The following is a 71,957-nucleotide window of genomic DNA, read 5'->3' as shown; positions in this document are numbered from 1 at the left end:
ACCCGTGGCTCTGGAGCCCCATGTGGCTCTTTAGCGCCGCCCTAGTGGCTTTCTGGAGCTTTTTCAAAAATATATGAAAAATGGAAATGATGAGGGGGGAAAAACATATTTTTGGTTTTAATTTGGTTTCTGCAGGAGGACAAACATGACACAAACCTCCCTAATTGTTAAAAAGCACACTGTTTATATTAAACATGCTTCACTGATTCGAGTATTTGCTGAGCGCCGTTTTGTCCTACTCATTTTGGTGGTCCTTGAACTCACCGCAGTTTGTTTACATGTATAACTTTATCCGACTTTCTAAGACGTGTTTTATGCCACTTCTTTTTCTGTCTCATTTTGTCCACCAAACTTTTAACGTTGTGCATGAGTGCACAAAGGTGAGTTTTGTTGATGTTATTGACTTGTGTGGAGTGTCCTAATCAGACATATTTGGTCCCTGCATGACTGCAAGCTAACCGATGCTAACATGCTATTTAGGCTAGCTGTATGTACACATTGCATCATTATGCCTCATTTGTAGCTATATTTGAGCTCATTTAGTTCCTTTTAAGTCATCATAATTCAATTTTTATCTCATGACACACTATCTGTATGTAATATGGCTTTTCATTTTTTGCGGCTCCAGACGGATTTGTTTTTGTATTTTTGGTCCAATATGGCTCTTTCAACATTTTGGGTTGCCGACCCCTGCAATAGAGGAAAGAAACCGACGCCTTCATGTCGCTTCCCATCCTACACAGTGGAGTTTTACACGCCTTTTGATTGGTGCGATCAAAGACAGCTTTTGTCCTCTCGCGGGCCGAGCTGAACTCAATGTAACACAAAGTTTTGTGATCATTTTGATACAATTATTTTGACAAAATAATAATACAAATATACAACCTAAGGTTTAAAGGCCTACTGAAATGAGATGTTCTTATTTAAACGGGGATAGCAGCTCCATTCTATGTGTCATACTTCATCATTTCGCCATATTGCCATATTTTTGCTGAAAGGATTTAGTAGAGAACATCCACGATAAAGTTGGCAACTTTTGGTCGCTAATAAAAAAGCCTTGCCTGTACCGGAAGTAGCAGACGATGTGCGTGTGACGTCACGGGTTGTGGAGCTCCTCACATCTGAACATTGTTTACAATCATGGCCACCAGCAGCGAGAGCGATTCGGACCAAAAAAGCGACAATTTCCCCATTAATTTGAGCGAGGATGAAAGATTTGTGGATGAGGAAAGTGAGAGTGAAGCTCTAGAAGAAAAAAAAAGACAGGGCAGTGGGAGCGATTCAGATGTCAGACATATTTAACAGGATAATTCTGTAAAATACCAGTGGGAGCGATTCAGATAGGGAAGATGCTGTGAGAGGCGCCGTGGCAGCCGTGGGGGTGGCAGGACCACTCGGCCAGGCCCAACCGCAACAAGGGATAGAGCAGGGATAGGGAACCTATAGCTCTAGAGCCAGATGTGGCTCTTTTGATGACTGCATCTGGCTCTCGGATAAATCTGAGCTAACACTGCTTAACACGATAAGTAATGACTAATTCCACTTGTGATCAAAGTGTTAAAAATAACGTTCAAAATATAAAACATGCTCATGCATTTGAATCCATCCATCCTTTTTCTACCGCACTTGTTCAAGAAATTGCATGATTTATTTTTTTTTTTTTTTTTTTAGGGCTTACTCTCCTGGGGGTTCTTCAGACCACCAAGCACCGACATGAGAGCCTGTTTCAGGGTTACGATATTTTTTTATTTTTCAATAAGTCTCTCAGTTGCTTTTCAGCAATTGTATGTTTCTCTTTCGGTCTCGCTCGCTCTCTGGCTCCAGCTCCAACCCTGTCTCTCCTCCTGGCTGCTGCTTATGACAGAGCGACAGATGATTAGATAACAAGGCCCAGGTGGGCCATCTACGCACCTGTCGCTGATTTCGAGGCCGGTCCTGGCACACCCCGCTTTGCTGCAGGCCCGCAGGCCACGCCCCCTCCACAGTTAGCTTCAGAATATCAACGTTATTACAAAGAATAAGAGACCTTTTATACTCTAGTAATGTTGGTCTTGCTTAGTTGTGTTCAGTGTTGAAAAAAAATTATACTGCTCTTATGGAAATACATTTGAAAATATTTGGATTCTTGGCTCTCTCAGCCAAAAAGGTTCCCGACCCCTGGGATAGAGCCATGCCGCTTTGAATCCGACGCTGACGGTCAGGAAAACGCATATTGATGCTGGAGTAGCACAAGACGTGGATATCCTTCAGAATACAGAATGGTAAAATGTTTTTTATTAATACATATAAAACACTGTACTTTGTGTGGGTGTTCGCTTGACATCTCTGTTCCATAGTAAAGCTTGACCGTCATCTTTCGGGAATGTAAACAATGAAACACCGGCTGTGTTTGTGTTGCTAAAGGCGGCCGCAATACACCGCTTCCCACCTACAGCTTTCTTCTTTGATGTCTCCATTGTTCATTGAACAAAATGCAAAAGATTCAGCAACACAGATGTTTATAATACTGTGGAATTATGCGATGAAAAGAGACAACTTGATAGCTGGGAACGGTGCTGGAACAAAATGCCCTCTACGATCCGTGACGTCAAGCGCACGCCTCATCATAGGCGCGAAATTTAAAATTGCAATTTAGTCAACTAAAGCGGCCGTATTGGCATGTGTTGCAATGTTAATATTTCATCATTGATATATAAACTATCAGACTGTGTGGTCGCTAGTAGTGGCTTTCAGTAGGTCTTTAAAGTTGCAACATTTAATGTAACACAGTAATCACATCCTATCAGAATCCGTGAACACATGCAGAAATTTCCGACATTTCTCATTTGTATCCACAAACGCTGGTCTTTTTCGAGCACTTTTAATATTGGACTCAACCCCTCTGCATCTCAAGGCTTTGTCGGCGTGAGCAAACAAACAGGAAGTGCTCCAAAACACCCTCAAACGTGGATGAAGATTGTTATCGCTGCAGTTGTTCTGCACGGATCTTTGCAATACTCTCGCTTTGAATTCATCTTCATTCCATACTTATTACGTTTGTTGTGTGATGATGATGTGTTCATTTCTCCGGCCCCGGACAACTGCGAGTTATGACTTTTCATACGCAGGAAGTGGAGATGAGCCGCAGAGCCCAACTCCCCTCGCTTCCTCCCCCGCGCTCGTTTTCGGCTCCGCATTACTCGGGGCCCCGGCAATAACTGTAAATCACAGCGCGGGGAAGGAATGATTTTGCTGTTTGCAAAGGGCAAAGAAGTCGTGGCGGTGAATAACAAGTCGGAGCATGAGAGTGAAGCTAAAGACTAATTAGAGAGCATCAATACCGGGGGCCACCTGTCCACAGCTTAATGGATGAAGGGGACGGGCGGGGGGGGCACTGACATGACGTCCATTGTGTGGGAATATGCAAAGGTGTTCTGCGATCCATCCTCGTACGGCGCAGCGTCTTCAGAGCGGCTGTTGTCATAGAGCAGGGGTTTGCAACCCACGGCTCTACTTTAGCGCCGCCCTAGTGGCTCGCTGGAGCTTTTTCAAAAATATATGAAAAATTGAAAAGGATGAGGGGGAAAAACATATTTTTGTTTTAATTTGGTTTCTGCAGGAGGTCAAACATGACACAAACCTCCCTAATTGTTATAAAGCACACTGTTTTTATTTAACATGTTTCACTGATTCGAGTATTTGGCGAGCACCGTTTTGTCCTACTAATTTCGGCGGTCCTTGAACTCACCGTGGTTTGTTTACATCAGAGGTCGGCAACCCGCGGCTCTGGAACCGCATGCGACTCTTTAGCGCCGCCCTAGTGGCTCTCTGGAGCTTTTTCAAATATATATGAAAAATGGACAAAGATGAGGGGGGAAAAAAACATATTTTTTGTTTTAATATGGTTTCTGTAGGAGGACAAACATGACACAAACCTCCCTAATTGTTATAAAGCACACTGTTTATATTAAACATGCTTCACTGATTCGAGTATTTGGCGAGCACCGTTTTGTCCTACTAATTTCGGCGGTCCTTGAACTCACCATAGTTTGTTTACATGTATAACTTTCTCCGACTTTCTAAGACGTGTTTTATGCCACTTCTTTTCCCGTCTCATTTTGTCCATCAAACTTTTAACGTTTTGCAAGAATGCACAAAGGTGAGTTTTGTTGATGTTATTGACTTATGTGGAGTGCTAATCAGACATATTTGGTCCCTGCATAACTGCAAGCTAATTGATGCTAACCTGCTATTTAGGCTATAGCTATATTGCATCATTATGCCTCATTTGTAGCTATATTTGAGCTCATTTGGTTAGTTTTAAGTCCTCTTAATTCAACTTATATCTCATGACACACTATCTGTATGTAATATGGCTTTTCATTTTTTGCGGCTCCAGACAGATTTGTTTTTGTATTTTTGGTCCAATATGGCTCTTTCAGGGCTTCACGGTGGCAGAGGGGTTAGTGCGTCTGCCTCACAATACGAAGTTCCTGCAGTCCTGGGTTCAAATCCAGGCTCGGGATCTTTCTGTGTGGAGTTTGCATGTTCTCCCCGTGAATGCGTGGGTTCCCTCCGGGTTCCTCCCACCTCCAAAGACATGCACCTGGGGATAGGCCCCTCCCACTTCCAAAGACATGCACCTGGGGATAGGTTGATTGGCAACACTAAATGGTCCCTAGTGTGTGAATGTTGTCTGTCTATCTGTGTTGGCCCTGCGATGGGGTGGCGACTTGTCCAGGGTGTACCCCGCCTTCCGCCCGATCGTGGCTGAGATGGGCGCCAGCGCCCCCCCCGCGACCCCAAAAGGGAATAAGCGGTAGGAAATGGATGGATGGATGGCTCTTTCAACATTTTGTGTTGCCGACCCCTGTCATAGAGACTTTCTCCGAGTGCTCAATGTCACGGAGTGCACCTGAACGTCACACCGGTGGACTCTTCTTCCTGTCATCTTTGCTAAGGGGTGGATTTTTAGGAATCCACATGAAGGATGGCATTAGTATCATCCATCCATCCATTTTCTACCGCTTATTCCCTTTTGGGGTCGCGGGGGGCGCTGGCGCCTAGCTCAGCTACAATTGGGCGGAAGGCGGGGTACACCCTGGACAAGCCGCCACCTCATCGCAGGGCCATATATATATATACATATATATATATGTATGTATCAAAACAGGCCCCTCATGTTTTAATTCTTTCGTGTGCGGCCCTCAGTAGAAAAAGTTTGTCTTAAGCGGATCTGACACAATATTTTCAGATTCCACGTGCCGTTTTGTAGATAGTTGGCAAACAAGTTGATGTAACTCTTGCATCTACTGAGGCCAATACTCTGCTTTTTTTTTGCCTCACTCATTTTCCTCGGACTGACCTCCAGGTGTGATGATCGGACTTCCTGCCAAATCGTTGCAAACCGATCATTGTTTCGTTTATTTTGTCTTTCATTTTAGTGAAGTGAAGTGAATTATATTTATATAGCGCTATTAAAGGGGAACATTATCACAATTTCCAAAGGGTTAAAAACAATAAAAATCAGTTCCCAGTGGCTTGTTGTATTTTTTGATTTTTTTTTCAAAATTTTACCGGTCTCGGAATATCCCTAAAAAAAGCTTTAAAGTGCCTTATTTTGGCTCTCTTCGAAGACACTGGCCATTTCCCTGTGACGTCACACAGTGCTGCCAATGTAAACAAACAATGGGAATACCACAGCAAGATATAGCGACATTAGCTCGGATTCAGACTCGGATTTCAGCGACTTAAGCGATTCAACAGATTACGCATGTATTGAAACAGATGGTTGGAGTATGAAAATATTGAAATGATATCCAGTTTGGTCATAACCAAATGTTTCATATAATATTATGATAATAACAGTAATAATCATATTTTTTATTATAATTAGCTGGAGTAATATTAATATTATTATTATTAACCGTATTAGTAGCACAGTTGTAGTATTTTCATGAGTTTTTAAATGATATCGTGCTGGAATGCATTGCAATCAAATTGTATTAATAATTCCTACTAATTTGTGTATATTTTATTATTTATTGTCTTATATTTAAGGAATCCAAAGTATTACAATAGTATTAATACTATTTAATATCAATAGTATTATCTAATTCACTGTGAATGGTACTCGATTGGGTCACAGTTTTGTGAACGCTTTCTCATATTTTCCCCGTAGTGCCGCTGCACTGTTGCCATGGTAACAGCATCAGCAATGGTTTGCAGTTTGTGCACAACTTCTTCTATTACACAACAAGAAACTAAAAGAGGTTTTGTCAGTTGCTTTTTCCTTTTTTCACACTTTCTTCCCGCGTTTGATTGGCTCAAATTATTGGAACGCCAACTGTGACTAAAACATCTTTTTGAAACAATTTAAATGGAGACAAAGCCATCGCCTGGAGAAATATGTCGGGCCTGATAGAGACGTTGATTGTGGAGGAAAATAGAGACTGCATTTATTTTTTATTTATGACGATAATGTTATTTTAGGCACTTTAGTTGACAATAAAAAAATGTTAGAAATGCTCCATCCATCCAAATCTGAGTCCTTGATGCTGTCCATGCATGGAGGTCTTCCAGCTGCTCTTTGTCTGGTGCCTCACCTTGGACCTGCTGGTCTTGGGAGACCCTACTGGGGGCAAAGAAGCCCCCGGACTACAAAGCTCGGAGGATCATTAGGACGCTCAAACTCCTCGACCAGGATAAGGTGGCAGCTCAGGAGTGGAGTGAAGTGCACCAACAAGGATGACTATTCCTAATGACACATTGAAACATGGCCTGCTGGGATAGGCTCCAGCTTAACCACAAACTTAGTGAGGATAAGCGCTGTAGAAAATAAATGCTCTAAACTGATTTATTAGTGTTTTCTGTAAAAACTACAATAAGACGTACTTCAAACAAATGTGGGTTCTGATGTTATTCCGTATTTATTTAATTATTTATTTTACTATTACAGTATTTGTATCATTATTTATGTTTGTGTTTTTTGGTATTACAGTATTTTTTATTATTAGTTTTATTTTTTATTTTCGTGTAATTTATTTTTTGTTTTACAGTATTTTGTATTATTATTCTTTTTGTGTTATTTATTTTAATCTTGTGATACATTATTTCTCATCTTGTTTTAGTATTTATTTTTGTGTCATTTATTGATTTGTATTACAGTATTTTGTATTATTATTATTTGTTTTATTTTTATTTATTTTTGTTATTTATTTCATTTTTCTATTGCTGTTTATTATTATTATTTGTTTTATTATTTATTTTTATATTATTTATTTTTGTTTTTGTATTACAGTTTTTTTATTATTATTTATTTTTGTGTTATTTATTTTGTTTTTGTATTACAGCATTTTTTTTATCATTTGTTTGAGTATTTATTTTTGTGTCATTTATTTTTTTTAAATTACAGTATTTGGTATTATTAATATTTGTTTTATTATTATTCATTTCTGTTAATTTTATTTTTGTGTCACAGTCTCTATTATTAATTGTTTTATTATTTCTTTTTGTGTTATTTATTTTATTTTTGTATTGCAGTATATATTATTATTATTTGTTGTATTATTTCTTTTCGTGTTATTTATTTTATTTTTGTATTACAGTATTTTTTATCATTTGTTTGAGTATTTACTTATGTGTCATTTATGTTTTTGTATTACAGTATTTTGTAATAGTATGATTTGTTTTATTACTATTTTTGTGTTTATTTTATTTTTGTATTACAGTGTTTCTTATTTGTTTTATTATTTATTTTTGTGTTATTTATTTTTATCTTTGTATTACAGTATGTATTATTTATTGTATTATTTATTTTTGTGTTATTTATTTTATTTTTGTATTATTGTTATTATTGTTTATCATTTGTTTCAGTATTTATTTTGGTGTCATTTATGTTTTGTATTACAGTATTTTGTATTATTTGTTTTTTTATTATTTATTTTTGTGTTATCTTATTTTGTAATACAGTATTTATTATTATTATTTGTTTTATCATTTATTTGGATTTATCTCTTTCTTTTTTGTTTTACAGTATTTATTATTGTTGATTCATTTCTTTATTTTTGTGTTATCTTTTTTTGGTATGACAATATTTATTATTATTATTATTTATTTTAGTGTTACTTATTCCAGTATTATCTATTATTCTATTATCCAATCTGTTTTTTGTTTTTTTATACATATATTGTAAGGTGTTGGGAAGGATATGACAGATTACCCAGCATGCCTTGCAGGTTTATTTAGATATTTAAGGCAGAGCGAAGGCCTTTTTAAACACGCTATTTGCATAACGCGCCAGGAAACGTGACAAACAATTGTTGCAACTAATATGTCGCCATGATGAGGTCATCCGTAAGCCTGAAAGTGCAGTCATTTGGCGTGCTGGCGCTCGTTCTAACATCATGGCGCTCGTTCTAACATCATGGCGCTCGTTCCAACATCATGGCGCTCGTTCCAACATCATGGCGCTCGTTCCAACATCATGGCGCTCGTTCCAACATCATGGCGCTCGTTCCAACATCATGGCGCTCGTTCCAACATCATGGCGCTCGTTCCAACATGGTGTCTCCACTCTCGCTATCAAACCTGTGAAATGCAGATCTTACGAGGCTCGCTGCAGGTCTTGAGATTGAAGCGCCACAGATAAATAAATCCCTGGTCAGATCAAATAAACCTCTCACACGGAGCCTGCTCAGCCTGCAGCCTGGGTTGCCATGGCGATGTGTCCTGCTTTTTTAAAAAAAAAAAAAAAAGAAAGTGACACAGAGTTGAGCCTGAAGTGTCACATGATGAGATCTGGCATTTTCTTGATTTTATTTTGAAATCATTAAACCTGACTTCCTGTTGCCTATAAACAAGATGATGAGGTACAATAGCTTGTAAAATGACTGACAGAAATACAGCGACGGTCGTTTGTTGGCCTTTTAAGACAGGAGGGAGCACTAAAGATAAGGTGGGTGGTTGTGTGGGGGGGGGGGGCACATTCATCACATGGCGACACGACACTTATTATGTTTTATTGCTGCAGCTGCATGCTAATACAGCGCTGCAAGAGTGCTGTAGTCCCAGTTTAACCTTTGACCTCAGATACTGCAGCCGTCCTGTACAAAAACCAAAACCAGCGTTTCCGGGTGTTGTTGATAAATGCCTTTCACTTTGCATAGTAGAGTTTTAACTTGCAGTTTCAGATGTAAAGACCAACTGTAGTTACTGAAAGCGGTTTTCTGAAATGTTCCTGAGCCCATGTGGTGATATCCTTTACACACTGTCGCTTTTTGATGCAGTGCCGCCATTTTGTCAGCGAAGCTGGCAGCGTTTCCGGGTGTTGTTGATAAATGCCTCTCGCTTTGCATAGTAGAGTTCTAACTTGCACTTACAGATGTAGCAACCAACTGTAGTTACTGACAGCGGTTTTCTGAAGTGTTCCTGAGCCCATGTGGGGATATCCTTTACACACGAATGTCGCTTTTTGATTCAATGCCGCCATTTTGTCAGCGAAGCTGGCAGCGTTTCCGGGTGTTGTTGATAAATGCCTCTCGCTTTGCATAGTAGAGTTCTAACTTGCACTTACAGATGTAGCAACCAACTGTAGTTACTGACAGCGGTTTTCTGAAGTGTTCCTGAGCCCATGTGGGGATATCCTTTACACACTGATGTGGCTTTTTGATGCAGTGCCGCCATTTTGTCAGCAAAGCTGGCAGCGTTTCCGGGTGTTGTTGATAAATGGCTCTCGCTTTGCATAGTAGAGTTTTTACTTGCACTTACGGATGTAGCGACCAACTGTAGTTACTGACAGTGGTTTTCTGAAGTGTTCCTGAGCCCATGTGGTGATATCCTTTACATACTGATGTCGCTTTGTGGTGCAGTGCCGCCTGAGGGACCAAAGGTCCGTAATATAATCGTTTACGTGCAGTGTTTTGTCCAGATTCTCTGATGATGAAATCCTTAAAATCCTTGCAATAGCTGGTTGAGAAATAAATGGTAAATAAAAACAAAATTGAATGATTTGCAAATCCTTTTTAACTTATATTCAATTGAATAAACTGCAAAGACAAGATATTTAATGTTCGAACTGAACGACTTAACTTTCTTAACTTAGAATTGAATCTAGTACCCGCACTCTTACTATGGGCCCAGCGAAGCGGGCCACGTTTCCGGGTGTTGTTGATAAATGGCTTTGACTTTACATAGAAGAGTTTTAACTTGCACTTACAGATGTAGCGACCAACTGTAGTTACTGACAGTGGTTTTATGAATTGTTCCTGAGCCCATGTGGTGATATCCTTAACATACTGATGCCGCTTTGTGATGCAGTACCACCTGGGGGATCCAAGGTCCGTAATATCATCGCTTACGTGCAGTGATTTCTCCAGAATCTCTGATGGTGAAATCCTTAAATTCCTTGCCATAGCTGGTTGAGAAATAAATGGTAAATTAAAAAAAAAAAAAATTATTTGCAAATCCTTTTTAACTTATATTCAATTGAATAGATTGCAAAGACAACATATTTAATGTTCCAACTGAAAAACTTAATTTTGTTAACTCGGAATTTATTCTAGTACCCACACTCCTACTATGGGCCCAGCGAAGCCTGCAGCGTTTTCGGGTGTTGTTGATAAACGGCTTTTGCTTAGAATAGTAGAGTTTTAACTTGCAGTTACAGATGTAGCGACCAACTGTAGTTACTGTCAGCGGTTTTCTGAAGTGTTCCTAAACCTATGTGGTGATATCCTTTACATACTGATGTCGCTTTGTGGTGCAGTACCGCCTGAGGGATCCAAGGTCCGTAATATCATTGCTTACGTGCAGTGATTTCTCCAGAATCAGCATACTAAACATTAATGTATTTTATGTACTTTATATATTTGTATGTAATTATTTCATACCAATACCTTTACGTTTTTTTATTTTTGTTATCATAAAGCTTGTTTTTCATTTTTTGGTGGTTTTAGCACAACTTTTCTGCACATCGCCAAACTAAGACCTTTTTTTTATATAATATTTGAAATCTTATCATTTTTTATGTATTTATTTCCTGCTAATATTTTTAAGTTTTCCTTCTTCCAGAACCTTATTTTTGTTTATTTTTTCCTTGTTGTTTCTGTGTTCTTTGTGCTGCTATTTTAGGTTTTTTAATATATTTTTTAAAAACAAATTTGACTACAGTATTAAATATCTTTGCCATACGTGCCTACTAAACCTTCAGTCATTTCATATATTTTATATATTTCCACAAACTTATCTCTTGCTAATATTTTAGATTTTTAATTTTGAAGCCAGTTTTTCATCTTTTTTTGTTGTTTTATCCCAACTTTTCTGAACATTACCAAACCTCAACCTTTTTCTTTACATTATTTTAAATGATCTTGAAGTTTTCCTTCTTCCAGCGCCTTGTTTTTGTTTCTTCTTTTTCATCGGCTTTCTTGTATTTTTATGCTGCTTTTTCATGTTTTTTTTTTTTTATAAATTTTTGACCAAATTGGACTACATTACAAAATTAAATCATGTTGCCATATGTGCCTAATTAACCTTCATTCAATCAATGTTTATTTACATAGCCCTAAATCACAAGTGTCTCAAAGGGCTGCACAAGCCACAATGACATCCTTGGTTTAGATCCCACATAAGGGCAAGGAAAAACTCACAACTCAGTGGGACGTCAATGACTATGAGAAACCTTGGAGAGGACTGCAGATGTGGGAAACCTTTATTTATTATATATATATATATATATATATATATATATATATATATATATATATATATATATATATTTATTTATTTATTTCTTGCCGATACCTTTAATTTTTTTAAAGCTTGTTTTTATTCCGTTGTGAGGACGGTGTGGCGCAGTGGAAGAGTGGCCGTGTGCAACCCGAGGGTCCCTGGTTCAATCCCCACCTAGTACCAACCTCGTCACGTCCGTTGTGTCCTGAGCAAGACACTTCACCCTTGCTCCTGATGGGTGCTGGTTAGCGCCTTGCATGGCAGCTCCCTCCATCAGTGTGTGAATGTGTGTGTGAATGTGGAAGTAGTGTCAAAGCGCTTTGAGTACCTTGAAGGTAGAAAAGCGCTATACAAGTACAACCCTTTTACCATTTCCATACATTTTTTGCTTTTTTTAATTGCCTTGTTTTTGTTTATTTTTTTCCATCTACTTTGCTGTGCTAGTTTTGCTTCATTTTTGTTCCTTTTAGGATATTTTGGACAGAAATTTGACTTATAATACATTATTCATTAAACCATTTTGCCCACTAAACCCTCATTTATTTTATATATCTGTTCCTATTTATTCCCTGACAGTTTTTTTTTCTTTTTTAGGGCCCGCATGGGCCAAAGGACCTATTGTTTTTCGTGCGTTTTATTATTATTATTCTTTATTATTATTATTATTATTATTCCGCCGCCGCCTCTTTGAACTGTTATTTGACCCCCTGAACAAGTTTCAAAACTCACCAAATTTCACACACTCATCAGAACTGGCGAAAATTGCCATCTAATAAAAAAACCAAACCCCAAGAATCAAAAATGCGCTCTAGCGCCCCCTACAAAAAAAAAAACAGACTGCTTGTAACTTCCGTTAGCAATGTCGTAGAGACATGAAACCAAAACCTCTATGTAGGACTGACTTAGACCTAGATGTCATAATTTTACTTTATACGGCAAAAATAAAAAAAAAATTGGCATAAACCCCATCAAAGCAAAATTTGCCTAAAAAAATGCTATTTTTTCCTCTCAGCGCTGTATTTTGACCCTCTCAAAATGCTTCAAAACTCACCAAACTTGACACACACATCAGGACAAGCAAAAATTGCGGTCTAGTAAAAAACCAAACCAAACTAAAAACCAAACCCCAAAACTCAAAATTGCGCTCTAATGCAATTTTTGAATAAAACACAGAAAAAACTGCTCCTAGGAAGAAAACACAAACAAAACTGCCTGTAACATCCGGTAGGAATTTTGGAGAGACATGAAACAAAAACTTATATGTAGGTCTCACTTAGACCTACATTTTAATAATTAACATCCTTCAGCAAAAATCAACAGGAGGTTGGCAATTACCCCTTCAAAACAAAAGTTTTGTAAAAACCCCTCACCTTTCTTCAAAAGTTATCTCCTCTGAGCCCGTTTGTCGTTTTGGCTTCAAACTCGCACAGGAGAGAGTTTGAACCCTTCTGATTAAAAGTTTTGAACAGAGTTTTGATTACTGCTCCGGTTTTGATTTTATGACCCTTCAAAGATCAACTGCGCTGATGCTGCTGCGCTGCTGTTGTCTCAAGATGGCTACTACCACTGGACAAAAGTATTGGGACACTTAGGACTAACACTAGGCAAAAGTATTGGGACACTTAGGACTAACACCAGGCAAAAGTATTGGGACACTTATGGCTAACACCAGGCAAAAGTATTGGGACACTTATGGCTAACAGACGATGACAATGTGAAATGGAATTAAATCTTTTTTGTCCTCAAAATTCTACACACAATACCCTATAATAATAGCAGCTACTATCCATGCTTCTACCGCTTATCCGGGTTTGGGTCGCGGGGGCAGCAGCCAAAGGCGGGCCCGACCAACGCTGCTTGCAGCTTTAATCTCAATTTTTCTTTGTCTATATCAAGACTCTTTTGCATCTTTCTCTTCTTATTCATGTCAATCCTCATTTTTATGTAAGTTTTTTTTCTTTCCTGCCAGTTCCTTCTAATGTGCTGCCTTTTTTTCTCTCTTTTTTTTTTTTTTCAACTTCCTGTCCTTTTCCGTGCATTGTGTTATTGAGTGAGTGCATGTGTCGCCCGGGGGGGTCGCACCATGTGACCTCGCTCGCCGGCGTGTCTTATATTGACCGTGGAGGCAAACAGGAAGTAGTAGTTCTCTTCTCCGAGCATGCATGTTTATATTTACCTTGCCTGCCATGATGGAAGTGAGAAGTCAGGGGAGGGGCGGGGGGGAGGTGTGGGGGGGGGGTGGGTGAAGAAGCAGTCATTTGAAGCTGAGCTAATTAAAAGGGATGAGCAGCATGTTGTGATAATGAGACGGAGAAAGCATCTTGAGGAGCTTTTTCCTTTTTACGGGAGCGGCAGCCAATCCCATCGCCCTGATGAGCCCGCTCGACCAATCAGGTCGCTCCTTCCGAGCCTTGGCAACAACCTCCGCTGCAAAGCAGAAACAGCAGTGTGTGTGTGTGTGTGTGTGTGTGTGTGTGTGTGTGTGTGTGTGTGTGTGTGTGTGTGTGTGTGTGTGTGTGTGTGTGTGTGTGTGTGTGTGTGTGTGTGTGTGTGTGTGTGTGTGGAGAGAATGGGGGGTTGTGTTTGCGTGTGTGTATTGGCATTGTCTTCGTCAGTGTTTGGCTTGTAACACCTCATAGAAAATGTGTACACACACACACACACTCCTACACACAACCATGCGTGCAGCATTTCCATCATGGCTTGTTTCACCACCTCAGAAGAGACTTGGCTCTTCTAGTAGCAGCATGACGACCGGCATTAAAGTACAGTTGCGCGGTAGGCCTAAGTATTCGTTCAAGAATAAAACCAATGCACAAATGTGGTGGAACAGTACAATTACTATGGTAATGTAATTAGTTACTTTGGTCATGTAATTAGTTACTATGGTAATGTAATTAGTTACTTTGGTAATGTAAGTAGTTACTATGGTAATGTAATTAGTTACTTTGGTAATGTAATTAGTTACTATGGTAATGTAATTAGTTACTTTGGTAATGTAATTAGTTACTATGGTAATGTAATTAGTTACTATGTTAATGTAATTAGTTACTTTGGTAATGTAATTAGTAACTATGGTAATGTAATTTGTTACTTTGGTAACATAATTAGTTACTATGGTAATGTAATTAGTTACTTTGGTAATGTAATTAGTTACTATGATAATGTACTTAGCTACTTTGGTAATGTAATTAGTTACTTTGGTAATGTAATTATTTACTATGGTAATGTAATTAGTTACTATGGTAATGTAATTAGATACTTTAGTAATGTTATTAGTTACTATGGTCATGTAATTAGTTACTATGGTCATGTAATTAGTTACTATGGTAATGTAATTAGATACTATGGTAATGTAATTAGTTACTATGGTAATGTAATTAGTTACTATGGTAATGAAATTAGTTACTTTGGTAACATAATTAGTTACTATGGTAATGTAATTACTTTGGTAATGAAATTAGTTACTTTGGTAATGTAATTATTTACTATGGTAATGTAATTAGATACTTTAGTAATGTAATTAGATACTTTAGTAATGTTATTAGTTACTATGGTCATGTAATTAGTTACTATGGTCATGTAAGTAGTTACTATGATCATGTAATTAGTTACTATGGTCATGTAATTAGTTACTATGGTAATGTAATTAGTTACTATGGTAATGTAATTAGTTACTATGGTAATGTAATTAGTTACTATGGTCATCTAAGTCAGTGTTTTTCGACCTTTTTTGAGCCAAGGCACATTTTTTCATTGGAAAAATGCAGAGGCCAGCAGCAGAAATCACTAAAAAGCAAAACTCGGTTGAAATACAAACCCCGTTTCCATATGAGTTGGGAAATTGTGTTAGATGTAAATATAAACAGAATACAATGATTTGCAAATCCTTTTCAAGCCATATTCAGTTGAATATGCTACAAAGACAACATATTTGATGTTCAAACTCATAAACTTTACTTTTTTGTTTTTGCGAATAATAATTAACTTAGAAATTCATGGCTGCAACATGTGGCAAAGTAGTTGGGAAAGGGCATGTTCACCACTGTGTTACATCACCTTTTCTTTTAACAACACTCAGTAAACGTTTGGGAACTAAGGGAACATATTTTTGAGTTTATACCAAAATGGATACATGGATGATACAGCAGAGGATTGGGAGAATGTCATGTGGTCAGATGAAACCAAAATAGAACTTTTTGGTATAAACTCAACTGGTGGTGTTTGGAGGAAGAAGAATACTGAGTTGCATCCCAAGAACACCATACCTACTGTGAAGCATGGGGGTGGAAACATCATGCTTTGGGGCTGTTTTTCTGCTAAGGGGACAGGACGATTGATCCGTGTTAAGGAAAGAATGAATGGGGCCATGTATCGTGAGATTTGGAGCCAAAACCTCCTTTGAATGGTTGACCAAATACTTATTTTCCACCATAATTTACAAATAAATTCTTAAAAATTCCTACAATGTGAATTCCTGGATTTTTTTTTCACATTCTGTCTCTCACAGTTGAAGTGTACCTATGATGAAAATGACAGACCTCTGTCATACGTATATATATATATATATATATATACTCCGGCTTCCTCCCACCTCCAAAGACATGCACCTGGGGATAGGCCCCTCCCACCTCCAAAGACATGCACCTGGGGATAGGCCCCTCCCACCTCCAAAGACATGCACCTGGGGATAGGCCCCTCCCACTTCCAAAGACATGCACCTGGGGATAGGTTGATTGGCAACACTAAATGGTCCCTAGTGTGTGAATGTTGTCTGTCTATCTGTGTTGGCCCTGCCATGAGGTGGCGACTTGTCCAGGGTGTACACCGCCTTCTGCCCGATTGTAGCTGAGATCGGCACCGCAACCCCAAAGGGAATAAGCGGTAGGAAAATGGATAGTTTTGGACTTCTTTAGTTCCTGGTTGCACTTCCTTGTTTGTGTGGTCACCATGGTTACTTATGATTTCCACCTGCTTCTGTTTGGTGGGACACACCTGTGTCCAATCAAGAGAGAATATTCAAGCCTGCCTTCTTGATCACTCGTCCTGGCTTCCTTGTTTGTGGTAAGCAACAGTCACATATTCCTGTCTGGACTCTGTGTTAAGTTGTTTCCTTGGCTTCCCGTGCGTTTGGCACGTTTTTCTTTTGTTTCTGTCTGTTTGGTACGGTTTATTATTTATTAAATCACATCCTATCTTTATAGTTTTCATCCGGAGTGTCCGTGTTGCATTGGAGGAACGACCTCGCATAAAGATGCAAGACCCCCACGTGACAACCTGGACCATCTACTCATCTGTCACTGTCTTTGAGGCCGGTCCTGGCACGTCCTGTTCTGCAGCAGGCCTGCAGGCCACGCCCCCCTCCACACATGTACAGGTATATGTAATTAGATAGATATTGCGGCCTCCAGACACCTTTTCCCCCCAAATTTGGCGCCACGAGTCCAAATAATTGGCCAGGCCTGTTCTAGTCTGAGAATCACAGCCCTAAAAGTGACATTAGGTGACCTCATGAAGGCAAAACTACTGCACATTTCATACCTTTTTTTTTTAAGATAAATTACGTGCACAGCAGTTTTTGCGTTCGCATTATTATACTGGGGCGAAACGTTCCTTCGGGCTGTGAGAATAAAGACTGACACGCACAAAGTTAATTATATTTATATAGCGCTTTTTCTCTAGTGACTCAAAGCGCTTTACAAAGTGAAACCCAATATCTAAGTTACATTTAAAGCAGTGTGGGTGGCACTGGGAGCAGGTGGGTAAAGTGTCTTGCCCAAGGACACAACGGCAGTGACTAGGGAGGCTGAAGCGGGGATCGAACCCGCAACCCTCAAGTCGCTGGCACGGCCGCTCTACCAACCGAGCTATTATACCGCTAGCCAATCCAGTCCCAGGCGGCCGAGAGGACACAAACTTTCCAAAGGGTTGTAAGCGTTAGCCCCGCCCCCTTCCGGCTTTGAGCAGGTGAACTCCGCCCACGTATCACACCTGCATTGTTTAGCTGTCGTTGAACGTACATTCTACCAAAACAACAACATGACTGCAAAGTGTTTGGTGTTTTTCTTCTGTTTTGTTTTGCTTGGAGTGACAACATGAATGCTGGAATCATTTTATCTCATTAGTCATTTAAAAATATAAATATCAGATCCTAATTGTAACATCAGAGAGCCAGTTATGTTTTGCTTGTATTTATTGCTTTAAAAATCAACATTAGATTATGTTAATATAAAGTTAATTGATAATTGCAAGACATCATTATTTTGTGACATGTATCTTTCTTATTTATTAGATAAGTCACATCTAATAAATAAATCTCTGCACTGCTGATCCGCCTCCGCTTGGGATGGTTTCCTGCTGGCTCCGCTGTGAACGGGACTCTCGCTGCTGTGTTGGATCCATTATGGATTGAACTTTCACAGTATCATGTTAGACCCGCTCGACATCCATTGCTTTCCTCCTCTCCAAGGTTCTCATAGTCATCATTGTCACCGACGTCCCACTGGGTGTGAGTTTTCCTTGCCCTTATGTGGGCCTACCGAGGATGTGGTAGTGGTTTGTGCAGCCCTTTGAGACACTAGTGATTCAGGGCTATATAAGTAAACATTGATTGATTGATCTTTTTCACCGCCTCCCATTTATTTAGTTATTTGTACAAAATTACAGGTGCAAGAAAAACAAAAGTATTTATGTTTTAGGATTAAGACCTGTTTTGAACAAAAAAAAATCAATAATTATTTTTTATTTTTTAGGCCATATACACGTTTATTCAATTTGCAGCAGGTTTGTTTTGAAAGGGTTTTATTAACATTTATAAACCTAAATGACATTTTGGTTTGAATCAAGAATCTATTGTGAATTGAATCGTGACCTTAAGAATCAAATTGGATTGCAAGTTGTTGTGAGACTCACACCCCTAATTATAATATGTCATAATTTATATTTATAATCAATTATTTAAAAACAATTTAATATTTCATCTCTTGAAAATGTTAAATTTTTCTAGTTATTTGTTTTTTGTCATTTATTTACACTTGGAGATTTTGGTATTAATTCAATATTTGTTACATAATTAAATATATTAAAATCACGTGACATATTCTGTATATTTTAATCTTGCATTGTATTTTTTTTTATTTGTAATATTTATGGTTTAGAGTCCCTATAATAAAAATTATATTTGAATATTACTATAAAAACTGAAATATGTAAACATGTAAAAAAAACAAACATTTGTTTAAATACAAATGTAATTAAAATGAATGTAACCATATTTAAATATTCATATAAAAATATATGTTAAAATTGTAAAACAAAATATAGAAAAAAATACAAATTTTTTATATTTAATATTTTAACTAGCCAAAAATTGAGATACATATATTTGTTAATTTTTTTAATTTTTACATATTTATTTTCATGTTTATTTCAATCTGATTAATACTGTGTGACTGTATAAAATTATTATTTTTTTTTAAACATCTTTGGAATGTTGTAATTTACTACATTTTAAACTGTATTTTCATTTAAAACTTTTTTTTTTAAACCTAAATGAACCATTTAAAAACAGATACATATTTTTTATATTTGTAATTTTATAATTTGTACATATTTATTTTCATATGTTTATTTCAATCTGATTAATACAGTGTGACTATAACATTTTATAAAATTATTAAAAAAAAACATCCATTACGTTATTTTAAACCGTATTTTCATTTTAAAAAAGGGCTTCACGGTGGCAGAGGGGTTAGTGCGTCTGCCTCACAATACGAAGGTCCTGCAGTCCTGGGTTCAAATCCAGGCTCGGGATCTTTCTGTGTGGAGTTTGCATGTTCTCCCCGTGACTGCGTGGGTTCCCTCCGGGTACTCCGGCTTCCTCCCACTTCCAAAGACATGCACCTGGGGATAGGTTGATTGGCAACACTAAATGGTCCCTAGTGTGTGAATGTTGTCTGTCTATCTGTGTTGGCCCTGCGATGAGGTGGCGACTTGTCCAGGGTGTACCCTGCCTTCCGCCCGATTGTAGCTGAGATAGGCGCCAGCGCCCCCCGCGACCCCGAAAGGGAATAAGCGGTAGAAAATGGATGGATGGATGGATTCATTTTAAAAAAGTTTTTAAAATGTTTTAAAAAATGACATGACCTATCTAAAAATATAGATACATATTTGTTAATTTTTTTAGTTTTTACAATTTTTACATATTTATTTTCATGTTTATTTCAATCTGATTAATACAGTGTGTGACTGTATAAAAATTTATAATTTTATAAAAAAAAACCTTTGGTATGTTATATTTTAAACAGTATTTTCATTTTTTTTTTTTTTTTTTTTTTAAATGACATGACCCATCTAAAATAATGGATACATATGTTTGTTAATTCTTTTGTTTTTGCAATTTTAACAGATTTATTTTCATTTGTTTATTTCAATCTGAATAATACAGTATGTGACTGTATAACAATTTATAAAAAAATTTTTTTTTTAAAAACATCTTTAGTATGTTGTAATTTATTACATTATTTTAAACCGTATTTTCATTAAAAAAAAAAAATGACATGAACCATCTAGAAATATAGATACATATTTTTTTAAGATTTGTAATTGTGTTACTTTTTACATATTTATTTTCATATGTTTATTTCAATCTGATTAATACGGATTATACAAATTTATAAAAAAACATCTTTGGTATGTTATTTTGTTATTTTTAACCGAATTTTCATTTAAAAACATGTTTTAAAAATGACATGCTCGGCCTCGTTTAATTCTCGTCCAAATAAATGAAAAGTATAATAATAAAATAGATTAAACTGCGGTGAATGACTAGCTGCATTTAAACAGTGGCACTTCTCCTCCTCGCCACTGGGGGCAGCCTACGTTGATGCGTGCAGATATTCCAATTTATTTTTTGTACTTTTGTAGGCATGTAAAATAAGATTAAACATGTTATTTCCCTTCAGGAAACAGTAGAATCTTCTTGTAAATAAACAAAAATAGGTTTATTTAAAAATCTAGTTTTTAAATAGGTTTAAAAAAAAGGACATTTACTGTATGAATGATTAAAAAGCCTCGGAACGGATAACAAAAGGACTTTCAATTGTGTGCAGGTCACTCCGGCAGCATCCGGGGGGGACAGAGGCCCACGTCAAGGCAGAGAAGGTTCTGGAGTCAGGAGTGGGAGGTATGAAGTGTGCATGAGTCAGCAGTGTGGAGGCTGCAGACTAAATGTGCATGTGACTGTGAGCGCTGTCCGTGTATTATCATGATGATGATTATTATTAAAGATGCGTGTATTGGAACCCGTGACTGCTGTCCCCCGTGCTGGTGTCTCAAAGTGGACACTTAGATCAGTGCCAGTGCAGCAGCCTCAGCAAAGTGGAGGCAAACTGCCCCCTAACGGCCACACGCGGAATTGCACCTCACTGGATTATGCAAAGCAATGTTTACTTAAAAAAATGGAAGAAATGTCAATAATTGGCAGCTTTTCAACAGTTTTTATTCCACCATTTTGATTATACACCCAATGCAAAACATAAACACACATTTATGAGCAATTAGTGCAACTGAACATTGTAATATAGTCAAGAAAGGAGGCTTTAGCAGGGCACACAAGCTAATAATAATAATAAATACAGGAGAATGTCTATGTACAATATGACAGTCAGTGTGAGATGTACATTAAAAATAATGCAAGGGATTATGTAGAAATGGGCGGAGACTCGTGACCACAAAACAGTCTAACAATAAAGCGGCGGGGGAGTTGGAGGGAAATTATTTTATTTTTTTCCTTTTAGAAGTCTCCCACGTCCGTTCTCTTGTCTCTGAACTTGCTCCTGGCTTTGGTGCGAGCTTTGAAGGCGGCGGAGTTGTGAAGATGCTGTCAAAAGGAGAAGAAATGGCGTTAATGTGTGTGAGAATGTCAAACGGCGGTGCGGGTACACAGGCGCCATCTTGTGGAGCACAAGGGAAGTTTGGGGATAGAAATAAAAATGATTTTAGAATACAAATATTTGACAGTCTGAGATGTATTGTTGCCCATGCGATCACATGTACTCACTGTCATTTTTACAGTTGTTTATGGGGAGTTTGACAATATTTAAACTAGTTCCTTATTCTGATTTATTACAATTGTTTCAGCAATAGTACATAACTAAAAACTAACTTTCTGAAATCCTTTGGTTTTTGCCCTTAAAGGGGAACATTATCACAATTTCAAAAGGGTTAAAAACAATAAAAATCAGTTCCCAGTGGCTTATTGTATTTCTTGAAGTTTTTTTCAAAATTTTACCGGTCTCGGAATATCCCTAAAAAAAGCTTTAAAGTGCTTGATTTTCGCTATTTGCGATGCCACTATCCATTTCCCTGTGACGTCACACAGTGCTGCCAATGTAAACAAACAATGGGAATACCACAGCAAGATATAGCGACATTAGCTCGGATTCAAACTCTGGATTTCAGCGACTTAAGCGATTCAACAGATTACGCATGTATTGAAACAGATGGTTGGAGTATGAAAGTATTGAAGAAGAAACTGAAGCTATTGAGCGAATAGCTATTGACGCTATTCATAGCCATAGCATGGCCGAATAGCTGCGTTAGCATCGCCGGTAAAATGTGCGGACCAAACGATCAGGACTTTCGCATCTTTTGACACTGGAGCAACTTAAATCCGTCGATTGGTAAGTGTTTGTTTCGCATTAAATGTGGGTGGAAGGAAACGTAATATAGTTGCAAATGCATCTGCAGGTTATCCATACATCTCTGTGCCATGTCTGCTTTAGCACCGCCGGTAAATAGCATGTTAGCATCGATTAGCATAGCATGTTAGCATCAATTAGCATAGCATGTTAGCATCGATTAGCTGGCAGTCATGCCGCGATCAAATATGTCTGATTAGCACATAAGTCAACATCAATAAAACTCACCTTTGTGATTTTGTTGACTTTATAGTTGCAAATGCATCTGCAGGTTATCCATACATCTCTGTGCCATGTCTGCTTTAGCACCGCCGGTAAAATGTGGAGACACTCTGGCACATTCAATGGGGGTCTGGCGGCAGACACTTTGGCATCTTCGGGCCAGTGTTGCAACTTGAATCCCTCCCTGTTAGTGTTGTTACACCCTCCGACAACACACCCACGAGGCATGATGTCTCCAAGGTTCCAAAAAATAGTCAAGACCCGGTGTTTGTAATGTGTTGAAAATGAAAATGGCGGCTGTATTACCCCAGCAACGTCACATTCTGACGTCATCGCCTCCAGAGCGATAAACAAAAAGGCGTTTAATTCGCCAAAATTCACCCATTTAGAGTTCGGAAATCGGTTAAAAAAAATATTTGGTCTTTTTTCTGCACCATCAAGGTATATATTGACGCTTACATAGGTCTGCTGATAATGTTCCCCTTTAAAGTCCTTCTTTGTCCAGGGAATTATTTCCAAAGTTTGTAAACAATAACAAAATAAAGATTTTGAGAAAAAAAATTAATCTCGTCTTTTTGGTATCGATCATTAGTGCAGGGGTCGGCAACCCGCGGCTCTTTGACCACTCTGATGCGGATCAGCCGCATACTTGCCTACCGCCCGCAGAAGTCCGATAGATTTCCAAATTCCAGTGTCTCTATCAGAAATCTCCCGGGTAAACATTTTTCGATTTTCACCCAGACATTAACTTTGAGGACGTGCCGTGATGACAATGCCTCTAACACCCTTTCTACATGTCATCGCGCTTGGATTTTCATCATGTTACTTGCGTGCCGGCCGGCCGGTCACATTTTGGATGAGACCTTTATCTGAACGCATACGCTACTGCAAGGCATACTTGTTCAATAACCATACAGGTCACACTGAGGGTTGTGATATAAACAACTTTAACACTTACAAATATGCGCCACACTGGGAACCCACACCAAACAAGAATGACAAACACATTTCGGGAGAACATCCGCACTATAACAACATAAACACGACAGAACATTTACCCAAAATCCCATGTATCCCTGACTCTTGCGGGCTACATTATACACTCCACCCACCTCAACCGACGCACGGAGAGGTAGGTGTATAATGTAGCCTGGAAGAGTCAGGGATACATGGGATTCTGGATAATCGTTCTGTCGTGTTTATGTTGTGTTCTGCGGATGTTCTCCCGAAATGTGTTTGTCATTTTTGTTTGGTGTGGGTTCAGTGTGGCGCATATTAGTAAGAGTGCTAAAGTTTTTCAAACGGCCACCCTCAGTGTGACCTGTATTGCTGTTGAATAAGGATGCCTTGCAGTCTCTAACGTGTGTCTGCAATAGTCTCGTCAAACAATTCTCTGGGCCGGCAAGCTATTTGTGCAAGCTGTAGAGGGCGCTAGCGGTAGTGCCATCAATGTACGCCTTTTTTTATTGTTCATTTGGTGAACACCAGCATACATTCGAGAGAATAATTACTCTGAAATTCGGGAAACTCCCGGGCAAATGGGGAGGGTTGGCAGGTGTGACGCTGTCAAGCGGCATTCATACAAAACTCGCGGGCCGCACTAACATTAAATTTTCATATTAAGGTGCAGGCCGCGTTTCTGAGACCCCTGGTTTACACATAGCACAAAGCAAAAAAAAAACAAACTCTGTATGCAGTATTATTTCATTATAAATTTCAAAAGAGTTATGTGGCTCCCATTGTTTTCTTTACTTGGTGAAACGGGTCAAAATGGCTCTTTGAGTGGTAAAGGTTGCCGACCCCTGATATAGTGATACTACCCTTGGTATCGACACCACTTCATGAATTGATCCGCCCTCTTACGTGTTGTGTACTTATTGTGACAATGCTGACTAGGGTTGTACGGTATACCGATACTAGTATAGTATCGCAGTACTAATAAATCAAAAACGATGCTATACTCTGTTTGAAAAGTACCAATTTTGCCGTCACATCATTAAGGGTTTATGAGCGGAGGAGCGTGTTCGGCAGCGCACAATCACAGAGTACATACAAGTAGATACGGTGTGTGGACAGAAAAGGGAGAATGGACGCATTTTGGCCAAAAAACTCAAGATTAAAAGTAAAGATATACCACTGAAACGCCCTCAGGAACTAACTAGCAACAAACATCCATCCATAGTGTTGTAGCTACTTCAAAATCACTAATCCTCGCCGGCATGGTGACAAAGTACGTTTCTTACAAGTATCATCCCTACAGGACAAGGAATAACTAAACATGCTTCACCACACACCGTAGGAAGATACAAAAGCTAGCATGCCTGAATGTAATCAAATGTCATGGGTGGATCTCCACCTGACACCAATGTAATGATACAAAGTACAATAGCTTATTTAGTCGATACTACTATGATTACATCGATATTTTTTATCGTCACAAAATCAAGTTTCCTTTTAAAATTCTAATTATGTTTATAAACTCCGGAAATATGGCCCTGGACACATGAGGAATTTGAATATGACCAATGTATCATACTGTAACTACTTGGTATCAAATAGATACCTAAATTTGTGGTATCATCCAAAACTAATGTAAAGTATCAAAGAACAGAAGAATAAGTGATTATTACATTTTAACAGAAGTGTAGATAGAACATGTGGAAACGGAAAATAAGCAGATATTAACAGTAAGTGAACAAGTGGATTAATTATCAATGTTTACAGTTTGTCCTTTATAATTTTAACAACATAATAGAATGACAAAGGACACAATATGTTACTTCATACATCAGCAGACTAATTAGGAGGAGCCTTTGTTTACTTATTACTACTAAAAGACAAGTTGTCTAAATCAATCAATCAATGTTTACTTATGTTAACTTATGTTCGTATGTTAACTATTTTATTTAAGGACAAACTGCAATAGTAAAAATATGTTTAATGTGCCCTAAGATATTTTTGTTAAAGTAAAGCCAATAATGCAATTTTTTGTGGTCCCCTTTATTGAGAAAAGTTTCGAAAAACATTTTGGTACCGGTACCAAAATATTGGTATCAGGACAACCCTAATGCTGACACACCAATAGTTGTCATAGTCGACTCTTATTACCAGGAAATTAGCAATCATTTTAATAACTGCTTACATTCTGCTTATGCACTTCTTAAACTTTAATAGGCATTAATTTATTGGTGTGATTTAAAGCTATCATAGCATTTAACTTAGCGTTAACATGCTTGCTCTTGGTGTGCAACATGTTTAGCTTCGTCCTCCAGTGATAATTCCTGATGATGACACTTCATATATTAAGAAATGTACAACCCCCGTTTCCATGTGAGTTGGGAAATTGTGTTAGATTTAAATATAAACAGAATACAATGATTTGTAAATCCTTTTCAACTCATATTCAGTTGAATATGCTACAAAGACAACATTTGATGTTCAAACTGATAAACATTTTTTTTTGCAAATAATCATTACTTTAGAATTTGATGCCAGCAACATTTTACAAAGAAGTTGGGAAAGATGGCAAAAATACTGATGAAGTTGAGGAATGCTCATCAAACACTTATATGGAACATCCCACAGGTGTGCAGGCTAATTGGGAACAGGTGGGTGCCATGATTGGTATAAAAGTAGATTCCATTAAATGCTAAGTAATTCACAAACAAGGATGGGGTGAGGGTCACCACTATGTCAACAAATGCGGGAGCAAATTGTTGAACGGTTTAAGAAAAACCTTTCTCAGCCAGCTAATGCAAGGAATTTAGGGATTTCACCATCTACGGTCCATAATATCATCAAAGGGTTCAGAGAATCTGGAGAAATCACTGCATGTAAGCAGCTAAGCCTGTGACCTTCGATCCCTCAGGCTGTACTGCATCAAAAAGCGACAGTGTGTAAAGGATATCACCACACGGGCTCAGGAACACTTTAGAAACCCAGTGTCAGTAACTACAGTTAGTCGCTACATCTGTAAGTGCAAGTTAAAACTCTGCTATGCAAGGCGAAAACCGTTAATCAACAACGCCCAGAAACACTGTCGGCTTCGCTGGGCCAGAGCTCATCTAAGATGGACTGATACAAATTGGGAAAGTGTTCTGTGGTCTGACGAGTCCACATTTCAAATTTGTTTTTGGAAACTGTGGACGAAAAAGAACCATCTGGATTGTTATAGGCGCAAAGTTAAAAAGCCAGCCCCTGTGATGGTATGGGGGTGTATTAGTGCCCAAGGCATGGGTAACTTACACATCTGTGAAGGCACCATTAATACTGAAAGGTCCATACAGCTTTTGGAGCAACATAAGTTGCCATCCAAGCAACGTTATCATGGACGCCCCTGCTTATTTCAGCAAGACAATGCCAAGCCACGTGTTACATCAACGTGGCTTCATAGTTAAAGTGCGAGTTTTAGACTGGCCTGCCTGTAGTCCAGCCCGGTCTACCATTGAAAATGTGTGGCGCATTATGAAGCGTAAAATACCACAACCAAGACCCCCGGACTGTTGAATAACTTAAACTGTACATGAAGCAAGAATGGGAAAGAATTCCACCTGAGAAGCTTAAAAAATGTGTCTCCTCAGTTCCCAAACGTTTATTGAGTGTTGTTAAAGGGAAAGGCCATGTAACACAGTGGTGAACATGCCCTTTCCCAACTACTTTGGCATGTGTTGCAGCCATGAAATTATAAGTTAATTATTATTTGCAAAAAGAAAATAAAGTTTATGAGTTTGAACATCAAATATCTTGTCTTTGTAGCATATTCAATTGAATATGGCTTAAAGGATTTGCAAATCATTGTATTCCGTTTATATTTACATCTAACACAATTTCCCAACTCATGGAAACGGGGTTTGTAGTTTATCTGCCGTAACGGAGGCAATTATTCATTTAGGGAAATTAGCCGCAAGCTTGTCAATGGTGAGGACTTAGGTGTCCATAAAAAATGACCGATCGACACGTCCTTAACTTGAACCACAGATTTTCTTAAAAAAGTATAAGCGGATATAGCAAAAACAGTGCTAATATTCATTACACACTTATCTAAATTCTACTTTATTTTCTTGTTTAATTTTGTATGCATTTCTTACTTGTTATATTCTTTTTAAGAGAAGGGTCGGGATTAAATAAGATCCCCTTTCCAGACACGTCGACCGGTGCAGTTCTCGCTAAGGAAAACAAATGCGATTGTTACGCAATCCTCACCCTCTCAAAGCGGGAGATCTTCATGGCCTTTATTGTGGCCGAGTCCACCAATATGGGAGGTCCCAGCTGGAACACGTCTCTGATGAATTCGTTAGCCTGGACAGGATAAAGTTACAGCGTCAGGCCTCTGTCGTTGCGTGGTGTCACGCCAGGTGAACTTACCTGCAGGTGGTAGTTCATCCCGGCGCCCACAAACTCCCGAAAGGCGTCGTAGGTCCTTTTTCTCAGCCAGCTGTCGATGCACATGCGCTCTGTCCCGAAGCGGATGGTCTCACTCTGGAAGTCGCCCTCCTAAAAAAAATAAAAAAATAAAAGACGACTCAGATCAGGGGTGTTTAAAGTGCGGCCCGCAGCTCATTTTTTTTAATGACCTGCATAACATTCTAAAAATACTGTTTTTGAAAATAAAGTGGAATAGAAGAGCAAACAGGTGAAATGTAACAACAAGTTGCAATGTGGACTCTAAATGCTGCCATGCAGGTTTTTTTTTTAAAGCAGTCGTTTAAAAACTAATAATGCTCTGAATCATTGACTTATTCGAGGCTTCAATTATTTCTAGAGCTGTCCGATAATGTTAGACTGCCGATATCGGTCGGTAAATGCTTTAAAATGTAATATCGGAAATTATCGGTATCAAAAAGTAAAATGTATGACTTTTTAAAAATGCCTCTGTGTACACGGACGTAGGGAGAGGTCCAGAGCGCCAAAAGACCTTAAAGGCACTGCCTTTGCGTGCCAGCCCAGTCACATATCTACGGCTTTTCACACACACACACACACACACACACACACACACAAGTGAATGCACCGCATACTTGGTCAACAGCCGTACAGGTCACACCAAGGGTGGCCGTATAAACAACTTTAACAATGTTACAAATATGCGCCACACTGTGAACCCACACCAAACCAGAATGACTAACACATTTCGGCAGAACATCCGCACCGTAACACAACAGAACAAATACCCAGAACCCCTTGCAGCAATAACTCTTCTGGGACGCTACAATATACACCCCCCGCTACCTCAACCTCCTCATGCTCTCTCAAGGAGAGCATGTTCCAATTTACAAGCTGCTGTTTTGAGACATGTTAAAAATAATAATGCACTTTGTGACTTCACTAATAAATACAGCAGTGCCATGTTGGCATTTTTTCCCCCATAACTTGAGTTGATTTATTTTGGAAAAGCTTGTTACATTGTTCAATGCATCCAGCGGGCCATCACAACAAAATTAGGCATAATAATGTGTGGAATCCACGACTTTGTATATCGGTATCGGTTGATATCGGAATCGGTAATTAAGAGTTGGACATTATCGGATATCGGCAAAAAAGCCATTATTGGACATCTGTAATTATTTACCGTCACATATCCCACTTGAAATATTTTCAGGGAAAACATTGCATATTTTGCGTGTTTGCTATATAAGAAGACCATTTTTATTTGACAAAATGGCCTTAAAAAATAAAGATAATCGACAGTACCGAAGTTGAATTAGAAAAGTTGGAATATTTTTTATTTTAAACTTATAAGTGGGACCTATTTGAATCCAATAATTTTAGTGGGATCCAATGATCCCTCTTATTTTTCACGTGTGAGCAAACGCAAAAACTTTTTGAGCATTCAGCATCAGACGTGCACACTGTGGTCACACCATCTGCACACCTGTCCGAAACCTGGCTAAGTAGGTTTCATTTCTTATGATTATTATCAAATGACTGCAGTCATTTCCATGAGATTATTTTCTAATGTGTTTTGGCTCACTTAAAATGACAATAACAAAAAAAGAGATTGTTTTTCATGAGCTGTACCCCTTTCAGATATTGCATTTTAGTTCCCATTAAAAAACATTCACATGTTGCACAATCAATCAATCAATCAATGTTTACTTTTATAGCCCTAAATCACTATGAAATGCAAGCATGGGATCATGTGTACATTCCTGTAGCTTTCTGTTTGCAAAATACGTATATCTTATTGTTAGTATTTCTTTAATATAATAACATAATTACACGATTGATATTTCTAAATTAGGATTATTAATACATTTCAGTAGAATAAGCACACATTTGATTGTTAAATCATAGTGTAACGACCTGGAATTACACTTTGTGTGATGTTGGATTTTTCCAGCTTTTTGTGTGGCTTTAAACGCATCACTGGCTAAGTGCATTATGTGCATGTGTTGGCGCAAGAGAGAAAGAGCGAGCGGCTGCTATTGATATGGGACGGCAGAAAATAACCAGTTTTTACCAATGTTGTGATCGTGTGTTCTTGGCCTACAAAGACAATTGCTCAAAGTGATGGATGAATCGATGTCTTCTTTAAAGCTTATTGACAGACGTTACAATGATAGAACAATGATGATGAAAAGTGTTTTATCCTTTGTGGCCGCGTGTCGTCAGTTACATTGAAAACTGTTCTGTGCCTATTTCTTTTGTGGGTGGTATAGATTTGCCGTGTGCAGATGACTCGTGACCAGCGCGCAATTGCGCAGGCGCTTAACTGCGAGCAAACCTGCTTGACACGCACTTTAGAGGGAACGTTGATGGGATCCATTTTAAACTGTCATTACTCAAACAATAAGAAATACAATCGATGTTTTTGTGACTTATTTACATATTTAAGGCTCCAATTACTTGTCATTAAATATTTTACTTAAAAAATTTGTTTGGATAAAATATTGTATTGTGTTTTTGCCATTAAAAACAAACAAAACATTTTTTTCTAATTTATATCACCAGATACACCAGCAACTGATCAAAAGGTGTAAACGGCGAATAATAATAAAACAAAATATATATATAAACAACTTGTTTTTATAATTTTTATGACTCTGGGAACTAACTTTAGGTGAGCTTTAAAAGGTAAAATAAATATTTATAAATTGTATGGGGTAGGATAGGTTGATTGGCAACACTAAATTGGCTCTAGTGTGTGCATGCGAGTGTGAATGTTGTCTGTCTGTGTTGGCCCTGTGATGAGGTGGCTACTTGTCCAGGGTATACACCGCCTTCCGCCCGATTGTAGCTGAAATAGGCTCCAGCACCCCCTGTCATCCCAAAAAGGGACAAGCGGTACAAAAATGGATGGATGATTCTGATAATGAAAAATCTCAAAATGTCCTTAGCAAGCTTTGATTTGTCAGTGTGAAAAGTTTGGACACCTCAATCTTAGATGTTGCCGCTTTGTTATCTAAAAGAAAGCGATGAAGTTAAAAAGCACCTCGACGGCCTTGAGGACGTCCCTGAACACGGAGCGCTGCTTCTTCTTGTCCGTCTTGGCCCGATGTTTGTTGCAGTCAGTGGCCAGCGCGCTCAGTTTCTCACACAACTCGTCCCAGTTGTCAAACTCAAACTCCTAAAGGAGGAAGCCGCTGCCATGAGTGACGTGTCCTCCGACAACAGTTCACATACAGTGTGGGATTTAGTTTTTAGACAACTCACAGGGTCCATATCTCTCGCGAGCTCGAAAAGCAGTGCTATGGTCTCTCCTGCTGCGATTCTCATGTTGACGTCGTCGCTCTCCAGCAATCTTGGCAGTTTGGGCAGATGTCTGAGGAGGAACAAATAGGAATTAGGTTGTACAATATACCGGTACTAATGATGTAAAAAAGGTACTTTACTGCCTTCAAAACTTTCCGGGTGCTTTTATTTTTTCCCATGGACATAACGTGGTGCCACAGTAACATGAGCTGAGGGGTGTGTATATCAACACCAACACACAGAGCACTTACAATTGGAAAAGGCGTGGGGGGGAGGGGTGGAAGGAAAATGGACATATTTTGATGAAGGTGAAGGCACTGAAGCACCATTTTACAAGCACTGTCAAAATGTGGTGCCACAGTAAATGTGTGATATCCCACTTGTTTGTAACCGTTTTGAAAACAAATGATAAATGTATGCTTTATCCTGTTATATCTCACATTCTATATTCTGTTTTGGAAAAACGTTGTCAAACAATTCATAAAAAAAAAAAATACAAAAGAAAACATTTTAATGCATATTTACATTTATTCAGTTATATACATTCATTCACTCTCGTTTCCTTCATTCTATATTTTTGTTGTAATATTTTCAGAATGTTTGTTCTACTTTTGGCCAAAGTAAGAAAGAAAACAATGTGAGGTTGAGTTTATTTTTAGTTTTAAATGTCATGATTTTATTAGTCCGGCCCAAGTGTGCACAGATTTTCCTCCATGCGGCCCGAGCTCAAATTACTGTGACACCCCTGTTTTAAACAGGGGGGCGGCATAGCTCTGTTGGTAGAGTGGCCGTGCCAGGTTCGATTCCCACTTCCGCCATCCTAGTCACTGCCGTTGTGTCCTTGGGCAAGACACTTTACCAACCTGCTCCCAGTGCCACCCACACTGGTTTAAATGTAACTTAGACATTGGGTTTCACTATGTAAAGAGCTTTCAGTCACTAGAGAAAATCGATATATAAATATAATTCACTTCCTTTCACTTAAAACATAGCTAGCTATCGACTAACGTCTTTCCAGTGTTTTAGCTACTTCTACCTTTTCAGCCAGTTTGAAATTCCATCTATTTTCTACTGCTTATTCCCTTTTGGGGTCGCTGGCGCCTATCTCAGCTACAATCGGGCGGAAGGCGGGGTACACCCTGGACAAGTTGCCACCTCATCGCAGGGCCAACACAGATAGACAGACAACATTCACACTCACATTCACACACTAGGGCCAATTCAGTGTTGCCAATCAACCTATCCCCAGGTGCATGTCTTTGGAGGTGGGAGGGGCCTATCCCCAGGTGCATGTCTTTGGAGGTGGGAGGAAGCCGGAGTACCCGGAGGGAACCCACGAAATCACGGGGAGAACATGCAAACTCCACACAGAAAGATCCCGAGCCCGGATTTGAACCCAGGACTGCAGGACCTTAGTATTGTGAGGCAGACGCACTAACCCCTCTGCCACCGTGAAGCCCCGCCAGTTTGAAATTATTTTAGATATTTTTATGTCTGAATTTTAGCTATGTTTTAAAGCTATTCTTGAATGTATGGATGCACTTTAACTGCTCGACACTTAATCTTGTACATGTCGCAATGAATATAAAACATCCATCCGTATATCTAATCCTCGCCTCCATGGCAACAAATAAAGTGAGGTTCTTACAAGTATCATCTCTGCAGGACGAGGAATAGCTAAACATGCTTAACTACACACCGTAGGACAGGGGTAGGGAACCTATGGCTCTCGAGCCAGATGTGGCTCTTTTGATGACTGCATCTGGCTCTCAGATAAATCTTGGTTTACATTGCTTAACACCTTAAGTAATGAATAATTCCGCTGGTAAACACAGTGTCAAAAATAACGTTCAAAATATAAAACATTCTCATGCATTTTAATCCATCCCCCCGGTTTCTACCGCACCTGTTCAAGAAGTCCCATTAACTGTATGAAGTATTTTATTTATTGTTGGTTAGCTTCAGAATAACAATGTAATTACAAAGAATAAGAGACCTATTATACTCTGAAAATGTTGGTCTTACTTAAAAATGCATGCATTTAGTTGTATTCAGTCTTAAAAAAAAATGTATATGCTCTCAAGAAATTAGTTTTTAAAATATTTGGCTTGTATGGCTCTCTCAGCCAAAAAGGTTCCCTACCCCTGCCGTAGGAGGATATAATGACTAACTGCTACAACAAGCTAGCACTCCTGAATGTAAATAAATAGGTGGATCTACACAAATAGACTAACGATACCAAGTAACAAACCTGTGGATGGTCGAAATAAAATAGATATTTTTTATTATTACAAAAGCTTCTGTACTTTGTTTATAAATTCAGAAAATATGTCCCTGGACACAGGAGAACTTTAATTATGACCAATGTATGACCCTGTAATTACTTTGTAATGGATAGATACCCAAATTTGTACTAATACCCAAACTAATATACAGTATCCAAACAGAAAAATAAGGATCATTAGATTTGAACAGAAGTGTAGATTAAACATGATAAAACCGAAAATAGCAGTAAATAAACAATTATATTAATATTCCATTTAAAACTGCATTTAGTTGGGATAATGAGTCATACATTGGACTATAGCATCCATTATTTAAATTTGTCTTAACTATTAAGATGAACCTCAACTATGACTTATTTTATCTTGGTGGAAAATACTGGACACAATGTGTTGTCTCGCTTATGAGATGCAATAAAAGTGTAAGCCACTGTGACATTATTGTTCATTTTTTTAATGTTTTTATTTAATTTTTTATAAATGGCTGTGATAATGTAAATAACAGATGTCTGATCACTGCTCTGTTGGAATTCTTATTAATATTGATACGGTTGTTGATATTATTCATTTTTGTTTGACTACTTTTGGATTGTTTTGTGTCATGTTTTTGTGTCCTCGTAATTGTTCTGTTGATTCTGAATGTCGCTGGGCCGGGTTTGATTTTGGAATTACTGTAGTATTATTGTGTATTATTTTGTTGGACTTTTGATTGTTTGAAACTTTTATGAGTAGATTGCACAGTACAGTACATATTCTGTACAATTGACCACTAAATGGTAACATTCGAATAAGTTTTTCAACTTGTTTAAGCCTGGGTCCACGTTAATCAATTAATGTACTGATTAATAATGGAAAAAAAGTATTAAATTTAATTTTTCTGCCGCTTGTCCCTCATAGTTGTGACAAAATAATAGAATGGGAAATAACACTATATGTTACTGCAAAGGTCAGCAACCAATTTATTACCAGTTTACTTACCTACAACTATTTAATGCCTACATTGTTCTTTATTGTAATATGAAACTGATGTTTAAGGTATCAGAAGAATCTCTGTTACAACACTGACATTTTTAGTGGACCAGTGTATGTTGAATAGTATGTAAATATCGGGACAACACTAATAGGAATGAATCAAAAATGTAAACAAAAAGAAGATATTGCGGCTGCTGGACGTACTTGTGCAAGATGTCTTTCAGCTGGCTGGCCGTGCAGATGGTGAGCAGGAGGGCCCAGGACAGGAGCGCGTTGGTGTGGAGCTGACTGGTGGGGGCGCTGATAGAGGGGCTTGTACCGTCACCCCGGGCGTACGAGCGCGTGAAGAGGTTCTCCAAGCACTCCATGGTGGCCCGCACGTCCAACACGTCGTCCTCCGTGACTAGCGTACAAAGGCCCAAACTCGTCGCCACCTACAATGAGAGCTGCGGTGATGTCGCCGCCTTCAACGCCCCAAAAGCGTCGCGCCGGGATTAGCGACTCACCGCCTGCCTGCCCAGAATATTGGCCGAACCGTCCGCCAGGATGTTCTTGAAGACGGGTTTGAGGGTCTTGAAGACCTCCTCGCTCTCAATGTCGGAGCCCAGCTGGATGCAGAGCAGGCAGGCCAGGGAGGCTGCTGCTCGCTGCTCCTCGCCTTTACCTGGAAAAGACAACTGCTGATGTAAGAATGTTGGCGCACTAACTTCACTCCATCACCCCACCTGCAGGTATTGCAACATTTGAAAATTACCCCCATCTATCCATTGTTTTCTATGATTAATTCTATCATCACATAAAACCCTGTACAAGCTCCTTCTAGATAATATTTAAAAAAATGTCTGCTTGCCATATTCATCAATCATTCGAATTGCACTTTTAACAGTTTGCTGCAACACTCTCTCTCGTGCGCTTTATTGCAGTAGACTTGCAGAAACTATATTTGCCGTAAATTCCAGGGTATAAACTAATACTTTTTTCATGCGCTTTGTCCCATGCCACTTAAAAAACGGTGCAGCTGAGTTATGAATTTTTCTTTGCTGACGGCCATATTGCAAATAGTTTTCATAAAACACATGTAAAGACATTGAAATGGTGTTATTGTTTGCCCTAAAACACCATCTTTTGAAAGAGTTTACTCATCGTGTTTGGGGAAATATGCACTCATTCTGCAACCTTCAAAGGTTGTTCATATTCATCACCTACTCAGTGGCCTAGTGGTTAGAGTGTCCGCCCTGAGATCGGTAGGTTGGGAGTTCAAACCCCCGGCCGAGTCATACCAAAGACTATAAAAAAATGGGACCCATTACCTCCCTGCTTGGCACTCTGCATCAAGGGTTGGAATTGGGGGTTAAATGACCATAAATAATTCCCGGGTGCGGCGCCGCTGCTGCCCACTGCTCCCTTCACTTCCGAGGGGGTGATCAAGGGGATGGGTCAAATGCAGAGGACAAATTTCGCCACGCCTAGTGTGTGTGTGACAATCATTGATACTTTAACTTTATATTCAGACAAGGCAAGCGCAAAAACAGCTTTTGTGGATATGGCCACCTTGATTTCCGACGTCGTAACTGGATCGCCCACAACTCGGCTGGGAAGTCATTCCCAGCTCCGACTTCAGAGGTAAATGGAAGGCACCGTAAGTCATAGCGGGCAATTAGTTTGACAGAATGTCTTCAAAAAGCAAGACAGTTTTACTCGTGTATGGATGAAAACAAACAGCCCAACATGGAACTGGAAACACTACCGTATTTTTCGGACTATAAGTCACAGTTTTTTTCATGGTTTGGCCGGGGGTGCGACTTACACTCCGGAGCGACTTATGTGTGAAATGAACATATTACCGTAAAATATCAAATACTATTATTTAGCTCATTCACGTAAGAAACTAGACGTATAAGATTTCATGGGATTTATGGATTAGGAGTGACAGTTAGGTAAAGGTATAGCATGTTCTATATGTTAGTTATTTGAATGACTCTTACCATAATATGTTAGGTTAACATAGCAGGCACTTTCTCAGTTGCTTATTTATGAGTCATATAATGTACACTTATTCAGCCTGTTGTTCACTATTCTTTATTTATTTTACGTTGCCTTCAAATGTCTATTCTTGGTGTTGGATTTTATCAAATAAATTTCCCCCAAAAAATGCGACTTATATATGTTTTTTTTCCTTCTTTATTATGCATTTTCGGCAGGTGCGACTTATACTCCGGAGCGACTTATACTCCGAAAAATGCGGTAATAAACAATAAAGGACATGCGGGTAACGACTCAGCGCAAACGACAAACTTTATAACAAAGTGCTCGCAACACATACTGGTACTCCAGCAGCAACTCCCCTCAACGATACAAATATGAAAAATGAAACCAAGACATAAATCCCTAATTTCATGTGTTAAATAAACGAGATGATTTCAGTTTTACCACACAAACATACAATTACAGCTAACCCAACGCTTACAAGCATATTGCACTCCTGTCGGAAACGCTGACCTGTCTCTTTTCTTGCTTAGTCGGCACTTCTGTGGCAGGCCCGTCTAGGCAATAAACACCACCCCGACATTAGGGTTGTGCGATATAGACGATGCAAGTGAAATGAACTATATTTATGGCGCCTGTTCTCTAGTGACTCAAAGTGCTTTACATTGAGAAAGCCATTATCTACATTTAAGTTACATTTACAGTAGTGGGGGTTGAGTGACCCAAGGACACATTGGCAGTGACTAGGATTGCGAAAGCTGGATTCGAACCAGGAACCTTCAAGTTGTTGGTCGACCGCTCTGATATAATTTTGGCCAAAGACAGAGTTTTTAACACTATCGTGATACTTTACATTGATTAAACGTTCTAGGCATGTCCTGCAAATTAGACGGCGACAAGAGAACCGCAATGTTGCGTCCTTGCAGCTAATGTCGCTCCCCTTCTAAGTAAGCAATCCTCGCTTCCATAGAGACAAATACACTACACTTATTGCAAGTATCATCTAGAGGTGGCGGAAATATTTGTGCGGAGGGGGACGTTGCCTGCGCACCTGCAGCGAACCGGGGTGTGCCAGGACCAGCATTGAGATCAGCGACAGGTGCCTAGATGGCCCACTGGGGCCTGTTTATCTAATCACCTGTCGCTCTGTTAAAAAGGCAGCAGCCGGGAGAAAAGAGGTGGTAGAGCAAATTGTGGGGTTTGCCTTGCAGGGGGTTCTTCGGACCACCAATCAATTCCATGAGAGCCCACATCAGGGTTACAATACATTTTTATTTGCTTCTTTCAGCAATTGTCTTTTCTGTCCTTCTTTGTCACTCTCTCGCTCTCACTCTAGCTCCACCACCCCTCTCCTCCCGGCTGCTGCCTTTTAACAGAGCGACAGGTGATTAGATAACCAGGCCCAGGTGGGCCGTCTACGCACCTGTCGCTGATCTCGAAGCCGGTCCTGGGACACCCCACTTTGCTGCAGGTTCGCAAGCCACGCCCCATCCACAATATGATTTTTAGATTCATTGCAAATCAGACATGGGCGATTTTAAAATTGATTAGTAAACGTCAATAATCGATGTATTTGTTGTAAATAAAATAATGCAGACAGTTCATAAATTAGGCTGACTGCAGTGAGACACTTCACCAAGAGGTCCGACCCCCTCCTTTATTTTAGTTTCTATTTTTGCACACATTTTCATTGATTTAATCAATATAATGCAAAGTAATTCAACTATTTATAATTACAAGTGCACTGTTTTTTTTAAAGCTGCAAGTGCTAAATGCTTATTTAGTGAAAAGAAATGTAAAACTGCATCAACAGATAAATTACAGATGCATGAGTAATTGATTTTTAATCGAACAATAGCTTCTGAATCGTGAGGTGCGTAAGAACTCCCACCTCTGGTATCATCCCAGACGATGAGGGCTAGCTAAACATGCTACACTACACACCGTAGATAGCTATGCAAACCGTTAAGCTCAAGCTCTTAAAAGGGTAGGCAGATTTATACAATTAGAATATTAAATATGAGCGGCGCACAAAAAAAATTCACATCTAAATCGCGATTCTTATTCATACCGATTCATAACTTTCAAAAATGTATATTACATTTATAAAGTTTTTTTTTTTTTTTTTTTTAAATCGCTTTATTATATATATATATATATATATATATATATATATATATATATATATATATATATATACATACATACATATCAGTTTTTTTAAATGTATGTTTTATTCAATGCAAATTCAACAAAATGTTGTTCTTATCTGTACCGTAAAGTTCAAATTTGAATGACAATAAAAAGGAATTCTTAGTCTAAGTTTAGGCCATCTTCATGCAACCAGAATGAGTGACCTGTTGTAAAAAAGTTTCATTATAATTATAGAATCGATAAAGCAGAGGATCAGTATATGGTTGATACTAAAGTGATTAGATGAATGCTTTATTAACACAAAATTGTTTTTGTTATAATTAAATTCAGGAAAAACAAGGAGGACTTATAAGGCAAAATAGTAGGAAGTAATCAGAGGTGGGTAGAGTAGCCAGAAATTGTACTCAAGTAAGAGTACAGTTACTTTAGAGATTTATTACTCAAGTAAAAGTAAGGAGTAGTCACCCAAATATTTACTTGAGTAAAAGTAAAAAGTATGTTGTGAAAAAACTACTCAAGTACTGAGTAACTGATGAGTAACCTGTTTGTTTAATGATTACGGCAACAAATAATGCACAAAAACATAAAAATAGCAATGAGCAAATTCAGAGCCAGGAATATTTCTTAAACAACTAAAACAATATTATATATTAAATGATACATTAAAATAAAAAACAATAAGGCAAATTGGGCCACAATAACTTAACAGCACAGTAGGCATTGATTGATTGATTGATTGAAACTTGTATTAGTAGATTGTAGTACAGTACATATTCCGTACAATTGAACACTAAATGGTAACACCCCAATAAGTTTTTCAACGTTTATCAATTACTTAATAAATGACCAAGTCGAGGTAATCTACCTCATATATACATACACACACATATCATATATATATATTTACATTTATATATACAGTATATAATTCATATTTATTTATTTTGCCGTTTTTGTTCACATGTTAAAGGTGTTTTAATGAATATACATGCATGTTTAACATATAGATTCCTATCTTTAATGAAGACAAGAATACAAGTTGGTGTATTACCTGATTCTGATGACTTACTTTGATTAGAAACAGACAGTATAGTGCTGGTAAGTCCCGGTTTTCAAATGGAGGAGAAAAAAAGTTCCTCCTTCCTGTCTAATACATCATGAAAGTCGTTGGTTTTTGGCATCTTATTTGTCCAGCTTCCATATTAGTTTTTATTCACTTTACAAGAAATACATTGGCGGCAAACTCCGTAGCTTGCTAGTTTGTTTGCGCTGGCTTTCGGAGACTCTTATTTTGTTAGTGCAGGCGCGATGGAGCGGCGCTTTTATTGTGAAGACAGGAACTGTGCGATCAGTCTTTAGGCTTTTGACGGGAAGTACGGTTGAAATAAAAAGTGTCTTTTTTCCTTTACACTTTTGATTGATTGAAACTTTTATTCGTATATTGCACAGTACAGTACATATTCCGTACAGTTGACCACTAAATGGTAACACCCCAATAAGTTTTTCAACATGTCGGGTTCCACGTGTGACAGTCACGTGACCACCTGGCTCTGTTTGATTGGTCCAACGTCACCAGTGACTGCATGTGATTGGTGAAACGCAAGCACGCGTAGTTCCTACTTTGAATGCGTGTCTGACAAAAACAAAACAAACAAAGCGTGCATTAACAGATCGATAAAAAAAAAGTAGCGAGTAGCGACCTGATTGCAGATAAATGGAGCGGAGTAAATGTAGCGTTTCTTCTCTATAAATTTACTCAAGTAAAAGTATGTTGCATAAAAACTACTCTTAGAAGTACAATTTATCCCAAAAGTTACTCAAGTAGATGTAACGGAGTAAATGTAGCGCGTTACTACCCACCTCTGGAAGTAACTAAAATAGTATTAATATTGTTTTGCTGACATCTTGTGTTTTATTGGATTATAATGGACATTATAATACAAGTCAAAAATGTTTTTAATGATCTTGAAAAATGTCAAGAGTCAGTACAGTTGAACCTTGATTTACGAACTTCTCTATTTACGAGCTTTTAGTTCAGGCCAATTATGCCTCTGCTTTATTAAGGCGCCTGCAGGTAAGACAACATTTACATACAAAAGAAAGCGGCCAATTTATATAGAAAAAATAAACTGACGTATATCGTTATTGCAAGAGGCTGCAATGTATGTTGCAATATACAGTACAGGCCAAAAGTTTGGACACACCTTCTCATTTCAATGAGTTTTCTTTATTTTCATGACTATTTACATTATAGATTGTCACTGAAGGCATCAAAACTAGGACCCCTGTGAAGTGAAAACCATTTCTGGTGACTACATCTTGAAGCTCATCAGGAGAATGCCAAGAGTGGCTATTTTGAAGAAACTAGAATATAAAAACATGTTTTCAGTTATTTCACCATTTTTTGTTAAGTACAAAATTCCACATGTGTTCATTTATAGTTTTGATGCCTTCAGTGACAATCTACAATGTAAATAGTCAAGAAAATAAAGAAAACCCATTGAATGAGGTGGACACACCAATATCGCCCATCAGTAGCCTCCAACATAACCTCTTGCTCATATCTTTAAAATGTTCGGTTACCTTTCTTCAGGCTGCGTTCGATGCTATCGGTGATGGTCATCCTTCTTTCTGAGATGAACTCGTACAGGATGCGCGTGGCCATTGCCGTCTTGAGCCCGTCCATAGCCCCCTGTCTGGTCTTGGCGCTTAAAAAAAAAAAAGAATGATGCATAAAAAAAGTTAATTAAAGCTCCTGCTTGAATGCTTATTGCATACTAATGAGGTAAACAAGTACCTCTTATCCACTGTGCTGTCAATGAACCCCTTGAGCTTGTACTGGAAATCCTCCTGGGCCGTGTCCTCGCTGGCCTCTGCACCTTAACAGTGAACAACTTTGAGCACTTCGATATTTTCTTAATATTACAATAAAAAAAAGCCGAACAGAGGCCCACCTTCATCTGCTACACTGGTGTCACTGAAGCTGCTGCAATGACTGAGGGTCTCGACAGAAGCGTCCTCGTCGCTGAAAGGCTGCACGTTTCCATGCTGGCCCCCTGATGGAAAAAAAAAAAAAGAACGTGACGTTATGCAATATTGGTAAAACACAGGTAGTGTTGCAAAAAAACGTGGTTATCTAATCTGCTACCGTATACTCATGCTGGTTGGTAGATCGCTGTACAGGGTCAAGGGCGGTGCACACTATTTACTGTGCAAATAAAACCTGCTCTCACATGGATGGACGTTAAACTAGTGATATGTGGATTGATACTAAAATATCAATGTTAGACTTCTCACTCTAATATTAATTTTCAAATTTAACTAAGTACTTGAAATAATGTATATTGTTAACAGGAACACAGTATAAAGTAACAAACATTGGGATCTTGTCTAAATTGAACACAATTTGTTGGAACTACTTTTTCTTCCGCCTAAGTAAGTGCGTTGCCATTTGTCTATTTTTTTTAAAAATGAATGTCAATTAAAATAAGTCACTCGGTCTTATCAAACTACAGGGGAGTGTATCATTTTATTGTAGGCTATTTGGAGAAACTAATTACAGAGATGACGATGAATAAGATAGCTAGGATTGTTAATTTTGAAATCAGATTTTGGATTGCTGTAATAACAGGTCATGTGCATAATTCAAATTTGCTTTCGAAAGACCACCATGTTTGTACACAAACGCAATTTTAATGTCTGAATGTCATCCTGGAACTGTTTTGAAACATTTTACTGGAACGCATGTCATTTATTTGCACAAAACTTGGTAACTGTTTTATCTACAGTTTTTCCAGGCTCATTACTCATTTTTTTTTTTTGCTGACGTATGCATTGATTTAATCACTGACTGTTTCGCGCTTAATGTAAAAGAGCTTGTATGGTCAAAAACAACCTGATTAATCTGTGTGTTCATGAGTAATGCGACAGTGATTAATCAAAAGAGTTGACTCGTTAATTTTAACAGCCCTAAAGATACAGTAAGTCACTCAGTGCAGGATAACGCCATCATTTGTTTTGTCAGGGATTCTCTAAGAGCAGCAACACTTAGAATATGCTTCTTCTTAAACTTCTCCAGATACATTCGGTATATTTCCCTGCGGCATTGGTACTGGATCGGCATCGCCTATACCAGCCTGAATTTTACTCGGTATCGGATCTGAAAGAAAATCAGCTGTATCACACATCACAACGTACCTCTAAACACTTTCCTGCACTGTTCAGTTCCACAAACATCTATATATTGTGTTGTTGACAGTGTTATTTACCAACCCGGATACATTCAGGTTATTTCCACACGGAATTAGTACTGGATCTAGCCTGAATTTTACTCGGTATTTGATCTGAAAGAAACTCAGCTGTATATCGCACATCACTTCATACCACACTAAACACTTTTCTGTACTGTTCAGTTCCACTATATAGGTTGTGTTGTTGATGGTGTTATTTACACACCCAGATACATTCGGTATATTTACACGCGGAATCGGTACTGGATCGGCATCGCCAATATTAGCCTGAATTTTACTCGGCATCGGAAAGAAAATCAGCTGTATCGCACATCAATACATACCGCTCTAAAGACTTTACTGTACTGTTTAGTTCCACAAATATCTATATATATTGTTGTGTTGTTAATGTTATTTACAAACCCAGATACATTCGGTATATTTCCATGTGTGATCGGTACTGGATCGGTATCACCGATACTAGCCTGAATTTTACTCAGCATCGAAATTCAGCAGTATCGCACATCACTCCATACTAGGGATGTCCTGATCCTGGTTTTTGTATTTCCGATCCGATACCGATATTGTTTTTGCACTTCCGATCCAATACTTGCCTATCCGAGCATGTATTAAATTTTAAAGTTATTCAGCCCACTTAGTTGTCAGATTCATGCTGAAAAGGATTTTAGTGGTCTTGATAACAACTAGCCAGCTGAATTACATGAGTTTGAATAATACACAATAGTTGGTATTCAAGGATAAACACAAAATATCAAAAATTATACATGAAATGGCATCATTAAACAGTAAAAAAGTGAACTACTTAGTATAAAGTGCAAATAATGCTGTAAACATTATTTTAAAAAAAGCAAAACACACAAACAACCTGAGTGGGATAAAATGTCTACAACTCAGCATCAATACTTGCTCTTGAACAAATGTAAACTTAATATATATATATATATATATATATATATATATATATATATATATATATATATATATCTCTACAAACTCCCTTCAATTGTTTGCCCCAGTCGGGGGGGGCAGACAATTGAAGTCTAAGCATAATGGGGAGATTCTTTCTAACAAAGACGAGCACTTAAAGATGCTCAGGTATCAGCCTGCTCCTTTGTTCATCCATGATAAGTGCTAAAAAACCTCTCACTCGCAAGTCATTAAAATGTCTTACAACTTTACCACCACGCTTGACTTTATTGTGGCATGTTTTGCACTCCACCTCTTCATCTTTTTCGTTTTGTAGGATAAAATAATCCCACACAGCTGACATTTTTACCGTAACTTAATTCACACGGCCGTCTGAACGGTTAGAACGCAGACCTGTGGATGTTTTGAAGGTGTTCTGGAAAATGCGGAACGGAGATAAGGGAGCAGCAGAAGAGTGGAATGTGTTTTTTTAAAATCGGTGTGTTGGAAAACACGGACCTGAGGTTTTTTTTTTTAAAACTTGATCTAGATCGGCATTTTCCCATGCCTTGCCAATACGCATTTTTTGGCAAATATCGGATCGGGACAACCCTACTACATACCGCTCTCAACACTTGACTGTACTGTTCAGTTGCACAAAAATGTATACATTGACTCGTTGATAGTGTTATTTTCGAACCCATATACATTATGTATATTTACACACGGAATCGGTACCTGATCGGCATCGCCAATACTACCCTGAATTTTACTCGGTACCGGATGGAGTGGAAAAAAGATAAAAAATCAGCTGTATCGCACATCACTTCATACCGCTTTAAACATTTAACTGTACTGTTGAGTTCAGTTAAATTCCACTATATATGTTGTGTTTATCATAGTGTTATTTACAAACCCAGATACATTCGGTTTATTACCACGTGGAATCGGTACTGGATCGGCATCGCCTATACTAGCCTGAATTTTACTCAGTATCAGATCTGAAAGAAAATCAGCTGTATCGCACATCACTACATACTGCTCTCAACACTTTAATGTACTGTTTAGTTCCACACATATATCTATATCTATATCTATATATATATATATATATATATATATATATATATATATATATATATATATATATATATATATATATATATATATATGTTGTGTTGTTGATAGTGTTATTTACAAACCCTGATACATTCGGTATATTTCCACGCGGGATCGGTACTGGATGGCATTGCCAATACTGGCCTGAATTTTACTCTGTATCGCAAAGAAAATAAGCTGTATCGCACATCACTATATATCGCTCTAAAGACTTTACTGTACTGTTTAGTTCCAGAAATATCTATATCAGGGGTGTCCAAACTTCTTCCAAAGAAGGCCGCACACGGAAAAATTTAAGCATGCAGGGGCCATTTTGATATTTTTCATTTTCCAACCATAACAAAATATATGATTTTTTTTTTTTAATCCTTAGGGCTCCTGGGGAGCATAGAGTGCCTCAGTCACTGAAATGTTAAAAATAAGTCAAATCATTATTATTTTTTATTTAATTCTTACAGTATGTCTCTATATCAACCTTAGGTTTATATAAAGTAAAACAAATAAGGTTTTTTGCCTTTTCTGTCAAAGACAACTTTGTTTTTTTATAGTAAAACTGAAATATGCAGTATTTTGATAGATAGATAGTACTTTATTGATTCCGTCAGGAGAGTTCCTTTCTTTAGCAATTAAAGCCCTCAAAGATCAATAATGCAGGACACCATTGATTTTAATTATTTATTATTTTGGAGTAATCACAGTGAAAAGTTCAATAAAATCCTACTAAATATATTTGAGATCTGAAAGGCTCCCCACTCAAAGTGATGCATTTTTATTTATTTTTTTAACATTTAAATTTCAAGATCAACTTCCGATATATCCGTCAATTTAAAGTTTAAACTATTATTTTGTTTGTTTTATGCTCTGTTGTCAAAACTGATGTTTTTATATGGCAACCACACAACATATGCAATACTTTTTCCACATAAAACATTTAAAAAGCGATAATTTTTAAAGGCCTACTGAAAGCCACTACTACCGACCACGCAGTCTGATAGTTTATATATCAATGATGAAATATTAACATTGCAACACATGCCAATACGGCCGCTTTAGTTTACTAAATTGCAATTTTTTATTTCCCACAAAGTATCCTGTTGAAAACGTCACGGAATGATGACGTGTGCGCGTGACGTCACCGGTTGTAGCGGACATGTTCTTCCAGCACTGATCACGGCTAAAAGTCGTCTGCTTTAATCGCATAATTCCACAGTATTCTGGACATCTGTGTTGCTGAATCTTTTTGCAATTTGTTCAATTAATAATGGAGAAGTCAAAGAAGAAAGATGTAAGTGGGAAGCGGTGTATTGCGGCTGCCTTTAGCAACACAAACACGGGGTTTCCTTGTTTACATTCCCGAAGGTGAAGCCTTACCATGGAACAGAGCGGTCAAGCGAACATGGTTCCCGACCACATGTCAACCGGCAAGTTTCGGTGAGAAAATTGTGGTAATAAGTCAGCTCTTACCGTAGATATGAGCGGATCTTGCGTCGTTCATCGTGCACCTGTCAAAAAGGCAGCTGCGTGGCTTACCTCAGAGACACTGGCGGTCACCACACCAGTAGCCACACCCCTCCGACTTTCAAGTATGACAGTATAGTCTCACTACAACACTAGTAACACAATAAGCAGATAAGGGATTTTCCAGAATTATCCTAGTAAATGTGTCAAATAACATCCGCATCGCTCTCACTGCCCTGTCTTTTTTTTCTTTCTAGTTCTTCACTCTCACTTTCCTCATCCACAAATCTTTTATTCTCACTCAAATTCATGGGGAAATAGTTGCTTTCTAGGCCCAAATCGCTCTCGCTCCTGGTGGCCATGATTGTAAACAATGTGAGGAGCTCCACAACCGGTGACGTCACGCGCACATCGTCTGCTACTTCCAGTACAGGCAAGGCTTCTTTATTAGCGACCAAAAGTTGTGAACTTCATCGGCAAGGTTCTATACTAAATCCTTTCAGCAAAAATATGGCAATATCGCGTAATGATCAAGTATGACACATTGAATGGACCTGCTTTCCCCGTTTAAACAAGAAAAGCTCTTTTTAAGTAGGCCTTCATTTTTTCCATGTGTGGCCCTCAGTGGAAAAAGTTTGGACACCCCTGGTTTACATGGTATCGGCCCACTTCGACAATGTGCAGTGGGACACCGCCTTCATCACGCCCCAAAAACAACCGACTAATGTCCGCAATCTCTTCCGTTACATCACGGGGACGTCAGCCAACAATGTCCAACGCCTCATTGTACCGAAGTAAGTCCCAAAAGCAGCCACTTCATGTCCCAGCTCGCCCCCATTTTTGTTTTTGGCCCGCTATACAAAAACAAACACGGACGTTAGCAAGTGAGCTAACGTTAGCGGTTAGCTTATGGACGTTCAAAAAAAGGCACACTGGATCAAATCAACGGTTTGTTCGTGTGCTTAATACAAAACTTAAGTTATTATTAAGAGGTTGAATGTAAAAACGTGAGAACAAAACGGCGCTTCGTCGTGTATTGTCACGTTGTGGCTGCTTTGTCAGCCGCTAGCTATCCACGTAGGTGCGTTTGTAGTCCACCGGGGGGACACGTGTAATGCATTTCAATGGCGTCGCGGCGGCTAAAGGACTACAACTCCCGTCCCGCCGGGCGAGGCCTTCGCGCGCCTCAAAGGCCGCACTCACCTCTGCCGCTCTTCTTCTTGGCTCTCGGCATGTTTTCTTCCGCCAAAATCAACCGTGGACTTTCAGCCAAAATCAGCCAATACACGACAAGCCTTTATTGTGTTGTCTCGCAAAATGAAAATAGTCCCTCGGCACCGTGAAGACAAAAGAATTGAAAGCGATCTTGGAGAAGTACTGTTGGCCGAGACGATACATTTTCCCTCATACAACAGTGCTGTGGACACGTGACGCGGCCGCGCTACTTTTTACCGGCGTGGCTGGCCAATCACGGGAGAGGAGCTCAGTCATGTATCCACGTGTGACACCATCGGTGGGCGTGGCCTCTTACTGTACTTTTGCTCACATGTGCTTGCTGTACTTCTTCACATGTACTCACTTTATTGCGAGTACAAACATTTTTCCTCCAGGTATTGCATACAAAACCCTTTTCCTTATGAGTTGTGTTAGATGTAAAACGGAATACAATGATTTGCAAATAATTTTCAACCCATATTCAATTGAATGCACTAAAAAGAAGAGATATTTGATCTTCAAACATCTTAAACTTTATTTTTTGGGCAAATAATAATTAACTTCGAATTTCATGGCTGCAACACGTGCCAAAATAGTTGGGAAAAGGGCATGTTCACCACTGTGTTACATCACCTTTTCTTTAAACAACACTCAATAAATGATTGGGAACTGAGGAAACTAGTTGTTGAAGCTTTGGAAGTGGAATTCTTTCCCATTCTTGTTTTATGTAGAGCTTCAGTCATTCAACAGTCCGCTGTCGTATTTTATGCTTCATAATGCACCACACATTTTCGATGGGAGACAGGTCTGGACTGCAGGCGGGCCAGGAAAGTATCTGCACTGTTTTACTATGAAGCCACGCTGTTATAACACGTGGCTTGGCATTGTCTTGCTGAAATAAGCAGGGGCGTCCATGATAACGTTGCTTGGATGACAACATATGTTGCTTCAAAACCAGTATGTACCTTTCAGCATTAATGGTGCCTTCACAGATGTGTAAGTTACCCATGCCTTGGGCACTAATACACCCCCATACCATCACACATGCTGGCTTTTCAACTTTGCGCCTATAACAATCCGAATGGTTATTTTCCTCTTTGTTCTGGAGGACACCACGTCCTCTGTTTCCAAATATAATTTGAAATGTGAACACATCAGACCACAGAACACCTTTCCACTTTGCATCAGTCCATCTTAGATGAGCTCGGGCCCAGCGAAGCCATCGGCGTTCCTTGGTGTTGTTGATAAATGTGTTTGGCTTTGCATAGTAGAGTTTTAACTTGCACTTACAGATGTAGCGACCAACTGTAGTTACTGACAGTGGTTTTATGAAGTGTTCCTGAGCCCATGTGGTGATATCCTTTACACACTGATGTCGGCTTTTTATGCAGTACCGCCTGAGGGATCAAAAGTCCGTAATATCATCGCTTACGTGCAGAGAACATGGTGAGTTCGGATAGCATAAGAGCAAGTATATACATTAGAAATACATTTGATCATCACTCCACGGAGACAGCCCTCGCAAAAATGACTAATGATCTATTGCTAACGATGGATTCTGATGCGTCATCTATGTTGCTGCTCCTCGATCTTAGTGCTGCTTTCGATGCCGTCGATCATAATATTTTATTAGCGCATATCAAATCACGAATTGGTATGTCAGACTTAGCCCTGTCTTGGTTTAACTCTTATCTTACTGATAGGATGCAGTGTGTCTCCCATAACAATGTGACCTTGGACTATGTTAAAGTAACGTGTGGAGTTCCCCAGGGTTCAGTCCTTGGCCCTGCACTCTTCAGCATCTACATGCTGCCGCTAGGTGACATCATACGCAAATAGGGTGTTAGCTTTCACTGTTATGCTGATGACACCCAACTCTACATGCCCCTAAAGCTGACCAACACGCCGGACTGTAGTCAGCTGGAGGCGTGTCTTAATGAAATTAAACAATGGATGTCCGCCAACTTTTTGCAACTCAACGCCAAAAAAACGGAAATACTGATTATCGGTCCTGCTAGACACCGACCTCTATTTAATAATACAACTTTAACATTTGACAACCAAACAATTAAACAAGGCGACTCGGTAAAGAATCTGGGTATTATCTTCGACCCAACTCTCTCCTTTGAGGCACACATTAAAAGCGTTACTAAAACGGCCTTCTTTCATCTCCGTAATATCGCTAAAATTCGCTCCATTTTGTCCACTAAAGACGCTGAGATCATTATCCATGCGTTTGTTACGTCTCGTCTCGATTACTGTAACGTATTATTTTCAGGTCTCCCCATGTCTAGCATTAAAAGATTACAGTTGGTACAAAATGCCTATACTGTATATACTTTTGTGTACATATATACCTATATATATATATATATATATATATATATATATATATATATATATATATATATATATATATATATATATATATACCTATATATATATATATATATATATATATATATACCTATATATATATATATATATATATATATATATATATATATATATATATATATATATATATATATATATATATATATATATATATATACCTATACTGGCTCACCTGCACTGACTTCCTGTGCACTTAAGATGTGACTTTAAGGTTTTACTACTTACGTATAAAATACTACACGGTCTAGCTCCATCCTATCTTGCCGATTGTATTGTACCATATGTCCCGGCAAGAAATCTGCGTTCAAAGGACTCCGGCTTATTTGTGATTCCCAGAGCCCAAAAAAAGTCTGCGGGCTATAGAGCGTTTTCCGTTCGGGCTCCAGTACTCTGGAATGCCCTCCCGGTAACAGTTCGAGATGCTACCTCAGTAGAAGCATTTAAGTCTCACCTTAAAACTCATTTGTATACTGTAGCCTTTATATAGACTCCCTTTTTAGACCAGTTGATCTGCCGTTTCTTTTCTTTTTCTCCTCTGTCCCACTGGAGGGGGTCTGGTCCGGTGGCCATGGATGAGGTCCTGGCTGTCCTGAGTCGGGACCCAGGATGGACCGCTCGCCTCTGTATCGGTTGGGACATCTCTGCGCTGCTGATTTGTGCAGCCCTTTGAGACACTAGTGATTTAGGGCTATAAAAATAATCATTGATTGATTGATTGATTATTTGCGTTAGGTTATTTAAAATCCGGGGAGATGGGATGTGAATGGAGGAGGGTGTTAGTAAAGGGTTGAAGTGTCCAGGAGGTGTTGTTTTAGAGCGGTTTTGAAAGAGGATAGAGATGCACTTACTTTTACACCTGTTGGGAGTGCATTCCACATTGATGTGGCATAAAAGGAGATGGGAATCTGGGTTTAACGTGGTTTGTGGAGCTCCCCCTGGTGTTGTGGTTATGGCGGTCATTTACGTTAAAGTCCTACTGAAAGCCACTACTAGCGACCACGCAGTCTGATAGTTTATATATCAATGATGAAATATTAACATTGCAACACATGCCAATACGGCCGCTTTAGTTTACTAAATTGAAATTGTCAATTTCCCGGGAGTTTTTTTTTTAAAACGTCGCGTGATGATGACGCGTACGCTTGACCACACGGGATGTTAGGAATATGAGCGCTGCGCACACACACAGCTAAAAGTCGTCTGCTTTAACGGCATAATTACACAGTATTTTTGAGATCTGTGTTGCTGAATCTTTTGCAATTTCTTCAATTAATATTGGAGAAGAGCTTCACGGTGGCAGAGGGGTTAGTGCGTCTGCCTCACAATACGAAGGTCCTGCAGTCCTGGGTTCAAATCCAGGCTCGGGATCTTCCTGTGTGGAGTTTGCATGTTCTCCCCGTGACTGCGTGGGTTCCCTCCAGGTACTCCGGCTTCCTCCCACTTCCAAAGACATGCACCTGGGGATAGGTTGATTGGCAACACTAAATGGTCCCTAGTGTGTGAATGTGAGTGTGAATGTTGTCTGTCTATCTGTGTTGGCCCTGCGATGAGGTGGCGACTTGTCCAGGGTGTACCCCGCCTTCCGCCCGATTGTAGCTGAGATAGGCGCCAGCGCCCCCCACGACCCCAAAAAGGGAATAAACGGTAGAAAATGGGTGGAATATTGGAGAAGTCAAAGTAGAAAGACGGACTTAAGAAGCTTTAGCCTTTAGCCACACAAACACAGGGTGATTCCTTGTTTAAAATTCACAGAGGTGAAACTTTACTATGGATCAGAGCGGACATGGATCCCAACAGAATGTCAACAAGCAGGTTTCGGTGAGAAAATTGTGGCTAAAAAGTCGCTTCTTACCGGATATCAGCTGAGCTTGTGCCGCCCATACAGCTGCCGTCGACTTCCCTGAGAAACTGCGCGTCAACACACGGCCGTGGACGCACACTTCCGACTATCAGGTACTGTTAAACTCACTAAAACACTAGCAACACAATAGAAAGATAGGGGATTTCCCAGAATTATCCTAGTAAATGTGTCTAAAAACATCTGAATCCGTCTCAATGCAATCGTGTTCATTTTTTTTTAACTGTTTTTTTTTTTTTTTTTCTAGTCCGTCGCTATCAATATCCTCAATCACGAATCTTTCATCCTCGCTCAAATTAATGGGGAAATAGTCGTTTTCTCAGTCCGAATAGCTGTTTTTGTTGGAGGCTCCCATTAAAATCAATGTGAATATGTGAGGAGCCATCAACATGTGACGTCATCGTCTGCGACTTCCGGTAGAGGCAGGGCTTTTCTCTTAACACCGAAAGTTGCGAACTTTATCGTGGATGTTCTCTACTAAATCCTTTCAGCAAAAATATGGCAATATGGCGAAATGATCAAGTATGACACATAGAATGGACCTGCTATCCCCGTTTAAATAAGAAAATTTCATTTCAGTAGGCCTTCAAGGAAGCAGTTTGACATGTACTTCGGTATCAGGGAGGTGTAGCGGATTTTATAGACCAGGCTCAGTGCAAGTCGTTTGACTCTGTCCTCCACCCTGACCCAGCCCACTTTGGAGAAGTGGGTTGGAGTGAGGTGTGATCTGGGGTGGAGGTCTAGAAGTAACCGGACTAGCTTATTCTGGGATGTTTGGAGTCTAGATTTGAGGGTTTTGGAGGTGCTGGGGTACCAGGAGGTGCCATTGTAATGGAAAAAGGGTTGAATGAGAGTTCCCGCTAGAATCCTTAAGGTGCTTTTGTTGACCAGAGAGAAGATTCTGTAGAGGAATCTCGTTCTTTGGTTGACCTTTTTGATCACCTTGGTTGTCATTTTATCACAGGAAAGATTGGCCTCTAGAATGGAACCTAGGTAGGTGATCTCATCTTTCCTGGTGATAACAATGTCACCCACTTTTATAGTCAAGTCACTGACTTTCTTAAGGTTGATGTGGGACCCAAGTAGGATGGATTCCATTTAACCTAAGTGTATGGATAGCTTGTTGTCAGCGAGCCAGGTGCAAATATTAAGGAGTTCAGAGCTGAGGATTTGTTCCACCTGTGACTTGTCCAGCAGGGCCGAGTCATCCGCAAACAGGAACAATTCACAGTGTCATGCTGATGGCATGTCATTTATGTATATTAGGAACAGTAAAGGTCCTAGTATACTGCCTTGGGGGACTCCACAGCTTACTGAGAGGGGAGGGGACACTGTGCCGTTCACCTCTACCACCTGTTTCCTCCCCTCCAAGTAAGATTGCATCCATCTCCATGAGGTTTGTTCGAATCCGATTGCTCTGAGCTTATCCAACAGTGTAGCGTTGTTAAAGGGGAACATTATCAGCAGACCTATGTAAGCGTCAATATATACCTTGATGGTGCAGAAAAAAGACCAACTATTTTTTTAACCGATTTCCGAACCCTAAATGGGTGAATTTTGGCGAATTAAACGCCTTTCTGTTTATCGCGCTGGAGGCGATGACGTCAGAACGTGACGTCGCCGAGGTAACACACCCGCCATTTTCATTTTCAACACATTACAAACACCGGGTCTCAGCTCTGTTATTTTCCGTTTTTTTGACTATTTTTTGGAACCTTGGAGACATCATGCCTCGTGGGTGTGTTGTCGGAGGGTGTAACAACACTAACAGGGAGGGATTCAAGTTGCACCACTGGCCCCAAGATGCCAAAGTGTCTGCTGCCAGACCCCCATTGAATGTGCCAGAGTGTCTCCACATTTGACCGGCGATGCTAAGACAGACATGGCACAGAGATGTATGGATAACCTGCAGATGCATTTGCAACGATAGTCAACTAAATCACAAAGGTGAGTTTTGTTGATGTTGACTGCCAGCTAATCGATGCTAACATGCTGTTTACCGGCGGTGCTAAAGCAGACATGGCACAGAGATGTATGGATAACCTGCAGATGCATTTGCAACTATACTACGTTTCCTTCCACCCACATTTAATGCGAAACAAACACTTACCAATCGACAAATTTAAGTTGCTCCAGTGTCAAAAGATGCGAAAGTCCTGATCGTTTGGTCCGCACATTTTACCGGCGATGCTAACGCAGCTATTCGGCCATGCTATGGCTATGAATAGCGTCAATAGCTTCAGTTTCTTCTTCAATATTTTCATACTCCAACCATCTGTTTCAATACATGCGTAATCTGTTGAATCGCTTAAGTCGCTGAAATCCGAGTTTGAATCCGAGCTAATGTCGCTATATCTTGCTGTGGTATTCCCATTGTTTGTTTACATTGGCAGCACTGTGTGACGTCACAGGGAAATGGCCAGTGTCTTCACAGAGAGCCGAAAATAAGGCACTTTAAAGCTTTATTTAGGGATATTCCGAGACCGGTAAAATTTTGAAAAAAACTTAAAAAAATACAACAAGCCATTGGGAACTGATTTTTATTGTTTTTAACCCTTTTGAAATTGTGATAATGTTCCCCTTTAACGATTTCAAAGGCCTTGTGAATGTCCAGCATGACCATGCCGCAGTATTTATAATGTCCAGCATGACCATGCCGCAGTATTTGCCCGCGTCCACCTCATGTTTGATGTGGTCTGTCAGATAGAGAAGGCATGTGTCAGTGGAGTGCTTAGTTCTGAAGCCGGATTGGAATTTGTACACCACACCCCTCCGACTTTCAGGTATGATTTTATAATCTCACTAAAACACTATTAACACAATAAGCAGAAAAGGGATTTTCCAGAATTATCCCAGTGAAAGCTGTGGGTTCTTTCCAGGTACTCCGGCTTCTTCCCACTTCCAAAGACATGCACCTGGGGATAGGCCCCTCCCACTTCCAAAGACATGCACCTGGGGATAGGTTGATTGGCAACACTAAATGGTCCCTAGTGTGTGAATGTGAGTGTGAATGTTGTCTGTCTATCTGTGTTGGCCCTGTGATGAGGTGGCGACTTGTCCAGGGTGTACCCCGCCTTCCGCCCGATTGTAGCTGAGATAGGCGCCAGCGACCCCAAAAGGGAATACGCGGTAGAAAATGGATGGATGGATGGACATTGGTTAAAATTAGTTGTCAAAATGAAGCAGTTTGCAGTGGCTTAGTTATCTTTTATGCAGGTTAGTTCAAAATCCTCAGTTTTTCAGAAGCTTTGTGCTGTTTTTAAAGATCTACTGCAGGTGTACCCAATCTTTTTCTATTGAGGGCCACAAGCTGATTCAGGGGCCATTTTGGTAGATTTCACTTTCAAAACAGTACAATACTCTTCAAAGATCCTATATCCCCATTTTGAACTCTAACTTATAATAATAATAATCCACCCCTATAAAATATCATGCCCAATACCCTACTGTGCAATACTACCCGTCGAGTGCAATACGTCCGACACTGATTGTTATTTATTACTTCGGTACTCTTGTCTTCTTTTGTATATTGTACAGGATTTTGTATTTCTATAGTGTTTTGTATAATGTACAGCATTGTTTATTATTCTATTGGATAGTAGTCTGTTTATTTCTAAACTTAAAACATCCGCCATATGCTTTTGTTTCATGAGACCAGCGTGTGTGTACGTGCCTTTTTAAAAGGTGGTACATGTTGTTAAAGGCCTACTGAAATGAGATGTTCTTATTTAAACGGGGATAGCAGGTCCATTATGTGTGTCATACTTTATCATTTCACGATATTGCCATATTTTTGCTGAAAGGGTTTAGTAGAGAACATCCATGATAAAGTTCTCAACTTTTGGTCGCTAATAAAAAAGCCTTGCCTGTACCGGAAGTAGCAGACGATGTGCGCGTGACTCACATCCTCACATTGTTTATAATGTGAGCCTCTAGCAGGAAGAGCTATTCGGACCGAGAAAGCGACAATTTACTATTAATTTGAGCGAGGATGAAAGATTTGTGGATGAGGAAATTTAGAGTGACGGACTACAAAAAAAAAAGTGATTGAATTGGGAGCGATTCAGATGTTTTTAGACACATTTACTAGGATAATTCTGGGAAATCTCTTATATTTCTATTGTGTTGCTAGTGTTTTAGTGAGATTAAATAGTACCTGATAGTCCGAGGGGTGCGTACACGGGTGTGTTGACGCCAGTCTCTGAGGGAAGTCACGATCAGCTGCAGCACGACAGAAGCTCCGCTGATCTCCGGTAAGAGGCGACTTATTTCCACAATTTTCCCACCGAAAACTCCCGGTCGACATGTTTGCTTGACCGCTCTGATCCATAGTAAAGCTTCACCTCTGGGAATTTTAAACAAGGAAACAACGTGTGTTTGTGTGGCTAAAGGCTAAAAGCTTCCCACCTCCATCTTTCTACTTTGACTTCTCCGTTATTAATTGAACAAATTGCAAAACATTCAGCAACACAAATGTCCAGAATACTGTGTAATTATGCAATGAAAAGAGATGACTTTTAGCTGTGTGTGGTGCTGGGCTAAAATGTCCCGCCCCAACCAATAACGTCACAAACACGCGTTATCATTCCGCGACATTTTCAACAGGAAACTCCGCGGGAAATTTAAAATTGTAATTTAGTAAAATAAAGCGGCCGTATTGGCATGTGTTGCAATGTTAATATTTCTTTATTGATATATAAACTATCAGGTAGTAGTGGGTTTTAGTAGGCCTTTAATGCGACAATACTCTTCAAAGATCCTATATGTGACAGGAGCACGCTGCTGTTTTTAAGAACTTATTTCCACAACGCTATTTAAAGATACTGTGCTTCATATTTAACAGTTAACCAAGAAATGATGACAGACAGGTGGCCTGGTAAAAACGGTATTGGCCACCAGAGGGAGACATTTTATTTGAAATTGAACAGCCTGGCTGCCATGTGTGGTGTTTCTCTGATGCATACTTGGCCTTGTCAGCAGGCGAGTGCACTTAGACGGCCTACAAGTATCGAAAAGGCGATTATTGTTAGAAGTGAGCGGAGGTAAAGAGTGGGGATGACCTGCCAGGGGAGCACACAGAGGCCCAGTGTGATCGTCACTCAGCAGGCAGCGCACGTTGCATCCCTTCCATGCCACAGGAATACAGATGATGGCCCGAGTAGCGAGCTGACAGGAGACCATGGAGCTACTTTGAATATTCATGGCGGTGCTGCTCCTTTCTAAATCATTTATTAGGTCCCGCACAGACGCCATGAGCATGCACCACGCTGCCTGGCCAGGGAGTAAATAGCCAGGCCCGGCGGCTGATGGAGACGTTGAGCCAAAGTGACTTTATTTGTTCTCGTTTGTAACAATGAGTAAGCATTTAGGGCGTCAGCAAGCATTTGTGTCACTTTACTGCATGTTTACTGCAAACTAGTCAAAGATCCTCTTTATGATGCAGGGAGGGCGCTGATCTTTTAAGCATGACTGCAAACGTCTTGGTCAAAGATTCTCTAAATGACAGGAGGGCGTTGCTGTTTTTAATCATCGCCTGCAAAAGTATAGTGAAGATTCTCTAAATATAAGGAGTACTCTGCTGTTTTTAAGCATCAACTGTAAAATTCTTACAGTTAAAGATCTTCTATGTGACAGGCATGCGCTGCTGTGTTAAAGCATTTTCTGCAAAAATCTTTGTCAAATATCTTCTATACGACAAAATGCTCTGCTGTTTTAAGCATGTTCTGCAAAAAATATTAGTTAAATATCCTCTATTTGACAAAAACACTCTGCTGTTTTTAAGCATTGACGGCAAAAATCTTGGTCAATTATCCTCTGTGACAGGAGTACTCTGCTGTTTTTAAACATCGACTGAAAAAATGTTACAGTCAAAGATGCTCTAAATCAGTGGTCCCCAACCACCGATTGGTACCGGGCCGCAGAAGAATTTTTTATAAATTTTTTATTAAATCAACATAATAAAACACAATATACACTTACAATTAGTGCACCAACCACAAAAACCTCCCTTTTTCATGACAAAGAAAAAAAAAAGAAAAAAAAAGGACCCCCCCCACACACACACCTGGGCCGCGGGACAAATTATTAAGTGTTGACCGGTCCGCGGATACAAAAAGGTTGGGGACCACTGCTCTAAATAACAAAAAGGCTCTTCTGTTTTTAAGCATTTTTTTCCAAAAAATCTTATTCAAATATCTTCTATATGACATAAGCGCTCTGCTGTTTTTAAGCATTTACTGCAAAACTTTTGGTCAAAGATCCTTTATGGGACAAAAATGCTCTAATTTACTGCAAACATCTTAGTCATATATTTTCTATGTGACAGGAGTGCTCTGCTGTTTTTAAGAATTTTCTGCAAAAAATATTAGTCAAATATCCTCTATATGACAAAAATGCTCTGCTGTTTCTAAGCATTTTCTGCAAAAATCTTAGTCAAATATCCTCTATATGACTAAAAACGCTCTGCTGTTTTAAGCATGTTCTGCAAAAAATATTAGTTACATATCCTGTATTTGACAAAAACGCTCTGCTGTTTTTAAGCATTGACGGCAAAAATCTTGGTCAAAGATCCTTTATAGGACAAAAATGCTCTGATTTACTGCAAAAATCTTAGTCAATTATCCTCTATGACAGGAGTACTCTGCTGTTTTTAAACATCGACTGAAAAAATGTTACAGTCAAGGATCCTCTAAATCAGTGGTCCCCAACCGGGCCGCAGAAGAAATTTTTATTAATTTTTTATTAAATCAACATAAAAAAAACACAATATACACTTACAATTAGTGCACCAACCACAAAAACCTCCCTTTTTCATGACAAAGAAAAAAAAAAAAAAAAAAAAAAAAAAAGGACCCCCCCACACACACACCTGGGCCGCGGGACAAATTATTAAGTGTTGACCGGTCCGCGGATACAAAAAGGTTGGGGACCACTGCTCTAAATAACAAAAATGCTCTTCTGTTTTTAAGAATTTTTTTGCAAAAAATCTTTGTCAAATATCCTCTATATAACAAAAATGCTCTGCTGTTATTAAGCATCTTCTGTAAAAAAAATCTTATTCAAATATCTTCTATATGACATAAGCGCTCTGCTGTTTTTAAGCATTTACTGCAAAACTTTTGGTCAAAGATCCTTTATGGGACAAAAATGCTCTAATTTACTGCAAACATCTTAGTCATATATTTTCTATGTGACAGGAGTGCTCTGCTGTTTTTAAGAATTTTCTGCAAAAAATATTAGTCAAATATCCTCTATATGACAAAAATGCTCTGCTGTTTCTAAGCATTTTATGCAAAACGTCTTAGTCAAATATCCTCTATATTACAAAAATGCTCTGCTGTTTTTAAGCATTTTCTGTAAAAATCTTAGTCAAATATCCTCTATATGACTAAAAACGCTCTGCTGTTTTAAGCATGTTCTGCAAAAAATATTAGTTACATATCCTGTATTTGACAAAAACGCTCTGCTGTTTTTAAGCATTGACGGCAAAGATCTTGGTCAAAGATCCTTTATAGGACAAAAATGCTGTGATTTACTGCAAAAATCTTAGTCAATTATCCTCTGTGACAGGAGTACTCTGCTGTTTTTAAACATCGACTGAAAAAATGTTACAGTCAAAGATCCTCTAAATCAGTGGTCCCCAACCACCGATTGGTACCGGGCCGCAGAAGAATTTTTTATAAATTTTTTATTAAATCAACATAATAAAACACAATATACACTTACAATTAGTGCACCAACCACAAAAACCTCCCTTTTTCATGACAAAGAAAAAAAAAAGAAAAAAAAAGGACCCCCCCCACACACACACCTGGGCCGCGGGACAAATTATTAAGTGTTGACCGGTCCGCGGATACAAAAAGGTTGGGGCCCACTGCTCTAAATAACAAAAATGCTCTTCTGTTCCATCCATCCATCCATCCATTTTCTACCGCTTATTCCCTTTTGGGGTCGCGGGGTGCTCTTCTGTTTTTAAGCATTTTTTTCCAAAAAATCTTAGTCAAATATCCTCTATACAACAAAAATGCTCTGCTGTTATGAAGCATCTTCTGCAAAAAAAATCTTATTCAAATATCTTCTATATGACATAAGCGCTCTGCTGTTTTTAAGCATTTACTGCAAAACTTTTGGTCAAAGATCCTTTATGGGACAAAAATGCTCTAATTTACTGCAAACATCTTAGTCATATATTTTCTATGTGACAGGAGTGCTCTGCTGTTTTTAAGAATTTTCTGCAAAAAATATTAGTCAAATATCCCCTATATGACAAAAATGCTCTGCTGTTTCTAAGCATTTTCTGCAAAAATCTTAGTCAAATATCCTCTATATGACTAAAAATGCTCTGCTGTTTTAAGCATGTTCTGCAAAAAATATTAGTTACATATCCTGTATTTGACAAAAACGCTCTGCTGTTTTTAAGCATTGACGGCAAAAATCTTGGTCAAAGATCCTTTATAGGACAAAAATGCTCTGATTTACTGCAAAAATCTTAGTCAATTATCCTCTGTGACAGGAGTACTCAGCTGTTTTTAAACATCGACTGAAAAAATGTTACAGTCAAAGATCCTCTAAATCAGTGGTCCCCAACCACCGGGCCGCAGAATAATTTTTTATTAATTTTTTATTAAATCAACATAAAAAAACACAATATACACTTACAATTAATGCACCAACCACAAAAACCTCCCTTTTTCATGACAAAAACGTCCCTTTTTCATGACAAAGAAAAAAAAAAAAAAAAAAGGACCACAAGGAAGTGTTTTACATTTAGGAAAAATCATAATAAGACCCATTTAATGCGCCTTATAATCCGGTGCACCTTTTATATAAAAATAGACCTGAATAGACCCGCTCATCAGCAGTGCGCCTTATAATCTGGGTCGCCCTATGGTCCGGAAATATAGGGTATAACAACGATCCAGTCTTTGGAAGGAACTGCTCCTCAAGGTCCGAAGAAACAAAAATCCCACGTCCGCTACATTCACATGTTTGTTAGCATGTAACTTCCTGTCTCCTGCTGCATATTCATTCCTCGTCTCTTTATCTTGAAAGGGGTCCAGGATCTCCGAGGAGCCACGCCCTTAATTCATCAAAGAGAAGCAAGAAGGGAGCGACAGAAAGAGAGAGAGAGAGAGAGAGGAAGGTCAGTCAAAAAGTCTCCAACTCTGCACTCGCCTTCTCATCTCCACTTCAGTCACACTCCAAAGATCTGCACATCATTTCATTTCAGGGACGTGCATCCATTCCCCAAAAGTCACTCTGCAAGAAATCTTTTTTTTTCTTCTCCGTAAAAGGTCATTAATTTGCTGCAGAATTGGAGCAAAAAAAAAATCTGCAACGGGTGCTTTTTTTGCAATCAGGCTTATCTCGGTCCTCCTATGTTCCAAAGCCATTCAACCCCCTCCCCGAGGCGCACACAGTGCTGATAAGCTGTTGTCAAGCATCCATGTGATGAAGTCCATTAAAAACCCGCTGATAATTACCTGTGACCTCATTACCTGCAGAAACTACACATTTTTAATTGCGTCTAGAGATGTCCGATAATATCGGACTGCAAATGCTTTACAATGTAATATCGGTCAACTTGGTCAACAGCCATACAGGTCACACTGAGGGTGGCCGTATAAACAACTTTAACACTGTTACAAATGTGCGTCACACTGTGAACCCACACCAAACAAGAATGACAAAACATATTTCAGGAGAACATACGCACCGTAACACAACATAAACACAACAGAACAAATACCCCCTCCCCGAGGCGCACACAGTGCTGATAAGGTGTTGTCAAGCATCCATGTGATGAAGTCCATTAAAAACCCGCTGATAATTACCTGTGACCTCATTTACCTGCAGAAACTACACATTTTTAATTGCGTCTAGAGATGTCCGATAATATCGGACTGCAAATGCTTTACAATGTAATATCGGTCAACTTGGTCAACAGCCATACAGGTCACACTGAGGGTGGCCGTATAAACAACTTTAACACTGTTACAAATGTGCGTCACACTGTGAACCCACACCAAACAAGAATGACAAAACATATTTCAGGAGAACATACGCACCGTAACACAACATAAACACAACAGAACAAATACCCCCTCCCCGAGGCGCACACAGTGCTGATAAGGTGTTGTCAAGCATCCATGTGATGAAGTCCATTAAAAACCCGCTGATAATTACCTGTGACCTCATTTACCTGCAGAAACTACACATTTTTAATTGCGTCTAGAGATGTCCGATAATATCGGACTGCAAATGCTTTACAATGTAATATCGGTCAACTTGGTCAACAGCCATACAGGTCACACTGAGGGTGGCCGTATAAACAGCTTTAACACTGTTACAAATGTGCGCCACACTGTGAACCCACACCAAACAAGAATGACAAAACACATTTCGGGAGAACATATGCACCGTAACACAACATAAACACAACAGAACAAATACCCCCTCCCCGAGGCGCACACAGTGCTGATAAGCTGTTGTCAAGCATCCATGTGATGAAGTCCATTAAAAACCCGCTGATAATTACCTGTGACCTCATTACCTGCAGAAACTACACATTTTTGATTGCGTCTAGAGATGTCCGATAATATCGGACTGCAAATGCTTTACAATGTAATATCGGAAATTATCGGTATCGGTTTCAAAAAATAAAAGTGGTACAGGAGAAGTACAGAGCGCCAATAAACCTTAAAGGCACTGCCTTTGCGTGCTGGCCCAATCACATAATATCTACGGCTTCTCACACACACAAGTGAATGCAAGGCATACTTGGTCAACAGCCATACAGGTCACACTGAGGGTGACCGTATAAAGAGCTTTAACACTGTTACTCATGTGCGCCACACTGTGAACCCACACCAAACAAGAATGATAAAACACATTTCGGGAGAACATATGCACCGTAACACAACATAAACACAACAGAACAAATACCCCCTCCCCGAGGCGCACACAGTGCTGATAAGCTGTTGTCAAGCATCCATGTGATGAAGTCCATTAAAAACCCACTGATAATTACCTGTGACCTCATTACCTGCAGAAACTACACATTTTTAATTGCGTCTAGAGATGTCCGATAATATCGGACTGCAAATGCTTTACAATGTAATATCGGTCAACTTGGTCAACAGCCATACAGGTCACACTGAGGGTGGCCGTATAAACAACTTTAACACCGTTACAAATGTGCGCCACACTGTGAACCCACACCAAACAAGAATGACAAAACCCATTTTGGCAGAACATCCGCACCGTAACACAACATAAACACAACAGAACAAATACCCCCTCCCCGAGGCGCACACAGTGCTGATAAGCTGTTGTCAAGCATCCATGTGATGAAGTCGATTAAAAACCCACTGATAATTACCTGCATAAACTAGACATTTTTAATAGCGTCTAGAGATGTCCGATAATATCGGACTGCAAATGCTTTACAATGTAATATCGGTCAACTTGGTCAACAGCCATAGAGGTCACACTGAGGGTGGCCGTATAAACATCTTTAACACTGTTACAAATGTGCGCCACACTGTGAACCCACACCAAACAAGAATGACCAAACACATTTCGGGAGAACATAGGCACCGTAACACAACAGAACAAATACCCAGAACCCCTTGCAGCACTAACTCTTTCAGGACACTACAATATACAAAACCCCACTCACCTCAACCTCCTCATGCTCTCTCAGGGAGAGCATGTCCCAAAGTCCAAGCTGCTGTTTTGAGGCATTTTTAAAAAACTAATGCACTTTGTGACTTCAATAATAAATATGGCAGTGCCATGTTGGCATTTTTTTCCCCCATAACTTGAGTTGATTTATTTTGGAGAACCTTGTTACATTTTTTAATGCATCCAGCGGGGCATCACAACAAAAGTAGGCATAATAATGTGTTAATTCCACGACTTTATATATCGGTGTGACGGTCTCAAGTCGTCGTCTTGCGGGTTCCCAGGACCACCAAGGAAGGACATGACTTCAAGCAGTTTATTTTTCACCTACTCAGTGGCCTAGCAGTTAGAGTGTCCGCCCTGAGATCTGTGAGTTGGGAATTCACACCAAAGACTATAAAAAAAATGGGACCCATTGCCCCCCTGCTTGGCACTCAGCATCAAAGGTTAGAATTGGGGGTTAAATCACCATAAATGATTTCCGGGCGCGGCACTGCTGCTGCGGCTCACTGCTCCCCTCACTTCCCAGGGTGTGATCAAGGGCATGGGTCAAATACAGAGGACACATTTCACCACACCTGGTGTGTGTGTGACAATCATTGGTACTTTAACTTTTTTCAATAAAGACCTCAGTCCAGGTTGCCTTTCCGCTCCTCTTTTCCGCTCGCTTGTCGTCTGTCTTCAGCTCTCCTCCTCTCCCTCTCTGCGTCAGCTGCACTCCTCTGCTTCTTCCAGTCTCTCCGCCTCTCTCCCCGACGTTCACGGCTGCCACCCTTTTAACCAGCGCCAGAGGTTTGCATGATCGTCACCAGGTGCGTGATCTACGCACCTGATCTTGGGGCGGCATAGCTCGGCTGGTAGAGCGGCCGTGCCAGCAACTTGAGGGTTGCAGGTTCGATTCCCGCTTCCGCCATCCTAGTCACTGCCGTTGTGTCCTTGGGCAAGACACTTTACCCACCTGCTCCCAGTGCCACCCACACTGGTTTGAATGTAACTTAGATATTGGGTTTCACTATGTAAAGCACTTTGAGTCACTAGAGAAAAGCGCTATATAAATATAATTCACTTCACTTCACTTCATCTTGATTGAGGCTTCGCTCCCGGTGCGCCCCGCCTCGCCGCTCGCTCGCTGTCGCCGCCTCTTCGCCGCCATCTTGGTCCGGGCTCCAGCATGCCCTACCTGTCTGTCGGAACGTCGGCTCCGCCTCTCCACAATCAGTATCGGTTTATACCGGAATCCTTAATTAAGAGTTAGACAATATCGCAGGGGTAGGGAACCTATGGCTCTAGAGCCAGATGTGGCTCTTTTGATGACTGCATCTGGCTCTCAGATAAATCTGAGCTGAAATTGCTTAACACGACAAGTAATGAATATTTCCACTTGTAATCACAGTGTTAAAAATAACATTCAAAATATAAAACATTCACATGCTTTTTTATGTTCAAGAAGTTGCGTTAATGGTAAGTAGTAATTTATTTATTATTGGTTAATGTGGGGTTGGCCCTCCTGCTTCAGACCACCAAGCACCGACATTAGAGCCCTTTTCAGAGTTACATTATTGTTTTATTTTTCAATAAGTCGTATTGTATTTTTCTCTCTCGCTCGCGCTCTGGCTCCAGCCTCCACCCTGTCTCTCTTCCTGGCTGCTGCTTATAACAGAGCGACAGGTGATTAGATAACAAGGCCCTGGTGGGCCATCTACGCACCTGTCGCTGATTTCGAGGCCGGTCCTGGGACACCCAAGTTTGCTGCAGGCCCGCAGGCCACGCCCCCACCACAGTTAGCTTCAGAATAACAATGTTATTACAAAGAATAAGAGACCTATTATACTCTAGAAATGTTGGTCTTACTTAAAAATGCACACGTTTAGTTGTGTTCAGTGTTATTAAATATTATAACATTTTTAAATATTTGGCTTTCGTGGCTCTCTCAGCCAAAAAGGTTCCCGACCCCTGCAATATTGGAATATATCGACAAAAAAGCCATTATCGGACACCTGTAATTTCGTCCCATTGCTTTTTTGGCTCCGCAACGTAGCCAATTGGTCTTATTTAGTAGACAGATGGTTCAGTTCCGTTTCCTCAAATAACAAAAATAAATAAATAAAAAGTCCCGTTTTCTATTCAAGGAATGTCCTTCTTCTTCTGTGGTTTGCTCACACATTCTAAAACCCGATGATCAGATCCATAATTTGACTCATTAGCGCGAGCTCCTCGGCTCGGCAGTGGCAGATACACATTTTGTGTTGTGAGGTGGCGACGTGGGCCCGCGGGTTTAAGTCCACGCGCTTTGTGCGAGGTTATAAGTGCGGCCTGTGTGCACCACAGCTGCATTCAACATACAGGAGAAGAGTTTATTTTGGACAGCACGCGGATTGTTCCGTCACAGGGGCAGAAAACGACGACCCGGCACTCTTTTGCAAAGCATGGAAAAAAAAAAAAGAGAGACAAAGATCTTCTATTTGATGGGAATGTTATTCAAACATCTTGGAAATGACCTGAACCCCATGCTGTTTTTAAGGATCAGCAGCAAAAAAGTGTCAAAGATTTACAATATGACATGAGTGTTCTGTTTTGTTTAGGAATCATCAGCAACAACGCTAGTCAAATATCCTACATATGACAGGAACTACCTGCTGTTTTTAGGAATCTGCTGCAAACAAGGTTTCAAAAATGTAATATGTATGTATATATATCTTAGAGATCAACTGCAGAAATACTTTCAAAAAATAGACTCTATAAAAAAAAAGCGATCCGCTGTTTTTTGGAATCTACAGTAAAAATATTGTTTGTCAAACATCTTCTATGACGGACTGCTGTTTTTAAGAAATAACCTTTATATAACATCAAGAATAAGCTGTTTTTAGGAATCTGTTTTCGCACTATTTTGCAAAGCACAAAAAAAGTCAAAGATCTTCTATTTGACGGGAACTCAATGCTGTTTTTAAGGATCGCCGACAAAAAACTGTCAAAGATACACAATACGACATGAGTGTTCTGCTGTTTTTAAGCATTTGCTGTGAACATCTTAGTCGAATATCCTCTTAACAACAGAAATGCTGTGCCGTTTTTAAGTATTCACGGCAACAAAGATCCTTTATCGGACATACTGTAAATGTTATGCTGTTTTTAAGCATTTACTGTAAAACTTTTAGTCCAAAATCTTCAAAATGAATGGAACCCCATGCTGTTTTTAAGGATCAGCCGCAAAAAAATGTCAAAGATTTACGATATGACATGAGTGTTCTGTTGTGTTTAGGAATCATCAGCAAAAATGCTAGTCAAATATCCTACATATGACAGGAACTACCTGCTGTTTTTAGGAATCTGCTACAAACGAGGAGTCAAAAATGTAATATGTGTGTATATATATATCTTATAGATCAACTGCAGATATACCGTCAAAAAATAGACTATATAAAACAAGCGATCCGCTGTTTTTTGGAATCTACAATAAAAATATTTTTTGTCAAACATTTTCTATGACAGACTGCTGTTTTTAAGAAATAACCTTTATATAACATCAAGAATAAGCTGTTTTTAGGAATCTGTTTTCGCACTATTTTGCAAAGCACAAAAAAAGTCAAAGATCTTCTATTTGACGGGAACTCAATGCTGTTTTTAAGGATCGCCGACAAAAAACTGTCAAAGATACACAATATGACATGAGTGTTCTGCTGTTTTTAAGCATTTGCTGTGAACATCTTAGTCAAAGATCCTCTTAACAACAGAAATGCTGTGCTGTTTTTAAGTATTCACGGCAACAAAGATCCTTTATCGGACATACTGTAAATGTTATGCTGTTTTTAAGCATTTACTGTAAAACTTTTAGTCCAAAATCTTCAAAATGAATGGAACCCCATGCTGTTTTTAAGGATCAGCAGCAAAAAAAATTCAAAGATTTACGATATGACATGAGTGTTCTGTTGTGTTTAGGAATCATCAGCAAAAATGCTAGTCAAATATCCTACATATGACAGGAACTACCTGCTGTTTTTAGGAATCTGCTGCAAACGAGGAATCAAAAATGTAATATGTATGTATATATATCTTATAGATCAACTGCAGAAATACTGTCAAAAATAGACTATATAAAACAAGTGATCCGCTGTTTTTTGGTATCTACAATAAAAATAATTTTTGTCAAACATCTTCTATGACGGACTGCTGTTTTTAAGAAATAACCTTTATATAACATCAAGAATAAGCTGTTTTTAGGAATCTGTTTTCGCACTATTTTGCAAAGCACAAAAAAAAGTCAAAGATCTTCTATTTGAGGGGAACTCAATGCTGTTTTTAAGGATCGTCGACAAAAAACTGTCAAAGACACACAATACGACATGAGTGTTCTGCTGTTTTTAAGCATTTGCTGTGAACATCTTAGTCAAAGATCCTCTTAACAACAGAAATGCTTTGCAGTTTTTAAGTATTTACGGCAACAGTCTTAGTCAAAGATCCTTTATCGGACACACTGTAAATGTTATGCTGTTTTTAAGCATTTACTGTAAAAACCTTAGTCAAAAATCTTCAAAACGACTGGAACCCTATGCTGTTTTTAAGGATCAGCATAAAAAAAATGTCAAAGATTTACAATATGACATGAGTGTTCTGCTGTGTTTAGGAATCATCAGCAAAAACTCTAGTCGAATATCCTACATATGACAGGAACTACCTGCTGTTTATAGGAATCTGCTGCAAAACGACAAGTCAAAAATGTAATATATACATATATATATATATATATGTATATATATATATATATATATATATATATATATATATATATATATATATATTTAAGATCAACTGCAACAATATTGTCAAAAATAGACTATATGACAAGAGTGCTGTGCTGTTTTTAGGAATCTACAGCAAAAATACCAGTCAAACATCTCCTATGACGGACTGCTGTTTTTAAGAAATAACCTGAAATGAATTCCACTTTCAAAGCTTCAACAATTAGTTTCCTCAGACCCCAAACGTTTTTTGCGTGTTGTTAAAAGAAAATGTGATGTAACACAGTGGTGAACATGCCCTTTCCCAACTACTTTGGCACGTGTTGCAGCCATGAAATTCTAAGTTAATTATTATTTGCAAAAAAAAAATAAAGTTTATGAGTTTGAACATCAAATATGTTGTCTTTGTAGCTTATTCAACTGAATATGGCTTGAAAAGGATTTGCAAATCATTGTATTCTGTTTATATTTACATCTAACACAATTTCCCAACTCATATGGAAACGGGGTTTGTATTTATACATCCATCCATCCATTTTCTACCGCTTATTCCCTTTTTGGGGGTGCTGGCGCCTATCTCAGCTACAATCGGGCGGAAGGCGGGGTATACCCTGGACAAGTCGCCACCTCATCGCAGGGCCAACATAGATAGACAGACAACATTCACACTCACATTCACACATATATATATATATATATATAATTTACTATATATATATATACATATATATATATATATATATAATTTACTATATATATATATATATATATATACATATATATATATATATATATATATATATATATATACATATATGTATATATATATATATATATATATATATATATATATATATATATATATATATAAGGATCCATTGAAAAATTGTGTCAAAAATAGACTATATGACAAGAGTGCTCTGCTGTTTTTTAGGAATCGACAACAAAAATAATAGTGAAACATCTTCGATGTCAAACTGCTGTTTTTAAGAAATAACCTTTATAGAACAGCAACCCTCAGCTATTTTTAGGAACCTGTTTCTGCACTATTTTGCAAAGCAAAAAAAAAAAAAAAGCAATATATGTCAAATGTCTGTCCAAGAAAAAAAGTAAACAACTTGAAAGACACTTTTGGCAAAAATAGACAAAAGGCAGACAGGACGGCTCCAAGACTGGGTGGATTTGACTCCGTCGTACGCCAAAGTTAGGTCCTCGGTCAAAAAAACGACGCGGAAGTTGCTGCCGGCGTATTGGCCCACGGAGATGCAGGGACACCAGCGATGTAGACCTCGCTTGGAGTTGCCAGGCAACCCTCTAGGCCACAAAGAGGGGGAAGTTTGGCACTGATTAATATCTTACGTAAGCACAGGTTGCATAAGGCTACGAGTAATGGAAGCTGTGTGAATAATCGGCAGGTATTACTTCAAACTAAGTCACGCTCAAGCACATCACACAAGTCCGAAAGGGAGTAGGAAGAAGCCGAGCAGGAAGGAAGGTGGAATCTATTCGGATTTGTTGATGGACAGTTCTTGTGTAGGCATGGCGACCTTTCCCATTTAAATCAACATGGAACCAAAACCCGGTACTGTGTGTCTTTGTGTTATTAAATGATAATTTCCCGTAAATTCTGGTCTATAAGCCACTACTTTTAACTACGGTTCGAACCCTGCGGCTTATAAAACGATAAGGCTATAGCTTTATTTTTTTTTAAATATATACAAATAAAAACACCTGCAAAAACATTGAAATTGTGTGTTATTGTTTTTGCTATGGCGCCATCTTTTGGATGAGTTTGCTCACTGCAGTCGCAGCAATGTTTTTCCTCTTAGTCCTCTCAACCGGAAGTGGAAGTGCCGTTCATTCCTCTAGCCCAGGCCTGCGCAGTTATTTTGACTTGGTGGAGAGGCGGAGACGACAGAGCGGCAGAGCACGCTGGAGCCTGGCCCAAGATGGCGGAGACGAGGCGGAGACTATGACCGAGCGGAGAAGCATGGCGTGCCAGGAGCGACGCTACGAGCGAGATCAGGTGCGTGACACAATTGACTTATCTCCTCCCATTGTATAAAAGGGGAGAAGGAGGAGGGATCGGGGCAGAAGGAGGAGAGCAACAGAGAGCGAGCCATTGACGAGGACGACTGCGACGGCGGCTGAAAGAGCAGTGGAAAGGAGAAGCTGAAAAGCGATCCATCCCGAGACAAAAGCTTTACTGCAAAATAAAGAAGTCAAATCTGCTCAAAAGCCATGTCCTTCCTGGGTGGTCCATTGAACCCGCAAAACAACAGGAAGCAACTGTCACATTTGGCGCCCAAAGTGGGGCACCAAATGTGACGGTTCCTTACTGTCGTCGTGCGGGTTCCATGGACCACTCAGGAAGGACATTGCTTTGAGCAGGTTTGACTCTTTTTATTTTTTTCAAATAAAGCTGTCTCTTGCCGGATTGCTTTTCAGCTCCTCCTCTGCTGCTCGCTCTTCGGTCGCTTTCGTCGTCGCCGTCTTCTCTCTGTCGTTCTTGCACTGCATCTGCTGCGGACACTCCTCCTTCCGCCTCGATCTCTCCTCCTTCTCCCTTTTTATACAGTGTGAGGAGATAAGTCAATTGTGTGCCGGTGCGCGATCCACGCACCTGAATTAGATCGCGGCGTCGCTCCCGGCTGAAAGAGCGGACCGTGAGCAAGCAGTGGAAACGAGCAGCTGAAAAGCGATCCGTCCTGAGACAAAAGCTTTATTGCAAAATAAAGAAGTCGAACCTGCTCAAAAGCCATGTCCTTCCTGGGTGGTCTATTGAACCCGCACGACGACAGCAAGCAACTGTCACATTTGGCGCCGCAATGTGGGGCACCAAATGTGACGGCTCCTTGCTGTCGTCGTGCGGGTTCCATGGACCACTCAGGAAGGACATTGCTTTGAGCAGGTTTGACTCTTTTTATTTTTTCAAATAAAGCTGTCTCTTGCCGGGTTGCTTTTCAGCTCCTCCCCTGCTGCTCGCTCTTCGGTCGCTTTCGTCGTCGCCGTCTTCTCTATGTTGTTCTTGCACTGCATCTGCTGCGGACTCTCCTCCTCCCTTTTTATACAATGTGAGGAGATAAGTCAATTGTGTGCCGGTGCGCGATCCACGCACCTGAATTAGATTGCGGCGTTGCTCCCGGCATTCTCCGCCTCCTTGCCGCCATCTTGGGCAGGGGCTCCAGCGTGCCCTGCCCTGCCGTCGGACCATCGGCTCCGCCTCTTCACAGACTTGGTGGGCCAAATTTAGAGAAAAAAATGTGTCTGTGGGCCGGTATATCTATTTTCACGAAAACTAATACAAAACCTAACAATAAAATCTGATTGCATGCTAAAAATCTTATGACAGACCGCCTTAAAAATGAAATGGAATTATTTTTTTTTCTATGAACGATAAAACCCTGAATATTGAGAACATATGAACGTCACAATCAACGTTCATATGTTACAATCAACCCAAATGTAACAAAAATGCATCAAACACAGCGAAATATGAACGTGAAGGGTAAGAAAACAAAAAACATCTACAATCTGACATATGTGATATATCACTAAGTTTGAACTTTCTAGTAAAAATCTCCTTCCAAGTCTGTCCTCCACATTTCAGGCTCTGG

At 39.3% G+C, this 71,957-nt stretch overlaps 1 protein-coding gene and 1 long non-coding RNA gene across 3 annotated transcripts; one reads left to right on the top strand and one right to left on the bottom strand.

Moving 5' to 3' along the window:
• Window positions 1–16,562: 16,562 nt before the first annotated feature.
• Window positions 16,563–21,382, top strand: LOC133561230 (uncharacterized). Its single transcript, XR_009808615.1, has 2 exons — window positions 16,563–17,086; window positions 20,820–21,382. It is a non-coding gene; the product is annotated as an uncharacterized LOC133561230 (long non-coding RNA).
• Window positions 21,187–47,890, bottom strand: LOC133561229 (interferon-related developmental regulator 1-like). Of its 2 annotated transcripts, none has more exons than XM_061914563.1 (11): window positions 47,653–47,890; window positions 41,671–41,772; window positions 41,514–41,589; window positions 41,300–41,424; window positions 35,083–35,240; window positions 34,781–35,010; window positions 31,284–31,392; window positions 31,063–31,197; window positions 27,996–28,124; window positions 27,834–27,929; window positions 21,187–21,589 (listed from the first exon to the last, which is right to left on the bottom strand). In XM_061914563.1, the coding sequence occupies exons 1-11, from the start codon at window positions 47,681–47,683 to the stop codon at window positions 21,503–21,505; spliced, it is 1,278 nt and encodes a 425-aa protein (XP_061770547.1). In that variant the 5' UTR covers window positions 47,684–47,890; the 3' UTR covers window positions 21,187–21,502. The 2 variants fall into 2 exon arrangements, with proteins under 2 accessions (XP_061770547.1, XP_061770546.1); XM_061914562.1 differs by having other exon boundaries at window positions 41,514–41,595; window positions 47,653–47,888.
• Window positions 47,891–71,957: the final 24,067 nt, after the last annotated feature.

The sequence above is a fragment of the Nerophis ophidion genome, linkage group LG10 (assembly GCF_033978795.1).
Source record: "Nerophis ophidion isolate RoL-2023_Sa linkage group LG10, RoL_Noph_v1.0, whole genome shotgun sequence".
NCBI lineage: Eukaryota > Metazoa > Chordata > Actinopteri > Syngnathiformes > Syngnathidae > Nerophis > Nerophis ophidion.
This window is presented reverse-complemented; position numbering and strand designations above follow the sequence as displayed.

What these genes read in the sequence shown, in the direction of transcription:
- LOC133561229 (XM_061914562.1), bottom strand. Translation starts at nt 47,683, where the DNA reads ATGCCGAGAGCCAAGAAGAAGAGCGGCAGAG. An exon ending in GACAGCACAGTGGATAAGAG is followed by an intron (nt 41,425 to 41,513) that starts GTACTTGTTTAC and finishes TTTTTTTTTAAG; the next exon opens with CGCCAAGACCAGACAGGGGG. An exon ending in AGATCTCCCGCTTTGAGAGG is followed by an intron (nt 21,590 to 27,833) that starts GTGAGGATTGCG and finishes TCCTTTTGACAG; the next exon opens with CATCTTCACAACTCCGCCGC.